General features: G+C 38.8%; 3 protein-coding genes across 5 annotated transcripts; 1 reads left to right on the plus strand and 2 right to left on the minus strand.

Moving 5' to 3' along the window:
* Positions 1-21,194: 21,194 nt before the first annotated feature.
* LOC120714089 (E3 SUMO-protein ligase ZBED1-like) lies at positions 21,195-23,461 on the minus strand. The gene is made up of 3 exons (XM_040000131.1): positions 22,191-23,461; positions 21,747-21,897; positions 21,195-21,641 (listed from the first exon to the last, which is right to left on the minus strand). The coding sequence occupies exons 1-3, from the start codon at positions 23,459-23,461 to the stop codon at positions 21,195-21,197; spliced, it is 1,869 nt and encodes a 622-aa protein (XP_039856065.1).
* Positions 23,462-24,927: 1,466 nt separating this feature from the next.
* Positions 24,928-26,786, plus strand: LOC120714623. 2 transcript variants are annotated; one of them, XM_040000954.1, is made up of 4 exons: positions 24,928-25,110; positions 25,240-25,393; positions 25,596-25,722; positions 26,012-26,786. In XM_040000954.1, the coding sequence occupies exons 2-4, from the start codon at positions 25,277-25,279 to the stop codon at positions 26,371-26,373; spliced, it is 606 nt and encodes a 201-aa protein (XP_039856888.1). In that variant the 5' UTR covers positions 24,928-25,110; positions 25,240-25,276; the 3' UTR covers positions 26,374-26,786. The 2 variants fall into 2 exon arrangements, with proteins under 2 accessions (XP_039856888.1, XP_039856887.1); XM_040000953.1 differs by lacking the exon at positions 24,928-25,110 and having other exon boundaries at positions 25,131-25,393.
* Positions 26,787-26,849: 63 nt separating this feature from the next.
* Positions 26,850-31,044, minus strand: LOC120714622. 2 transcript variants are annotated; one of them, XM_040000951.1, is made up of 7 exons: positions 30,794-31,044; positions 30,461-30,576; positions 28,459-29,135; positions 28,166-28,211; positions 27,838-27,929; positions 27,649-27,759; positions 26,850-27,311 (listed from the first exon to the last, which is right to left on the minus strand). In XM_040000951.1, exons 2-6 carry the CDS (start codon positions 30,482-30,484, stop codon positions 27,744-27,746), a joined length of 855 nt encoding a protein of 284 aa, XP_039856885.1. In that variant the 5' UTR covers positions 30,485-30,576; positions 30,794-31,044; the 3' UTR covers positions 26,850-27,311; positions 27,649-27,743. The 2 variants fall into 2 exon arrangements, with proteins under 2 accessions (XP_039856885.1, XP_039856886.1); XM_040000952.1 differs by having other exon boundaries at positions 28,459-28,806; positions 30,461-31,044.
* Between the last annotated feature and the right edge of the window lie 41,045 nt (positions 31,045-72,089).

Below are 72,089 nucleotides of genomic sequence, written 5' to 3' on the forward strand. Positions count from 1 at the left end.
TGGTGGCAACAGGCCTCAGTAACCGAATGTCGAAAAATGGTAGTGGAGGAGGTGTGTTGACAGGAGGAAACAGCCAGACATGCTAGAGCCATAGCGCTGGCCAAGCAGGGTCGCTGGATGAATTGGGAGAGTGTTGAAAAGAGGAAACTCTCATGGAGTGAAATCTGGGGAATGGAGTCTAATAGACTAAATTTCATCATCTGAGCGACATACAATGTGCTACCTTCCCCAATAAATCTGCAGATGTGGTTTGGAAAGGACCCAGCCTGCCCCCTGTGTAAAGTCCCAGCCACACTCAAGCATATCTTGATTGGTTGTAGGACTAGCCTTACTCAGGGTAGATACACATGGAGACACAACCAGGTCCTCAGGTGTCTGGCTGAGTAAGTTGAGCGCAAAAGGAAATCCATCAACGCTCAACCCTTCACAAAGCAAGAGGACCGTCAGTTTTCATCAGCATTTGTCCGGGAAGGGAGACAAGCCGAGGACGAGACCCTCAACTCCAGACTTGAACCCGCTGAAGGTTGCAGGGATTGCAAACGCAAGCTGACTTGGATCAAAGGCTAATTTTTCCCACAGAGATCGTAACAACTACTCTGCGACCAGACCTTGTCCTTTGGTCTAACTCCCAAAAACTTGCGTATGTCATTGAGCTGACAGTACCATGGGAGGAAGCAATTGAGGAGGCATTTGAGGGTAAGAAGCTGCGGTATGCAGCTGAGGCAGAGGACAGAGGCTGGAAGATCAAGGTGCGCCCAGTGGAAGTGGGGTGTAGGGGCTTTGTTGCCAGTACAACAGCAAAACTGCTTAGAGGCTATAAGAGAATTAGCTAACACTGCTGAGAGGAGTAGTCACTGGCTATGGCTAAAAAGTGCTGGCATAACTTGGGCAGCTAAGGCAGTCAGCTAACCACGATACACATGCCAAGGATTGATCGACTCGTGGTGGGCCTGCCTCAACAGGGGGCGTCGAAAGGGTAAAACATAACATTAGAAGTCTCAGGGCCTCCTGGGGACTGTGCAGTTAACCTCATGGTAGTAAAACTAAAAAGAGTAATGAAAAATGTTCCGCTCTTCTCCCCTGTGCTCTTCTTCCCTTTTCTGGGAGGCAGTGGGGAGGTAGAGCGTACAGCCCGATCCGGCGGGGAGGTGTGGGAAGCCAGATCGGGCGCCCCCCTTCCGGCTCTCCTCTCTGCTCTCTCTTATCTTATCTTACATGTCTTACTCCTCTCTGTCACCTTTTCTGTCCCTTTGAAGAAATGAGGCTCCATAAATGCTAAAGAGGTAAGTATTTCTCAGTTGCAGTGAATAGATAGAACTGTAGAAAATTAAACAAGAGAAAGAAGAAGAGAAAAACAATTTTAACATAAACCATTGACACACTCCGGGGCCTGATCAACCCTGGCAGGGCCTCCTTGGATGAGGTTGTCTAGTGATAATGGCTGAAACACCCAATGAATCCAAGGTCCACTACTGACAATGTTTCCCAAATTTTAACAATTTAGATTGGATCTCTAATCCCTAAACCTAACCAGGGAAAATGGCAGGTTAGCTTGGGTAAAAGAACGAAAGTTGAGGCACACAATGATGTGTGCTGCTGGTAAAGTTTATGGTCTGCTTTCCTCATAACAGCCATCCCTCAAGATTTTCTCCATTAAAAGCAATGCATTGTCCGGGATTGTAACATCTAGTCCTTTACTGAATCTGTTTATTTTTAAGATGATGTATTTCAGATATTTTGCCTCTTGCTCCTTCCTGGTCTTGTTTCTTCATCCCTCTCTTCCACCTCCATTCTTCTATAATCTCAATATTCTACTCTTGTTGAAACTGATCCCTTGCTGAACATTACAAGTATGGATCTCACTCAGTCAGGTTCTCCAGCTAAGTAAGCCGATCTGGTGAGAAGCCATAAAAGCATTGTTTATGAAAAAAGCACTAAGTGCATTGTTGGCAATATAAACCAACCTGATTTATGTTAAGGAGAATGCAGGCAGTAATAAACTGGAGGCGAATAAAATCTCCACTTGTCTATATATGCATGAGTTCATCTCTTTTGTGACTTTCTCACCTCTTTTATAACCATTTATCTTTATATCTTTTTCACTTTCTCCTTTCAACCAGATCACTCTCATTTTCTGTCCACATTTTGTGTAGTAATTTTCACTTAAACCCTCCCCCTCATGCGTTAAAATGTCTTGCCTTTTACTTTTTTAATACCACACTATTTCATGTGAAAGAGGCAGCCTTTTGTTTGAAAATGTGCTTTGTAACAATATTCTGTAAATTGTACTGAATTACTCTAGTCCATCCTAATCTTTCATTTATTTTTTGCTGACATAATATTGTTTTATTTAATGGAACTATCACTGTAGGCTAGCAATTAGCTGACGTAATGGCATCAGCAGTAATAATATTGTACAGAATCTTTGAGGAGAACACATCCAGGTGTCCAGCAAAGAATCTTCAGTGAAATGTGGTTATAATTTACAGGGAGTGCAGAATTATTAGGCAAGTTGTATTTTTGAGGAATAATTTTATTATTGAACAACAACCATGTTCTCAATGAACCCACAAAACTCATTAATATCAAAGCTGAATGTTTTTGGAAGTAGTTTTTAATTTGTTTTTAGTTTTAGCTATTTTAGGGGGATATCTGTGTGTGCAGGTGACTATTACTGTGCATAATTATTAGGCAACTTAACAAAAAACAAATATATACCCATTTCAATTATTTATTTTTACCTATGAAACAAATATAACATCTTCACATTCACAAATATACATTTCTGACATTCAAAAACAAATCAGCGACCAATATAGCCACCTTTCTTTGCAAGGACACTCAAAAGCCTGCCATCCATGGATTCTGTCAGTGTTTTGATCTGTTCACCATCAACATTGCGTGCAGCAGCAACCACAGCCTCCCAGACACTGTTCAGAGAGGTGTACTGTTTTCCCTCCTTGTAAATCTCACATTTGATGATGGACCACAGGTTCTCAATGGGGTTCAGATCAGGTGAACAAGGTGGCCATGTCATTAGTTTTTCTTCTTTTATACCCTTTCTTGCCAGCCACACTGTGGAGTACTTGGACGCGTGTGATGGAGCATTGTCCTGCATGAAAATCATGTTTTTCTCGAAGGATGCAGACTTCTTCCTGTACCACTGCTTGAAGAAGTTGTCTTCCAGAAACTGGCAGTAGGACTGGGAGTTGAGCTTGACTCCATCCTCAACCCGAAAAGGCCCCACAAGCTCATCTTTGATGATACCAGCCCAAACCAGTACTCCACCTCCACCTTGCTGGCGTCTGAGTCGGACTGGAGCTCTCTGCCCTTTACCAATCCAGCCACGGGCCCATCCATCTGGCCCATCAAGACTCACTCTCATTTCATCAGTCCATAAAACCTTAGAAAAAACAGTCTTGAGATATTTCTTGGCCCAGTCTTGACGTTTCAGCTTGTGTGTCTTGTTCAGTGGTGGTCGTCTTTCAGTCTTTCTTACCTTGGCCATGTCTCTGAGTATTGCACACCTTGTGCTTTTGGGCACTCCAATGATGTTGCAGCTCTGAAATATGGCCAAACTGGTGGCAAGTGGCATCTTGGCAGCTGCACGCTTGACTTTTCTCAGTTCATGGGCAGTTATTTTGCGCCTTGGTTTTTCCACATGCTTCTTGCGACCCTGTTGACTATTTTGAATGAAACGCTTGATTGTTCGATGATCACGCTGCAGAAGCTTTGCAATTTTGAGACTCCTGCATCCCTCTGCAAGATATCTCACTATTTTTGACTTTTCTGAGCCTGTCAAGTCCTTCTTTTGACCCATTTTGCCAAAGGAAAGGACGTTGCCTAATAATTATGCACAGCTGATATAGGGTGTTGATGTCATTAGACCACACCCCTTCTCATTACAGAGACGCACATCACCTAATATGCTTAATTGGTAGTAGGCTTTCGTGCCTATACAGCTTGGAGTAAGACAACATGCATGAAGAGGATGATGTGGACAAAATACTCATTTGCCTAATAACTCTGCACTCCCTGTAGTAATGAACTTTATTTCATACACAGAATCACAATCTTGTTTGACAAAACAAGTGGTAAAAGTCAAGCACATTACTCTGCATCCCTAACTAAAATATTAAGCTAGGAACCAGTATGACTAAATAGTGAAATTCACATTGTGTCTACACTATATAGATTCTGAATTGAGTGGAAAATCTCAGCATCTAAGAACTTGTCAATTACATAATCAGAAGTCATAAGTCTTAAAATTTTGCGAACTGCATGAAACTCTGAAAGAAAATAGTGCAAATTCTGAAATAAATCAAACAGAAATTCAAGCATATACATTTATAAAAGAAACAAATTGGACGACAGTGTCCTGTTGGTGGTTGTGACAAGATTGATTTCCCTGCCCTGTGGAAACGACAGAAGAAGAAGGAATTAGGGAAAGAGCTGCATGCCAAGAAGGTAAAATGCATCAAAGTGGCAGACAAGGATACAGTATCAGTGACAGGTATGGAGAGGAAAAGTAGGGAATAAAAGTAATGCAACTCATGGAAGCGGCAGAGAAGGAAAGGGTGACATTTCAGGGGTGAGGAAGAAGGCCAGAGGGAGTGAAGGATAACAAGTGAGAAATAATGATGAGATGAGAAAATGAGGAAGTACACAGGAGCAGAGAAAAATGAGAATGTGTGGAAGTTAATACAATATTGATACAAAATTAGCAGAGGGTAAAAGAGAGATGTAAAAAAAAAAACCATTTAAAAACATCAGCGATAAGAAGAGTTTGGAAGGAACAAATGGGGAGTTGGACTGAGGAGACAAGAGTGACGAAAGTAACAGACCATTAGATGTAGTTAAGAATGGAGTTCAGTGAAGGTAAAAACAAACAAGAATAAATGAGTGACAAGTGATGGAAGGAAAAAATGGGAGAATCAAGTAATATGCAACTGATAATTGCGACACATCTTATTCTTGTCTGTTTTCCATGTTTAGGGCTAAACACTGCTCAAACAATCCCACAGAAGTTGCTCAAGTTAACGTGTGTTGCATTGACTGGAATGTCTTGTAATAATTTTGGGGATTTAGAAACTTTTAGAAAATGTATGAAACATTGTTGGGTCAGAATGGTGGTGTGGTGGTTAGCACCATTGCCTCACAGCAAATAGGTCCTGAGTTTAATTCTACCATTTGGCTGGGGCCTCCCTCTGTGGAATGTGCATGTTCCCCTTGTGTCTGTGTGGGTTCTTTCTGGGTACTCAAACTTCCTGCAGTCTAAAGACATGCAATTAGTGGGGTTAGGTTTTGGTAGCTGAAAGAATAAAAACTAAATCTCACTCAATAATGTGTAATGTATTTCAAAATGTGACAAGGTTTTATCATAAAATCCTGTTAGAACATAGAATTATACAATGCAGTACAGTACAGTACTCAGACCTCTCCTTATTCATTCAGCTGTTCTCGTTATGGGTCACCACAACAAATCTCCTGTCTCTATCTCATTCTTTCCTCTTTGCATCCTCTTCTGTCACACCAACCTTCTGTATGTCCTCTTTCATTACATCCATGAACATTCTCTGTGGTCTTTCCCTTTTCTTCCTGCTTGTCAGCTTTTTCCAATATATCCATTACCCAACCAAAACATCTCAGCCTTACCACTCTTGTCTACAAACCACTCAGCCTGACCTGTTTTTCTAATATGCTCATTATGATACTGTCTCTCCTGGTCACGTCCAATGAAAATCCTGATATTTTAAGGACAAGATACACATTTTGGTGGACTGAGCACACCCTTAACTAAAAAAGTCATAGCTGAATATTAGCAACAGTTCAGTAGTGCAACAAACAGATACATACCAATAGCTCAGTAGGATCTCCATATTGTCACAGTGCAGTGGACTGGACAGATACTTTCTTTGTTATATATTTTGGAAATTCTTTTGTTACAGCAGTTATGATACTACTACAACTAATATTACTACTACTACCACTAATAATAATAATAATAATAATAATAATAATAATAATAAGGGTGCAAGATGAAAGCATATAGGAACATCTGTGCCGGGTATGGCCTGGAAATGGGATATGCCCCCTAGTGTTGTCAAGAATGACCGAGCTAAGATCCTGTGGGACTTCCATCCCTTCCATCTTAAGCAAAAAATAGTAATGTGCTTTACTATGTTTTCCTCCTTTTTCTTTGTAAAATTCACGGATAACAACAATAATTATCATTTTAGGGCCATGCTAGCTTCCCTACCAAAGTTATCAGAATAACTGAATTCACCTATATTGAATTTGGTTTGTGGTCAGTGTTGGGAAGGTTACTTTTAAAAATGTATTCCACTACAGATTACAGAATATATGCCCAAAAATGTATTTTGTAATGTATTCCGTTATGTTACTCAATGAGAGTAACGTATTCTGAATACTTTGGATTACCTATTATATTATCATGCTTTTTACAACTACATGAATGTCCTATTGCTGTGTGAATTATTACTTTTACTGAAGGATACCCGCCATACCAATAGCAAGTAGATTTTTAAATCTTAATATAAAATGAGTAACAGTAGGGTGGACATTAGGTACAGAAAACTGTTTCATGCGTATATAAATTATTATATAATTATTATTATATATACACATGCTTCCATCTCCTGCTTCTGGTCGGTGACAACTTGTACTTTTCGACTCTCTTTTTTCTCCCTCCCTCGCTCACAAACACATAACAGGTATGGCAGTCCATTCTCCCTGCAGCACGGACTACACTGCCCATGAGGCTACATTCTGTAACACTCTGTCTATTGCCTTCATATTAAATAATTTTTGTGAATGATTTTTAAAAATATTTCTTCATGTCATTATGCGGCCCACAAGTAGAGGTGACATGGGCCGCGATATTGAGACACAGGCATTAGAGCTTCTTAATGCGTGTTTTGTTTGGGGCGTGGAAACGAAAAATAGAGAGGGCATAGCCGAACATATGAAACAGGAAAATACCGCCGTGTAATCCCTTTATTTCAGCAAAGTAACTGTATTCTAAATACCACCTTTTTAAATGGTAACTGTAACGGAATACAGTTACTCATATTTTGTATTTTAAATACGTAATGGTGATACATGTATTCCGTTACTCCCCAACACTGCTTGTGGTTTATGGAATTAACCAAAGATGAATCAGACTAACTAGCACAGTACCTGCATAAGTAGTAAAGTATGTTTATGTAATATACAAGTGACAAGGAGGAGGTTAGGTTCACACAGTCAGTTATCATATTAACTGACATGGAGTTTCTTTGATGACAAACCCAGAATTCCCATCATCAAGCTCAGAATTTTTACTACACCCACTTTTTAAAAGCCATTTCAAAAACATGGTTGGAAGCACAGACAGGCCAAAACATGTGCACATTGGGATGCAGAAGCAGCAACATGAACATTTTGTACTCTGTATGCTGCAATAAAACATAAGATCAGAGCAGATGAAATCAGCAGCAACAGACAACACACTACACTAACAAGCGTATAAACAAACAGCGAGAAAAGCAGACATGCATTAAAAAAAAAAAATGCTAACAGCTGAAAACCAGTTGTGTTTCGCTAATTCAGTCCATATTTTACTCTTATAAACTCAAGGATGGATCACATTAAAGACAGATGTGGCCAGTGATCATTAGGAAAAATGGGAATAGATGACTGAAAAGGTGAGTAGATAAATGAAAGAGCTTCAAAGGGATTTTGATGGAAGAAAGATAGAACAGTGGTGGGGTGGATGATTAAAAAGGTGATACATCTAAATGAAAGGGCTTGTGTAGTTTTGTACAAATACATTTTTACACAATAAAAGTCCCAAGTTCTCAATTCATCTCTTCATCATTTTAAGTGCCACATAAGGCTTTCACAATAATAAATTCTCTTGCTTTGAAGAAAGCCTGTAAGCCATCTGTGGGACTTATTTCAAAAGAAAAAAAGAGAAAGCATGCTCATTGTTTTATCATTCTTTGTTTAAACACTTACAAGATATAACAGCAAGAGAGCCTTGAGGTGTCAGGCTGAAACTGGCGGAAATATGAACAACAAACAAAAACAGCAGGGTGGAAAGAATGAAACACTTGGGGTAAAGTGAGAGGGTGAGAAATGGGGAGGACTAGAAAGGACAGTTCCAGAGGAGCTACAAATTAAGAGGAAGCAAGTAGTAAGGGTGCAGTTTCTGTAAAGAAAATTTGTCTGGTTTCTCAGGATTATAAATATCATCCATTATGGTTTTGGGTGGACAAGCGTTGGAAAACTATTAGAAGATGATATGCTATATTCAAGCCAAAAGGGACATTACTTGTACAAAATGTAAAACAATGAACCTTTCTTCTTTTGAGAAGAGAACAAGTACAGTGTGTCATTGTTTAATATTCCCATGCCTATTGTTCATAGTATCACGACACAAATGTTTTACTGCATTTTGTATGTGGAAGTGATTTTGTTTTACAGCATGCACTTCATGCAAATCACAAACATGTTCAAACTGATTTTTAAAAATAAATACTGCCAAACAAGAGCCTCTGTGGCCTGGCCATCTTACGAATTGTAGTACTAAACACATATAGGGTTAGACTGTTGGTTTTGGACATCAACCTGATGCTTGTTGGGCCACCACATGTGAAAAGGAAAGAAGAAAGCCCAACAAGACAAGCGTTTCCAGTTCACTTTCAAGAGCAAATGAACAATGACCTAAAAGTAATACAAGCTGTGTCTGATGCAAATGCAGACCCTAAGGTTGAACATGAATATGCTTGCAGTGCACAGGCACACTGCCAGTTAATCAAAGCCAAAGAGATATTATGCAGACAATGACAAAGGCATATGAAGCTAAACTGGCAATGGGAGCCACATATACACAGTATCAGTTTAGAAAAAGCAGTGTCCACAGAAACTAATTAGGTTATAGGATCCAGCTGCAGAGGCAGGCAGCAGGTCACAAGAGCTGATCAGGAGATGAAATGCAGAAGTGAAGGGCAGACAGATACTTTGGGTCACAAAAACAGGAGCAGGAGACATATGTCCTGTTGTGTATGTTTTACAATGAACTGAATCAAAGCATTTACCAAGGACACTGAGAATGGCAGCAACACTGCAGAGAACTTCAGATAGAATTTGGAGTCAGTGATAGGAAAAGCACCTATAGTAGTCATAAAGAAGTGATGTTTTGTTCAAGAACACATAAACAGGGTGGATCTTGAATGTGATAGATGACCTTTCCCATCTTTATCATCAGGTGATGTAAAATCTTTGTCAGATGCTTGATAATTGGCCTGTTTAAGAGAAGACTTCAGTCAGCTCTTACTTAATTGGTTTATTGCTATGCCTTTTATTTCCCTTCTCTGACTTAAGAAAAACTAAGATTTTTATAAATTTTCCTCAAATATCATTTTATCATAAACATACAGGCTTGTGCATATCTATGATTGACAGAGGCTCTAATTAGAAAGGCTCATTCTGTCACGGCTGCCGAGACGAGCCGTGTGGTGTTGGAGGGAGAAAGGACACAAAAGGCAGGCAGTAGATGATAATGCTAGTGATGTTTGTTTATAAAGTGGCGTAGTGGCAAAACAGGCAATGAGGGATGGCAAAACTAAAGAAACCTAAACTGGGAAAACTAAATAACAAACCTGAAATACCAAACGGGGTGAGCGATGCAGACAATGAACAGGACACCGTGGAACACAGACGAACCGGCAACAGGCAGGAGAACACACAGGGCTTAAATACACACAGCAGTAATCAGGGGATGAGAGACAGGCGGGCAACACACCTGGGAGAAGTCAGAGCCGACGGGACAGGGGAAACGTAAACTGAACACACTCACATGAGATGGGGACCTTCAGAATAAAACAGGAAACTCAGACACCGAGAACCAGACAAGGCACTGAACTAAGCAGACAGGTTCACAAACAGACAGTGTGACACCATAGACAGACAGAACACAGAAGTGGGACCAGGGCAGGCACAGAACAGAAACCTAACAAATGGCAAATCATACATACAGAATACATACTCAGAATAAACAAAAAGCATAAAGAAACAAAAGACTCAGGACCATGACACATTCTCCTTATTACTTTTTCTATAATTGTAATTCAGTGCAGGGAAAAAGAAATGTAAAGTATCTGCAACCACGCTGTAATATAAATAAGGTTTACTAGGGAAACTAGGACTCTTACTATTCATTTTCATAACTCTATCCAGAAGAATTCTATGATTCCCTGCATTTTGTTCTAAGAGTAATCTTTGCGAATATTTTTTCATGATAAAAACAAATAAAACATTCTAAAAGCAGAGGTCCATATTTGCACAAAGTGATTGCAGTATAGTAACTTTAAGGGACAGTCACGTAGCAGCTGACTTGGGCCTGCTATCAGCATGCCTCAGGATTGGCTGTCTTTATGGATCCTGTCTCTGTATTAAAATAATGTCAGCGGTCAGCTTAAGTGCAGAAAAAAACATTTCAAAGTCTAGCTGAAGGATAGAAAATGCAAAATTGCATCTGAAGACACAACTGTTGATTATAACACCCACTGGCAGGCCTGTCTGATAAGGGTCCAAAAGCTTCAGAAGGCTAAGGCAGCCACTGTCACTGAGTATGACACATGAGGAAGACAACCTGAGGCAACGAAATGCACAGTAGAACAGTCTGACTCAATATCCAGGTTAAGTTGCAAGTATCATCACTGCTAATGTGCAACTAACTGACTTTGGTTTGCAACTAAAGTGTGAACAGTTTTAAAATATGTGGGAGACCTGGATTGAATAGTCCCAGACACCATACATACTTTAGATAAGGAATACAGAGACATTTAAAGCACTTAAAGAGTGGTCATTCTAACTGGACTGTCAGAAAATTGCCAAAGATGCACAAGAACCTCAGACACCAACCATGGAAAAAAAATGATGGACAGAGCAACATTGTTGTCCTTTATGTGGCAGGTTTGTTGTAAAAACAACCTGTAGCTGAAAACCCCTCTCCATATGCTGTCCATGGGGAAATATATGCACAAACAGACACAATTACTGTATCATAAAATATGCATTAGAGAAGTTTCACGCTCTGTCCTGGTAATGACCCACATCTATATTTCACACCTTGAATGGTTAAATATCAGAAATCTTTATCAGTTGTTTTTCGAACTGAAGAAGCATGTTGGAAGAAAGGTGTAACATCTTCATAAAACTAAAGAATTCGAGTTGCTATCTTTTCAAATACTCAAGACTACCTTGGCCTTAATGACTGAGAACCTACACAGACATGATCATTACATTTTATTCTGTGCACATACAGTATATCAAGGAGTATGATCAATTTATGCTTCAGTATGGACTTGTATGTCTGAGGGAGGGAGTGTTTTAAGTGTTAGAGAAAAACAAGTAAATTCTGAACTTATTTGCCATATTCCATCACATCTCATATGACTTACTATAGTAGGCTGTCATATTTCACTGTGACATTTGTTATTTTATCAACTCCATTTTAAACGCTACAGTTTAACGGCCCTACTAGTAGGGACTTAATCAAGAAGTTCGTATAGTCCTGCATTCTGGGTATCCATTCTTTCTTCCTACAACAGTCCAATAGGTGAGGAATAATTGGTTGTCTGTCTTAGTTAGGCCTGTGATAAACTGGCAACATGTCCAGGGTGTACCGCACGCCTCTCCCAGTGGGATTGGCTCAAGTGCTCCTGTGACCCTGAATTGGAAAATTTAAAGAAAAAATGGCTGGATATTCCAACCTGCTGAAGTGAAGTGAGGGTTTTCAGAGTTTTCAGGTTAAAATGGCAACAGGAGGCAGAAGTACAGGGAGTGCAGAATTATTAGGCAAATGAGTATTTTGTCCACATCATCCTCTTCATGCATGTTGTCTTACTCCAAGCTGTATAGGCTCGAAAGCCTACTACCAATTAAGCATATTAGGTGATGTGCATCTCTGTAATGAGAAGGGGTGTGGTCTAATGACATCAACACCCTATATCAGGTGTGCATAATTATTAGGCAACGTCCTTTCCTTTGGCAAAATGGGTCAAAAGAAGGACTTGACAGGCTCAGAAAAGTCAAAAATAGTGAGATATCTTGCAGAGGGATGCAGCAGTCTCAAAATTGCAAAGCTTCTGAAGCGTGATCATCGAACAATCAAGCGTTTCATTCAAAATAGTCAACAGGGTCGCAAGAAGCGTGTGGAAAAACCAAGGAGCAAAATAACTGCCCATGAACTGAGAAAAGTCAAGCGTGCAGCTGACAAGATGCCACTTGCCACCAGTTTGGCCATATTTCAGAGCTGCAACATCACTGGAGTGCCCAAAAGCACAAGGTGTGCAATACTCAGAGACATGGCCAAGGTAAGAAAGGCTGAAAGACGACCACCACTGAACAAGACACACAAGCTGAAACGTCAAGACTGGGCCAAGAAATATCTCAAGACTGATTTTTCTAAGGTTTTATGGACTGATGAAATGAGAGTGAGTCTTGATGGGCCAGATGGATGGGCCCGTGGCTGGTTTGGTAAAGGGCAGAGAGCTCCAGTCCGACTCAGACGCCAGCAAGGTGGAGGTGGAGTACTGGTTTGGGCTGGTATCATCAAAGATGAGCTTGTGGGGCCTTTTCGGGTTGAGGATGTAGTCAAGCTCAACTCCCAGTCCTACTGCCAGTTTCTGGAAGACACCTTCTTCAAGCAGTGGTACAGGAAGAAGTCTGCATCCTTCAAGAAAAACATGATTTTCATGCAGGACAATGCTCCATCACACGCGTCCAAGTACTCCACAGCGTGGCTGGCAAGAAAGGGTATAAAAGAAGAAAAACTAATGACATGGCCTCCTTGTTCACCTGATCTGAACCCCATTGAGAACCTGTGGTCCATCATCAAATGTGAGATTTACAAGGAGGGAAAACAGTACACCTCTCTGAACAGTGTCTGGGAGGCTGTGGTTGCTGCTGCACGCAATGTTGATGGTGAACAGATCAAAACACTGACAGAATCCATGGATGGCAGGCTTTTGAGTGTCCTTGCAAAGAAAGGTGGCTATATTGGTCGCTGATTTGTTTTTGTTTTGTTTTTGAATGTCAGAAATGTATATTTGTGAATGTGGAGATGTTATATTGGTTTCACTGGTAAAAATAAATAATTGAAATGGGTATATATTTGTTTTTTGTTAAGTTGCCTAATAATTATGCACAGTAATAGTCACCTGCACATACAGATATCCCCCTAAAATAGCTAAAACTAAAAACAAACTAAAAACTACTTCCAAAAACATTCAGCTTTGATATTAATGAGTTTTTTGGGTTCATTGAGAACATGGTTGTTGTTCAATAATAAAATTATTCCTCAAAAATACAACTTGCCTAATAATTCTGCACTCCCTGTAGTGGTAGAACCATCCATCCAAACATTATGATTCACACCCATTTCAAACAAGCTATTTTAAAGGACTTTTTAAAAAATATTTACTTTCAGTTTTATGTACAATTTTAATTGCAATTCTTCAAATTTCACTAATTACTAAGAATGCCAAAAGCCTACAGAGATGGCTATAAGCAGTGTTGGACTACACTCCCCTGCAGCAGTGTAGTCCATGCTGCAGGGAGAATGGACTGCCATACCCGTTATGTGTCTGTGAGCGCGAGGAGGGAGAAAAGGGGAGTGGTATAGTACGAGATGTCACCGACATGAAATGGGAGATGGAAGCATGTAAATATAATAATAACCACTGCAGCCAAAAAGAGTGCCTGATGAGCCCAGTTGTAAGTAAGCTATTAAGACTCGACTGTACACTCTTTTCGTGTTTTCCTCCAAAACAATAAGTTCTGTTGAAGCAGCCTTTCAACGCCTCTCTCTGTATCTCGCAAACAAACTTGACCCAGACAATCGGCTACGAGCCCGTATTAGCCAGAGGTCCCTTTACTACGGGTCGGAGCCGCGGACCTGTTTTATATAGGTGCGGAATAGTTTTCTATACGAGATGACTGCAAAAAGTGCAGCCTTGCCTAATGTCCATCCCACTGTTACTCATTTTATATTAAGATTTAAACATCTAGTTGCTATTGGTATGGCGAGTAACCTTCAGTAATAGTAATAATTCACACAGCAATAATACATTCATGTAGTTGTATAAAAGCATGATAATATATTAAGTAATCCAAAGTATTCAGAATACGTTACTGTCATTGAGTAACGTAACATGCTACCAAATACATTTTGGGACTTGTATTCTGTAATCTGTAGTGGAATACATTTTAAACGTAACCTTCCCAACACTGGCTATAAGGTATAAGATGTCACTTATATCGATAGATAAAAAATAATTTTGGTTTTTTTTTTTCTCTATACTTTGCCTGACATTTAAAATGCTTTTCAAGGAGAAACTAAGATTTTATTTAACTAGTTTCAAAAGAAAGTTAAAAAAATAAAGACAGAAATCCATTGTATCATTTTCATTTAACGACAGTTAAATGATAGATTTTAACGTCTGATAAAACAATGAACAAATATACTTAACACTAGATACTTTTGCTGTATCTATGTGTAGCGAGTGTAGCATTGGTATGTGCTGGCTTAATTAATGTATTCCAGTTTGCTTTAAGTCACAGTTAAAATTTCTGGTTAGTGCCAAATGAACAAAAAATAAATAAGTGAGTGAATAAAAAATAAATTCATTACTTAAAAAAACTAAGTGGAAAATTTTAAATTAACCTCAAAATTGCAGTGTAACTCCCATCTCCATATTTATCTTCTGTTCTCGCCATCTGCTTTTCCTGGTCAGACTAATGATGCAATAAGACTGCCCTTTTTTAAAGGTTAAAAAAATAATGTTTTTATTTTTGTTATTATCATCTAATTGCTTTGGCAGTGCTACTAGCAGTCCATTTAAAGCACAACTGAAAATTAAATTTGAAATTGAGTTGTTCAGAGAGACCGAGATACAGAGAGCAATAGCAAGAGGCATTCACTATTATTCCTTGGCAATGAAGTATTGTTACTTGTGCCAAATACAGTGCAATGAAATAAAGGAAAAGGGGAAGACAAAGCACTCTCTGGAGTGAGTCTCTCAATGGAGAAATAAAGACATACATACACAAACAGAGAAGCAAGAAGCAAAAGAGAGGACAAAGGAAGAGATGCAGAAACTAGAGGGAAAACAAAATGTGCACAAATTAAGGGTCAATAGAATGAATGAATAAAGCAAAACAAAACAACACAAAAAATACCAGTGAAATACAACCCCCTCCTCACTGCCCTCCAACCAAGGCTATCATCATGCTGGCAGTACTGAGATTACATCAAGGGAAAGGCAGAGTTAAAGAAAAGGGGCTGAATGTTGGATCAATATGTCTGGTGAGAGAAACATAAGATAAAGTCCAGACAGAAGGAGAGAGAACGAGTGTAAAAGAGTATTAAGACAGAAGCAAGAAGGAGAAGGTTAGTTAGTATAAACTCACTATGTTTTTGTTTTATTCAAGGTGTAAAATATGTATCCTTGCAGATGTTCTACATTGCACGTTCATGTGTGTGCCTTGTGGCCTTGTTGTTGCCTTGAGGCTGACATTTAGTTTTGCTTAATTATGAGTGTGAAAGTTTAGACATTTGAGTTTTTTTGTGTGACAAATATTTAGATGCATGAATATTCTTGTGCATCATTTTGCGTTATCAATCTTTAATGTGGTTTGCCAATTCTTTGCACTCCTTACGTTTCTATGTGTTTGCGGAAAAAAACCTGGACGATACCTAATATCTAAGACTAATTTGCTCTGAGTAAATGTTCTAAGTGTCTATGACAGTTAGAGCAACAACATGGATTCATGTACTGTACATTTATTGGATTTGTGTGTGTGTGTGTGTGTGTGTGTGTGTGTGTGTGTGTGTGTGTGTGTTGAGCATGTGAAGCAGATGGGTACAGCAGCTGTGTTGCTAAGGTTATTTCATGACTCGATACCCAACAATAAATCTCCACTAAATGTAAAAATGAGCACCTTCAAAGTGTTCCACAGGGTCTCTGACACACTTCCTGCCATTACTTTACACAGGTAAACAAAGTAGTTATTATTTAGGATAGAATTTACCTCCAGCCACCAAAGTGTTCATATTCTGAATTTATTCATCTAAGAGATGAAGAGGACTTCCTATAAAACAATGAACTTTTGATTATCAATTGGCTAGTTTGAAGACCAGAAATTATAAGAGCATGCTTTCCTTTTCCTTTTTTTCTTCATTCATTCCAGGTTATTCAGTTTGACTTTTCCTCCCACCAAATGGTCTCCTTTCCCTGTCAAGCTGCCAATATCTGGATGAGAGATGAAAGGAGCTGCTCAACATGTGTACACACCTATTAGAGTTGCTTTAAGTTATTACAGTGTGCTCAGAGAAAATAGTCAGTAGAAGGTTGCACAGCAACGTGTTTTGCTGACTCTTGGGTGCAGCCTGGCTTTCAAGCTACAATCTGCCTTAGTTTGCTACTAAGGTTATATTGACTGAAGCCTGGGAGGAAAACTTATAAAACACAGATGAAAACATTTTTGACATATCTCATATTCCTTGGTACTCTTAATGCAACAGTTGATAAATATGGAAGATTCAGGACTCCATAAAATTTGTTTCACTGATAAACTACAGTCTGCAACATATATCCAACTTGCCCTATCTACATAAGTTTACAACCATCGGGCTTTGTGGTGTAAAACAATTTTCTTTAGGTACATTAGTTGACCATAGTACAATAACCTTGTCAAATAATTTAAAAGTTATAAACTCTGGTGATAAAAGCTAACATTTTTAGTTTTTCTTTCTAATTTTGTATACTATCTAATATTTATAAATCATTGTACACAGTCTAATATGGTGTATGGTGTGGTAGTATGGTGATGCTGTTATTAACTGCCATAGTGCCATTAAATTTCTTACTCAAAGCCAACATCCAAAATATCTCAGTTATTAAAAATGCTTGATTGTTACCACCATAACCCTGTCTTTTATCCTAAGAGGTTTCTATACAGCGTCTGAGATATTTAGCATGCTTTTGAAACTTTTTTTTAAAGTAATTTACTGGCTATAATTTCCTCTGTTAATCCTGTCGTAGAAGCTGTGGAAATTCCGTAAGTTGCTTGTGGAGAGTTACACAGAGCAGTTGTTTAATTTCCACGACGATCTGCTGCCTGTGCATTTACATGTAATCCTTGGTGATAAATTAGAATTAAGGAGGAGGAGGATGGAATGACAAAAAGAGAGAAACACCAATTTCAGACTTTCATTCTGTTTTTGTCGAAGCGGGAAATGTATCTCGCGGAGCATTGAGCAGCAGTCTTCATCTTGGGCTGAAACAAACTGTTGTCTTACTTTCACAGTGACCACTGGCTTGAATGCAATCAGGCTACTCCTACTCATCTGCCTGCCAAATATATTAACATCTATTGTTTATCTTTGTTGTCACAGGCGGCCTGATAATTATTAAAATGTTAATCTGATTACAAATTTATGCCAAAATAATTTTCTCTTGTTTTGGATTCTGGAATCTTCTGTCACTGTGATGACCAGTTCACAGCTGTTCACACACAAACACACACACACAATCCACACTGATTTTACGCGTGGCATGATTTCTATGTATTTAGTCTGTTTCTATTCTGAGGCACAAAGTCCCAGTTTTATCATATTTTAGCAGCCACATTCACAAAATTGTTGATATGCATTAAGCCATTTCTTTTAGTAATGATTACAAACATCTACTTTATTATTCATTACTTTGCACACCCATGTATCCACACACAGGGTACAGAATATAAGCACACAAAAGAACAAGGAACAGCAATAGCCTACAGCATTTATTAATATTAAATGTCTCCATTCATTTCCACAGGTGAATATAAGCTATTACATACACACACACACAGTTACATATACAAATATTTGCTGTGAGTGAAACTCTCTCAGTGCATCTGAATAAATAATGTAGTAGTTTACCCCTTAAGCATCAAAGTAAATAATGCGCTAATTTCACATTCTCCGTGCAGAGGGCAGACAGTATGAATGCTGTCCTTTTACATGTTTGCCCTAAATGGTTTCCAGTTCATTAATTACATTTACAGAACATTTATAACCATTAACACAAAAGAGATATGTAAATATTTAAAAATAAAATACTCTCTTTTTTGCATTAGGGATCAGTGGTATAAAGAAGTCTAACTTTGGTATTTAGGAGATTATATCTTTATAATATAGACATAAAATGTAAAAGTAAAATTGAAAATGCATTTTCTAAGAGCACCATGTCTCTGAATAAGCAAAGTTTCACTTTTCTTCCTTAAATAAAAGTCAGTCCAACCTTGAACTGTGCTGAACTTGCACTGCTGGTAAGTCACATAAGCCTGTGGGGACAGACTTGACCCAGTCACAACCTTCCTCACCCTGCCTCTCTTACTTCCTCCATCAGTCCCTCCCTATTTTTCTTTATTTTGTCAACATGTGGTATTAGTCTCAATGTCCTCTTCCCTCCATCGTTTGTGTGGTCTATGGTTATGTCCTCTCTGTTCTTCATAGGATTAGTACTTTATCTTGTACCAGAGTTTGGAGACAGTTGGAGAAAGGACAGTGACTATAGTAGGGTGATGTAATTGTTAACTAAAGCTAAATAGTAGACTAATTATTCCACTAGCTCCTTGTGTTTTGACTTTACCCATTGTTGTTTTTGTCTCTTTTTTTAAATATAAAATTTAGCCACATCACCCTTTCCACTTTTCTCAGACTGTTATTTGCCCTGCCCTCTAGCCCTATAAATGCTTAGGTTGTTGGGCATTAAAAAGCTATGTATAGGGAAGAAATCATTTTAAAATGTGTTTTAAAAGAGTTTATGAGGAGATGAGTATTTAAATAGAGAAAGGTTGGGGAGGGACATACAATACAAGCCAAGTGTGCACACTCACACTTGCAGACTCTTAGGCTATGTTCACACTGCAGGCGAAAATGCATCAAATCAGACTTTTTTGACCCTATGCGACCCATATCACATATATTTTCAAATCCAATCTGGGTCACTTTTGTATGTGGTACTGAATCCGAATGTCGCATTAAATCCATCTTTTACGTCACTGACACAAGACAGACGCCAATTATCAGAGCTGGAGAAGCGCCCAATAAGACATCGCGAACGCTTCCTGGCCATCCCATGTAGATGTTAGTGAAACTGTTGGGAAGACAGCGTTGGAGAAACGTGAACGTTTTATTTGTACTGTATAATCTGCAGATTCTGACAGAAATCTGCAACTATCCTTTGAAGCACCGCTCCTCTCTAAAACAGCAATAAGGATAATTATTAGGCCATATGTAAATAACAAAATAACTTTATAACTTAAAGCAAAATTGGGAAACGTAAAGTCCAAAACAAGTCTTTATATTAAGGGCCATCAGTCAAACAGTACTGTTTGGTCTGGGTCTAAACAGAGCGTGTTGTGTGTGACGTCTTCTTTTGCGCATGCGGGCCGCTTTGAGCGTTCACACTAAAGCGTTTGCTGTCACATTTTATTTGTAGTGGGAACAAGCAGACAAAAAAAAATCAGATTTGATCAAAAAATCAGAATTGAGCATTAAGACCTGCAGTGTAAATGCAGCCTTAGACTTCACGGGCATTTTGCCGCAAAGTCAAGGAAAATGGATTGATTTGAACACAAGCGATACAAACACAAATAAAAAGGAATTTTCACTCACATATCTTGCGATACTATGTGCAGCAGTATGTGCATCAAAACATGATCTGAGGTCAGATCTCTTGAGATATTTCAGACTTTGCTACTCACTATAGATCTTCACTACAAGTTCCTCTGTGTAGGCACTCTGAATTTTTCAAAGACTGGCAATAGCTTCTGCAAATTTTACCACTGGGCTGTTTGTACAGCTCATGTTTAATAAACATAGAAACCCAGAGTAGCAACTGTGCAGACAATAACTGTAGCAAGATTGCAAACATGCATACTGAGTAAGTGTTTGTATATTTGTGTGACAGTGTGCACTTTAGGAATGGCTTTGAAGCTGAAATAAATTCATTGTACACTCAGATATATTTGTCAAATAAAGCTGATTTGGATTTTAGAGAATGTCTGATATCAGAAGTCACTCACTGTTTGTTTTTTGACCACTTTCTCCCCTCAGAAATATCAGCTGCAGCCTTTTGAGAATAGTTTCAATGTATAATGTTTAGCAAAAAAATGGAAAATACTACAAATTGAAGAGATCCATTTGTAGTGGTATTAGTGGGGTAGGAGTATTGTTTATATTTTTATAGCAATAATTATTTGTATGGGTCTGTTTGAGGAAAGAGGGTTGTGGCAGTAGAATCTTACTTACCTTGATGTCTTATAGTGACGTGTCGGTCGCGATCGAAATGGCTCTTAGAGCCGGATCTTTGACATGAACGACGCAAGCCGGCTCCTTATCGCGAGCCGTGGGTTTTTTTTGGGTTTTTATAAACCTTTCTCTTGCACTTTTTTCCGCTTCACTCCGCATGCTATGGAATCAGAACAATGCCACCTTGAAACGAAACCGAAAAAAATATTGAAACCGAAAAAAAACATGACACATGACAGACGTTTATGTCAGTACTGACTCTGAGTGCAGTGTGCCAAGCAACAGAACAGATCCTTTAACTGATTTAGTCAGGTATGATTTATATTATTTGCCCTTTCAGATTATCTGGTTTTGTTTATAATACATTTGCTTTCATTTTAAGAAACAAAAATCATTTTATATATTTTTTTTTCTCAGTGAAGCAGATGTGCTACAGTGGCTTTCAAGTCAGGTGGATACCAGCAAAAACTTTAGGATTTGCATCACTCGCAATGATCTTGTTCAAAGAGGCTTCATTCAGTGGCAACGACAGAAGAAGGCTTCCCCTGTGAACAAACTCCACGTGACTTTTATCGGAGAAGCAGGAATTGATACTGGTGCATTAAGCAAAGAATTTTTGACTGGTATAGCTACAGTGGGGCAAAAAAGTATTTAGTCAGCCACCGATTGTGCAAGTTCCCCCACCTAAAATGATGACAGAGGTCAGTAATTTGCACCAGAGGTACACTTCAACTGTGAGAGACAGAATGTGAAAAAAAAAAATCCATGAATTCACATGGTAGGATTTGTAAAGAATTTATATACCTTATTTATAACTACCCTCTCACCTCTTTGAGACTGTAAGGTTTTTCTGCAAGAAGAGAAGCTGGTCTACATGTTGTGGAGTCAGGCAGCTCCTTTGTGCGGTAACAATGTCACCAGCAGTTGAAAACACTCGTTCAGAAGGAACACTGGTCCCAGGTATGGAAAGATACTGCTTTGCTTGTAGAGCCAAGAGAGGATACTCCCTTTCATGGTCCCTCCACCAGATCAAAGGATCCTCAGAAAGTGCAACAGGCTCAACGTCCCTGTATCGATTCACTTCTTCCTTTGCCTTCTGAGTTGGTGTTTTCTGTGGTGCTGTGGTTTTTGTTGAGTAGGCTGGCCCAAGGAGAAAAATTAATGCAGAGTCCTTTGACCTCTTAATTGGAGGGGCATAATCCACTTCATCAACACCACCAAGAGAGATGTCAGGGACAGTTTCCTCAGATGTGTCACCATCAGACTGTCGCTGTAGAAAAATGAAAACTTAATTAATAAAGAAATTACTATTTATATTCTAACTCGAGTAGTGCAAAAAAACCAATAATTTTTTGTTTTTGTTTCTGTAACTCACAATAGCTGTGTCCACGTTCTCCAAACCTGCTGCTTCCAACACCAACTGAGAGAATGTGTTGTTACAGGTCTCTTTGGACAAGAATGGCAGGGCCTTAAAGCGAGGATCTAATGCTGATGCAATGTACAGCTTGTCCTTTAGGGCCACATATCTTGAAAAGAGATTTTGCACATTTAACTCAGTTTATTATGTTGGATATACATGTGCATGGTTACATACACTCATGCAAGATCAGAAACATTAATATACGACTTTGTTTCCATAATTTATATATAAACATCTATAGATAGATAGATATAAAATCAAAAGGCCTATTACTAGACAAGAGGGCTTACTAATTTTATAATATATATATTTTTTCACTATAATAAGAATTTTCATGTAATACATGCATCCATACAGTTACACTCATTCATGGCATATACACACAATTCATAAACATACCTTGACTTCAAGTTGTCGTATACAGCAGTCTTGAGGTCTTTAATCAGTGAGGAGTCGTGAGAGACACTGATCATCTTCTCCAGCAGCTGTGCATGCAGAGGTGCAATGATGGAAAGGGTCGGGGACTTTTCTTCAGACATAACCAGTGTGGCTGCTTTCAGCGGCTTCAAAGCTTTCACTATATCTTCTCCATCAGTTATGTCAGCCTCTGTAAGACTACAGAGATTACTGTCATTTCTCCTCACTTCAGGTGAGAGTAGAGCTGCAGAGATTGCTGGTTGTTGCTCTAGGAAGCGTTCCAGCATCTCCAATGTGCTGTTCCATCTGGTCACCCCATCATTCACCAGCTTATGGGCAGGTAGATTCAGTATCTTTTGCTTCTCTTTAAGCTTGCGACTTGCAACAGTGCTGCGATGAAAAAAGGATGCTATGCGTCTCACTCGGCCAAGCAGCTGAGCAACAGCTGGAACTTTCAGTCCTGCTTGTGAAGCTAAATTGAGTGTGTGGGCAAAGCAACCAATGTGCAACCAGCCCGTTATTTCCACAGCTTGCACCATATTTGCAGCATTGTCAGTTACGATGACTGGATTTTTGTTTGTAAGCTCCCATTCTTCGATTGCTTTGAACATAATTTCAGATAAATTAGCTGCTGTGTGGCTTGCTTCAGTGGTTCTTGTCTGTAAGACATGAGACACGAGTCTCCACTCCTGGTCGATATGGTGTGAGGTGATAGTCAGGTAGTTATCTGTTGCTCTGGATGTCCAGCTGTCACAGGTTATAGCGACTCTCTCTGCTGACTTGAGAGAGGCTGTAACATCGTGTTTCACTTTTTCATACATGTTTGGGATTACCACTTCACTCAAATGTTTGCGTGTTGGTAAAACATAGCGTGGTTCTAGCGTATTAATGAGGTTTTGGAAGCCATCATTTTCAACAACGCTGTATGGACGTATATCTTTACATATGAAAGTTGCCACAGACTGGGTTATTTTTTGGGCAAGTGGAGAAGTGGATTCAAACTTCACTGCAAATGCCTTTTCGAGTGAGCGTTGCTTGGTGTCGGCCGTTTTTGCTAGCAGGATATCTGGATGATGCCTCGTTAAATGATTTCTGAGATTTGTGGTATTTCCACAGTGCTTTACCTCCATTTTGCACATCTTACATACGGCTTTGCTTTTGTCCGGCTCTTCACTGTCTTCACAGTTCTTAAATCCAAAGTGTTGCCAGACATCTGCCTTTAGGCTCGGTGGCACATTCCCGGGAGTAGCCATGATGGTTCATGCGTCCAGGTCACTTAACTCTCGCGTGACTTCCTCATGTTAACCGCTTGCAAGTTTCATACGCGGCAAACTACATATGTATAAAAAAAAATCGATTTCAGGATTTAATGAATCGATATTGTTTTATTCCAGTTAGAATCGATTTTAATCAATGAATCGATTTTTTAAACCCACCCCTACTATTAACCCTTTAAAGCCGGTCGGAGCGGACACGCTCCATTTTGCGTAACTATTTTAAAATCCCGGTAGCACTGCAACCACGTAAGCTAGCGCAATCATTTTTTTTGCATATGAAACCGGAGGAGTTGTAGTTACATCTTATGCCATCAGCTTGTCCTAGGTCACAGTTTCCTTCCACATATAGCTTTGCAAAAACTGCATAAAAAGCGCTTGCAGCAACAAAAACATAATATTCCAGAAACACGCTTTGTCGATCCGATCAGCTGTTCGTAACACTTCCTATGTCCATCAGCGTGAACTGTGGCATGTCCGCCATGACCTGCCCGGAACCGGAAGTGACGTCATTTTGCGGAAATGTAGTTTTTTACCATCAAGGCCTCATGAGCCTATACTGGTGTTTTTTAAAAGTTATCTTTGACTTTATGACTTTCTGTGTCGTTTCTGGGATGCTTAGGACTCATATTGCACTGCTGGAAATAGTTTATTTTGATGCATATGCTGTTATTTTGCAAATTTGCATTATAATATTTATTTTTGTTTTTCCTGCAGTATATGAAAATTGGTGTATTTCAAAAATAAAACTATGAAGACACTCAAAATAAATTTCCTGTGGTGGGAAACTAGTTTGTGCAACGTTTTTGTATTTACAGTTTTGAGGGATAAGCCTCTTAAATTTCTCTAACTAGAAATATATGTTAAAAAACCAAAAACGATTTTCAATTTCTTTGTAGTTTATTGCACTTTTTTGCAATTTATGTAAGTACTATGCACTTAATGCATACATATTATTAAAATTTGGGCTATAATGGTTGTATTGATGTATAGCAACTTGAAATGCTCCCAAAAATGGCTCCACAGCATGTAAAAATATAATATAAGCTCTGGCGGACTTGGTTCTATGGTAGGTCTTAAAGGGTTAAGACACGACTGTACACTGTGTTCGTGTTTTCCTCCGAAACAATAAGTTCCTTTGCAGCAGCCTTTCAACGCCTCTCTCTGTCTCTCACTAGCAAATTTGACCCAGACAACAAAGTAAAGCTAGTTTTTGGCTACGAACCCGACACGAACCTGACATATTAGCCAGAGGTCCCTTTACTATGGTTCGGAGCCGCGGACCTTCAGTAATAGTAATAGTACATTCATGTAGTTGTAAAAAGCATGATAATATATTAAGTAATCCAAAGTATTCAGAATACGTTACTCTCATTCAGTAACGTAACGGAATACGTTAAAAAATACAGTTTGGGGCATGTAATCTGTAGTGGAATGCATTTTAAAAGTAACCTTCCCAATACTGTGTGTATAGTTACATAATTTCAAAAACTTGAAATTATTTATTGTTTTGTTTTTGTATGTTTTCAGGTGGAAGTGGCAGACAACCTGACAGACCTCACTGAAGACATTGTGAGTTGTGGTTACACAGGACTTGTGAAGTTGGACAAACGGGACAGTATAATAAGGTAGTATATTTTAATAGACAATATACCAACCAGAAACATTTGAAAGTAATATTTTGCAAGTTAAAACCCTGGTTTAGACCACCATACCCCATCAGTTTCACTAATGACTGTGTTTGCTTTTCTAAATAGATCAATTGTTGTGCATGCTACGGTGCGTCTGACTCCAATGCTACAGCAAATCAGAAATGGCATGAAGATCTACAACCTTCTGGAGGTGATTGGAAGGCACGAAAGTCTCTGTTCAAACCTGTTTGTTCCCATAGATGAGAATGATGATACAGCGGTAAATATGTCTTTATTTATTTCAGTTGTTTAGTTTTTACAACAGATTCTAAAAATACATGTGATGTAGTAATAGCCCTGTGAGGACTTTTTTGTTTCAGCCTTTATTTAGGTTGCTCAGATTAATGAGTATTGAAGAATATCTTTGTTATTGTTTATTTGAAATCACAACACGTGACACCCCCCCCCCCAAATCTCTTTAGCCGGATGCTGATTACATAATGAGCATCCTTGAGCCTGAGCTGAGTGAGAGGGGAAGTCCAAGGCATGCCAAAGAAAATGCCATCATCAACTTCTTCCAAGACTTCCTGGAGAACCTTAAAAGCTCAGGTTTGTGCCGTCGGCCAGTTACTGCTATTATTATCAAAACAACATTAACACAACAGCTGTTACAAATACAGTGTTGTAACATTTCTTTCAAATGTACTATACTCTGCAAAATTGTCATCACAAACGATAACAGTCTAAAGGAACTGAAATCTCTGTAAAGATTTGTTTATATGTTTTGATGTTTTATACAATCTACCACATGTTTAAATGACAAAATTGGTTTTGCATATTAATAAATTTTGTGGTATGACAGTTAAAGATTTAAAGTAAGTCGAATCTGCTTCTTCAGATCAGGATAAAGACAAAAAGAGCTGTGAGTATGGGATCCAAGTCCTACAGGACCAGGACCAGGAAGAATACTGGATTTCCAAACACCAACCACCGAGAATGTCTGTCCCAGCGATTATGCAGTGGTTAACTGGACAAAGACACAAGCCATGCCTTCCTTCAGAAAGGGCAAATTTTAAAATACATGTAAGATTTGAGCATCAATGCAAAGATACGATGCCTGGACACTACATATGTTACCCAATTGTAAGTGCCTGCACAAACACAATCATCTTTCCTGTGGCACACATGAACTCATACACCGAGTTCACAGAAGTTATGACAACAGCTGTCACAATGGGGAGAGATTTCAGCCGTGTGTAGTTGACACTCAAATAGCATGCCATCACAAGTTATGCAGTATTGCACTGTATTTCTACTATTTGTCTAACCCTTTAAACCTATTTCAGTTCTTGGAACACAGGGTAAAAAAGGAAAAAATATTTACAGTTAGATTATTTTTCCATGTTGTTTCACTTACTTTTTGTTCCTATAATGTTAAAAACTATGTTCACAAAACGGAGGAACCCATTCAGAAGACTGCATTCATAAAAACTTGAGTCTAAGATTCAACTTGTTCGCAAATTAAATTCTGTAAATCTGAAGAAGTTTAACAGAATTTTGTTTAAATATATTTTCTGTATATAAAGCATGTAGTACTATTTTGTTACTGAAAAGTTTTCCACTGTGAATTGTAAAATTAGTGATATCCCAACTGTTTTGCTGAAAATAAATATTCTTACACTTGATGAATTGGTTTTTTTCAGTCATTAAAATGATATCATTTAATTGTTTAGAGTATTTATTGACATGACATGTTAAACAAATTTAATCAACCCAGTTACAAAAACATCAGACATGAGATGCTTAACTGAATGTGGCTACTTTAAACATTAAGTTATAAAAGGTAAAAACAGTATTTGATGCAATTAAAAAAGATACATTCATCAAATAATCTGAAAATACATCCTAAGATTGATTGATTTGCTATTCTGTCATTACAATACAAATAATGTGGTCAAATCCTATGAGAAAGGCTAACTGAGTGGGTTCTGTTGTGTTACTGAATGAACTATGATGTAGTTCAGCACTCTCTCATAAAGGTCTCTTCCGTTGTCAAAGGAGGGACTAAGAGGATGAATGGCTGCCCTCAGTCCTGCCATCTCCTCAGGCCCCAAAGGACACTGTATTGGTGGAAGAACTACACCACCACTCTCTGGTCTCGAACAGTCAAGGTCCAAAGAGAAATGTTATTGAATGTCCTGAAAATTCACTTGCTTTTGTTATGAACAGTGTAACTATAGTATGCAGCAATTACAAAGGTATGTTAAAGTCTTTAAAAACAAAGACAGGTGCACATGTTAAATATATGCATGTCATGAATTTCAAGGTACAAAAACATAAGCGTTATAAAACATCTGTAATAGCACATTTTATAGTCATACCTCAGTGTTTTCTGGTGCAGCCACAGAATTTTGACCCATTTAAAAATAAATAAATGAAATAAATAAATATTGAATAAGACGCTGATGAATGTGATGATTGATTTGGGTTTACAAGATATATATATATATATGTTAAGTCCTATATATAACTAACCTTTGATTGTGAACACTTTTTCCTGAAATGTAGCTTGCTCTGCCACAACCACAAACAGTAAACATGCAATGAGCAATGCCAACATTTTCCACACCCTAGCCTCCTCTTGCTCTGCATGATGACACAGAACACAAACAAGTTTTCAGAAGGTTGACTAATAATATAACATGTATCAAGGTTGTACATTACCTTAAAGGAAAGCCAAACTGTTCAACAGAGCTCATAAAGAAGCCTGATGCTGTTGATGCCTTGTTATTATTTCCAGCACCGAGGTGCATTATCTGGAACATAATTTATGAATAAATCATTTTGTTTTGAAGAAACAAACACAATATCTAACAAACTAAGAACACCTGACAGTTATATACTTTGTTAAAGTAAAATAAAGACAACTCAACACTAATGAACGTAAATATCTTGTCAAAGGAGTGGAAGAAGAATACGCCACTTTCTCTCTATAGGGTAGTTAATTAATTTTGAGGAAAAAAAATTGCAATTGCAATGGAATATTGTTTACCTTTCGCGAATAGCCATCAATCCCAGCAAATATAACTATGCCATATCTAAAAAAAAAAAGTAAAATATGAAACACACACACGTCCAAGTATAACATTTGTCCACAAGTCAGAATTTATCAACTTGTTTGTTTCTTTGCTTACTAAACGGGAATTTTTTTTTTACTTTGTAGAAATAGAAATTTACCTGGATCCTCTAACTGTTAACGTAAAATGCCTTATGCTCAAATCAGAAATGAAAATAGTTACAGTGTAGCCAGAGTACTGAACATACAAACACGTACTGTACACAAACCTGATGAGTTTGTGGTTTGTATCTACATGGACCAATGAGAGGGGGCCTTTTACAGAGTACACTCTTCTTGCAACACAGCCGACAGATGCCATCCTTTCTAGGATTCCTGCAGCATCTACCCTATGCATCGATGCAGACACTTGCTCCCATTTGACACGGTATCCCATGGCCTGCAGTTCCCCCATCATCATTCGATAGTCGATGTGTGGCAGTCTCATTTTAACTGATCTAACAAGGCTGTCCAGCTCATCATCTGTGACACTGCTATATGATGCATGCACTGGAAGTCCATACTCTTGCATCCGACGAAATAATGTCCTTTTGCTGACACCCAGAAGCCGAGCTATACTGGGAATGGAAAATTTCATGTTGATGAGGATTTGCAAACATTCTTCTGGTATACTAAGTTTACGTTGTCCTCTCGCTGAGTATACAACATCAACAAGAGAAGAATGTGGGTGTCTCTCTCCGTCTTGAAAATTTATCAGTCTCAAAAGATTGGATAAGGCATTAAGAATATCTTGTGGTACTGCTAAAATATTACCAAATGACTGTATAAGTCTCAATTCATGACTGATGACATAATGCAAATAGTCCATATCTACAGGTCTGCGTTGTAGAGCTCCATGAAGCTTTGTTAGCAATCTTTCATAGAACTGCCTCCTTATTAATAGTACCTGGAACAGAAATTGATACATTTGCTAATTGTGCACTCATGACATATTAAGCTATGCATACGTACATGAACACAACAGGAAGATAAACAAATTAAATCATTTACATAAACAAGTACGTCCATTTCATAAGACTTTTAATGAATTTTAGTTTAAAATACATTTGTGATTTAAAAATACTTAAAAATGCAAAATATGTGAAAACTTTTTGTCCAGATTGGAGCAGAATATTCATATTTAAAATTAATTTAGTTACAAATGGCTTGGCACAGCACCCTTTTTACACTGACAGACAGGCAACTATTTTGTTTTAACCCTTTAAAACCGGTCAGAGCGGGCTCGCTCCGTTTTGCGCATCCACTTTTAAATCCCGGTAGCACTGCAACCACGTGAGCTAGCGCAATAATTTTTTTTGCATATGAAACCTGAGGAGTTGTACTTACATCTTATGCCATCAGCTTGTCCTAGGTCACAGTTTCCTTCCACATATAGCTTTGCAAAAACTGAATAAAAAGCACTTGCAGCAACAAAAACATAATATCCCAGAAACACGTTTTGCCGATCCGATCAGCTGTTCATAACACTTCCTACGTTGGATTAGACGTCAGCACGAACTATCGCATGTCCGCCATGACCTGCCCGAAACCGGAAGTGACGTCATTTTCGCGGAAATGTAGTTTTTTACCATCCGGGCCTCATGAGCCTATACTGGTGTTTTTAAAAGTTATGTTTGACTTTATGACTTTCTGTGTCGTTTCTGGGATGCTTAGGACTCATATTGCACTGCTGGAAATAGTTTATTTTGATGCATATGCTGTTATTTTGCAAATTTGCATTATAATATTTATTTTCGTTTTTCCTGCAGTATATGAAAATTGGTGTATTTCAAAAATAAAACTATGAAGACACTCAAAATAAATTTCCTGTGGTGGGAAACTAGTTTGTGCAACGTTTTTGTATTTACAGTTTTGAGGGATAAGCCTCTTAAATTTCTCTAACTAGAAATATATGTTAAAAAACCAAAAACGATTTTCAATTTCTTTGTAGTTTATTGCACTTTTTTGCAAATTATGTAAGTACTATGCACTTAATGCATACATATTATTACAATTTAGGCTGTAATGGTTGTATTGATGTATAGCAACTTGAAATGCTCCCAAAAATGGCTCTACAACATGTAAAAATGTAATATAAGCTCTGGCGGACTTGGTTCTATGGTAGGTCTTAAAGGGTTAAAGAGTACGGCAAGCAAAGATGTATAAAAAAAAAAACAGGTGACCTGCAACACTGCCATAAAGACATTACTTCCAACCCTACACTTGTCTTACCTTTATGTGCCTGGAATCTGCCATTGCTTAATATGTTATCATCACCACTGGCCATCAGGAGTAAGGCTCTGGCATCCTCGTAGATACTTTTGCAGTTTGAACCTCAAATCCCTGTACTGCAGAATCCATTTCAAAGTTAAAGTGTTTGTTGATTCACAAAAGAGACAGGGGCATCACTGAATTTAGCAAATGTTAGCTGCCAGCTAGCTTGCTACAACGAATAGGCTAATGTTGGCATTTTACCACAACTTCACCAGATTTAGCTAATAAAAACTACACCTATGTCCAGTCGAGTGAAATAGCAAAGAAAGATGACGGAAAATGATTACTTACCTGTGGTTTAGAGGGTCCACTTGAACTTGATGCAGCCATTATTGAAAGAGGCAAAAAGAGAAAAATGGCAGCTTGGTCAGCACGAGCAACGGACTCTATAATGTATGCAAATTCATGCGGGTCGGAATCCCCGCCCCCTCAAGCGCGCCTCCGGATGCCAAAACAGTGCCAGCAGATTGAAACTGAAAACTGGATTGAAACCGAAACATGGATTGAAACCGAAAAAAAATGGATTGAAACTGAAAAAACAAAAATTGTAAGCGAAAACAAAATAATTACAGTTTCAATTAATTGTTTTTCACTGTCAATTTTTTTTCGGTTTCAATACAAGAATTTTCAGTACATTTATTTCAGTTACAATATTTTTTTTCGGTTTCAATATTTTTTTCGGTTTCGTTTCAAGGTGGCATCATTCTGATTCCATAGCATGCGGAGTGAAGCGGAAACAAGTGCAAGAGAAAGATTTATAAAAAACAAAAAAACCACGGCTCGCGATAAGGAGCTGGCTCGCGTCGTTCACGTCAAAGATCCGGCTCTAAGAGCCATTTCGTTCGCGACCGACACGTCACTATAAGACATCGAGGTAAGGAAGATTCTACTGCCACAACCCTCTTTCCTCAAACAGATCCATACTAAATAAATTCTGATTCCATACATGCGAGCCTTGTGCTTCACGCTGGGATGCGGGGGGAGGGGCGGTAGTTACACAGCAACAGAGCGGGAGGGAAAGAGAGAGAGTCAGGGACATTAGGGACATTAGGAAAGGTATAGTAATCATCCACAACTATATTCAGTTGCAGATGATAAAGGATTCAGAAAGTTTATTCCTGCAGGCCCATAGGACAGAGAATATGCATCTTTTTTTTTTTAAATTGTGTTTTGTGTTGTTTCACTTTAAATTTGTAAAAGGAAAAAGCTGAAAATTTAAATAGTTAAAAGTTGAAATGTGAATAATTGGTTTTTGTATTAGGCCTATATGATTTATTTATTACATTTTATGTGGACTGAATAAATAAAAGTATATTTACGGTGGCCCCTAGAGACAAAGCACGTACAAACTTCAAAACACGTATGAACTCTGAAGCACGTAAAAACTCCAAAACACGTAAAAACTCAGAAGCACATAAAAACTCCAAAACATATACAAAAGACAACAGAAGTGCTCCAGGATGCTAGGCGCAGTGTTGAGCTTTTGTTACCTAGTGGCTACACAAGCCAGCAAGTACCAACGACCGGATTTGGTGTGTGGTAGTAACAGGTAAATGAACATTTTTTTTTAAATTATTTGAATATATATGAGCGCTTATGTATAAATACACAAACAATACACATATGCTTTCAATTGTGTAATTTAAGTGATCTAGGTAGCTCTGTTTTGGAAGTTCAGTTCATGCTAGAAATGTGTTTTGGAGTTTGTACGTGTTTTGTCTACAGGGGCCACCGCATATATTTATATATAAACATATATAAATAAAACCACTTTTTTTTTTTTACATTAGTAATTCCTTTTGTGCATAATTTTATATTATCGTTAATAATAAATTAATGAAAGCAACAAAACAACCTGAAGAGCTGGTTTGGATACGAAAGAGCCGGCTCTTTTTAGTGAGCCGAACCGCCGGAAATCCCATCACTAATGTCTTAGTATTGATCACATCTGCACAGTGAAAAATGCAGTTGTTTGGCACTGAAAATATCCTTACATCAACTCTGACACATGACAATATACCAACATCAACTGGATGTGTGTGCATGTGAGCTTTCTGCCAAACATCATCTAGAGACTAAAATCTGTTCTTCTATTCACATGGGGCAAACATTTACCATCCTCTAGATTTACTATGTATTTGATAAGTAAAGACATTTATTCATTTAATTCAATCCTAGTTTTGATTTGCGTGTGGACACACAAATCAAAATCCACACACACACATGCACATGAACTTGACATCCAAGTCTTAATAGACAGGGTTTAATATGATACTATAACTTTTTGCCCATTCTTCCAGAAATGCATTTGTGAGGTCAGACATTGTTAGATGAAAAGGCCTGGCTCACAGTCTCCACTCTAACTGACCCCAATAATGTACTTTTGGGTTGAGGTCAGGACTCTATGTAGGCCAGTCAAGTTCTTTCACACCAAACTCACCAATCCATTTTGTTATGGACTTTCTGCACTGGTGAGCCAAACTGTTCCCACAAATTTGGGAGCATGAAATTGTACATAATATCTTGGTATGGTGAAGCATTAAGAGTTCCTTTCACTGAAACTAAGGGCTGAGTCCAGCTCCTCAAAATCAGGCAATACCATAATTCCCCTTCAAACAAACTTTACACATGCTTTACATGCTTTAGAGAAGCATGACTTGTCAATGCAGAGTAGTGATGTGCGATACCACTGATTTCCTTTCCGATCTGATACCAAGTAATATTCAGGGTGGTATCGACGATACTGATCCGATACCGATACTTTATACAAAAACGTATTTTATTTATTGTATCTCAAATTATAGCGTCATAATAATTTACAGGACATCAGATTACTTGTTCTTATCACTTAATAATGCAGAGTTCATCATATAGAAATAAAAAAAACTGAAGTTGTGCGCTATTTGAACACCTTACCTGCCTGCAGCACTAAAGGACTCCATGAGAGACGTCTGTCTCGCCCTAGCAGCACCTGTCCCTCTCATCCTCTTCAGTTCGTCTCAACATACGCGCCTCATATTCTGTGATATGATTTACTCTGAGGTGTTTGACAAGGTTAGTGATGTTGCCACAACCATACATGCCAACCCTCCTGATTTTTCCGGGAGAATCCCGGAGCCACTATTCTCCCGAATTTCCACCTGGACAACAAAATTGAAAAACCATATTGCAGAATTCATAGCGCAGCCCAGCCAATTCCAGTTTCCAACAATGGCGGCAGTGACTTAGTTTTAATATTACTCTTATTTCTCTTTCTGGGTCGCAAAAAAACAAACAACTTTTAACATGTTTTCAGGTGAGAATGTAGCTGTGTAAACTTCAAATATCTGAGCTGATCGACACATCGTCTTCAAACCCCCGCGGTCTTTCACCACTCGGGTTAAACATGATATATAAGTCACTTTGATAACTTAAAAATGTTATTGTTTGGCTTTTTCAGTGTTTTATTTGTTCATGAGTAAATCGGTTTGGCTGAGATTAAAGTTATTAGATTAGATTAAATTAAATTTAACTTTATTAATCCCTCGGGTGGGTTCCTCCGGGGTTTTCACACAGCTGAATAAACATCAAACAGAAAACTAATTAAAGAAAGTGTGAGACGGTCGAGAGTTTACACCAGCGCCCGGTTATATTTTAGATAGCAAGGAGTAGACGGCAGTTTCACTCCACCGAGGGAACTCATGACGTACTACCCGGCTTTCTTTAGACCGCGAAGGGCGGGTCCTCAGGTGGAAGCAGCCTCTGAATTTTGACACCCCCGCTGTTTCCGGGCCGGCCAATAATAACGGTGACATTTAACGTATTTTATCCAATAAATAAACACTGTAAAATGTATTTATCACCCCCCCAACAGCCCTTTTGAATGTCTCCCTAATTCTGAGGTCTCAAGGTTGGGAAAGTATAGCCACAACACCTCACTGTTGGAGCACTTTTTTGCCACATGTATCGCAAACCACGTCTCAGCTGTTTGTGGAGGTAAAATACGTCCGCACAATTACGCTCAACCCTTGTGAGTGCGCGCGCCAAGGGGCTGCGAGACATTTATACAGCCGTATTTCGCACATGACTATGAAAGGCGGAAGAGGAAGTAGTTCCTTTGAATGTAGACAATCCGAATGTTATAGTTTCTTTCCACTGTGTTGCTGTTAATGATAAACTACAAATTTACCCTAAATTACTAAAAAATATCGATATTTTAATGTGAGAATCGATTCTAGAACATAAATGACTGGTATCGGAGGAATTGATATTTCAGGATCGATCCGCACATCACTAATGCAGAGAGCATGTCTGAACTGGTCTAGAGTCCAGTGGTGGTGTGCTTTACACCACTGCTTTGCCTCGCACTTGTAAGGTTGGATACAGGTGTTCAGTCATGGAAACCCATTCCATGAAGCTCTCTATGTACTGTTCTTGAGATAATTTGAAGGTCGCATGAAGTATGTGGGCATGTTTGAGGTATGTAGAGATTGACTCTGCAGAAAGTTGGTGACTCCTATCTACTATCCTTCACTCTGTGATTTTACGTGGCTTACCACTTTGTGGGTGAGTTGCTGTTGTCCCTAATCACTTCCTCTTTGTTATACGATCACTAACAGGTACAATATTTATAGAATGTTTATATTTCATGACTGGACTTGTTTACAGGTGGCATACTATCACATTGAAATTCAATGAACTTCTGAGAGCAATCAATTATTTCACAAATGTTTGTAGAATCAGTCTGCATGCCTAGGTTTTGATTTTATGTGGCCATGAAAATGACTGGAACACCTGAATGCAATGATTTGGATGGGTGAGTCTGTGTGCTGAGAGTTAGTGGAGACAACATGGTTGCATTCTAAAATGTCTGTGTGCGTGTGACAAGCATGTGTTTCCTTATCTGCAGGTGTGTTTATCTGGCCATTAATCATTGTAGCACCAAAGCACAGGAAATATGGATGGCTACCTTCTTTAGCCAGTCCTTGCTCCGATAACATTTTAATGTAGTAATCAGTGCAATCCATTTTTTCCAGTCCATGTGACTTACATGACTGACAACACTCATTGTATTTAGACATTCCAGACAATCCAGTTAGAAAGACCATATACATAAATACTCAGTCTCTGGTAAATTTTACCTAACTTGTTACGAGTAAGTGCTCAAGGTCAAGGAGAGTGCACACACAGCTGAATCCCATTCTCTAGTTTATTTTTTATTTTAATAAAGTGTGAAAGCAACAGTTATCAGTGAAAGTATACTCTCTTTGGCCAAAGTTTAGAACACAGCGAAAACAAGCAACGATTATAAGAGCAGTTACGTATTTGCGCAAAAGTCCACTAAACACACAGAACCGAGCCACAAACCCTCCCAACCCAGACTCTGGATAGTCACATTTTGGGGGATTTGATGAATTTGGACAGATTTCTAGAAATGAGAGCTGCTGATGGATGCCGTCTCTCCTAACAAGACCAAGTTTCCTCCAGAAACTTTCCCAATTATCTATAAAGCCCACATTGTTGTTTGGACACGACTCGGACAGCCAGTAATTTAAAGAGAACATGCGGCTCAAAATGTCACTAATGGTCCAATTGGGAAGGAGACCAGAGAAAACGACAGAGTCCAACTGTCAGGATCTGAAGGCGCTCTGACCGGTCGACCTGCCAGTGTGTATATTTGTGTGCGTGTGTATGTGTGTCTCTCCTATCGCCCTGTCTTCCCTTCCGGCTCCGCTGTCATGTGTTAGGAGGTAACTTAGCAACAGGCTACCTCCGACCCGGAAGTGCTGTCGCCCGGAGCTACCGCACCTGCAATCAATCCACCAGCTGCTGCCAATCAACTACCATCTTCGGCAGGGCTACTTAATGGTGTGGCTGAGCGACAGACAGCGCTGGAGTATTGCACTAAGCCTGATAGTGTTTTCGAGCCGCTAGCGTTATTGAAGTATTGTCTGATCTACGTACTCATCTTGTTGTCGTGTGTGTGTTCACCCAGGGATTGACGGAGGATTCACGGACACAAAGGAAGCACTTGGAGGAGAGACGGGCACTCACTACCACGCACGGGCTTACACGGAAGGAGGGATGCACTATCACCATTGTTGCACATTTAAACTGTTGTCACCTTGCTGCACTGTAAATAAACGCACTGTCTTCATTTCTGAGCTCCGCGCCTGAGTCCACTTTTTAACAACCATGACAGAATACTCCAGCCAGCCATGGACTCAGCGGACTCAAACCCAGTTCAGCGAGAGCTCTCTGTTCAGGGCAAAGTTTTGGACCAGAGCATGATGAAACACATTATGACGGAACAAACGGCGATGCGACAGGTGCTTGCAAGCATTCAAGGTATGTTACTCACTGCTCCTGGCACCTCAGCTAAGAATCCACAACACACTCCATCAGTAAGTGTGGCTGCAGCTTGCCCACTACCTCCTTCACCTCCACCACCTCGGCGAGAACATACATTACCGGTTCCGGAGAAGTTTGATGGAGATATAACAAAGAGTTGAGGCTTTCTGATGCAGTGTTCATTAATTTTCAGACAACAGACACAGGCTTACGGCTCAGATTGTGCAAAGATAACGGTTATGGTGGAATTAATGACTGGCCGAGTGCTGCAATGGGCACAAGCCGTTTTAAATGTTCAACCGAATATCTCCTACCAAGATTTTCTGACCAAGTTCCGATGTGTGTTTGATAAAGGAACAGATGCAGATGGCGCAGCTAATCGTTTGTTTACCCTGAAGCAGGGATGTAAGAGTGTCGCGGATTTCTCCATTGACTTTTGGATCCTGGCTGAGGAGACGGGCTGGGCAGAAAACACACTCCGGGGAGCCTTCCTGAACTGCCTAAACGAAGAAATCAAGCGTAAGTTAGCTACAAAAGAGCTACCTAAGTCTCTTAGCGCTTTAATTAATATGTGCATTCAACTGGATAATCATATGAGAGAGTTTGGGAGACAGGCAGGAGAAGGACGACGACCGGCAGGGGGTGCCAATATGCCTACCGGATTGCTTCCTTCTCAATGGAGAGAGGAAGAAGAAGACCCAGCGGAGGATGAGGAAGCTGGGCCGGGCTCGGTTCGGTGCTTCACATCGGAGGAGAAACTGGACCTCCGCAATGCTTACCACCTGGTGCGTATTCGTGAAGGGGATGTATGGAAGACAGCGTTCAATACTGACCTTGGGCATTTCGAATAACTGGTGATGCCTTTTGGGCTCACCAATGCCCCTGCTGTTTTCCAGGCTATGATTAATGATGTGCTGCGTGATCTCATTAACCACTGTGTCTTTGTCTACCTAGACGACATCCTTGTGTTTTCCCGGAGCCCGGCGGAACATGTGGAGCATGTGAGGCTCGTACTGCAGCGCCTATTGGAGAATCGCCTGTTTGTGAAGGCTGAAAAATGTGAGTTCCATGTTCCGACTGTGTCTTTCCTGGGCTTTATAGTGCAACAAGGGCGGCTGCGTCCACTCTTTAACAACCGTGACACCAACATTGTTTTGGCAACACACTATTACACACCTATTCAATATTGATTTTAGTGACCTCCGGTTGACATGACCTCCGGTTTTTCAAGGGTGCGAAGCTGAGTCTCCAATTCAGTGATCTGGCCTCCAGAGCCGCAAATAGGCTACATTTACTACAGTACAAGTATCATTACTGCTAAAGGAGGCTGAGAGGTAACTAAACATCTGACACAAAGAGAAAAAATGTGCAGCGGGGACAGATAAAGAGGTCATGCTGCTAGCGAGTCGGCTAGCTAATATAAGCTAGCGAAACCAGTGAGTGAGTACTGAGACTATAAATTAGCGGGTGAATACACAGAGATTGTGCTTCGGATGAAGCATGTGAAGATTACCCAGTGAAATTAAAAGTTATCTAAAAGTTTTTAATTAAATTCCTATGCAGATAAGCTACACAAAAACACTGTGTTGTAACAGGAACAGGAAGTGATACTCTACCACAGAGAGAATGAACACCAAGTAACAGCGCTGATGATTTTGTGCAGAGGATCCATGCATCCTCTAATCTAATTAGTGTGATTAACAACTCCACTTCTACTTTTCACAGTTTTTTTTCTTCGCACTGAGTTCATCTTGTACACTATCTGTCCATTGGAAACCACTGCATCTTGATACAAGTGTGCCTTACAACAAAAGAAAGCGTAAACATAGGAGGGCTTCTCTAGTAGCACTGCTAAGAAATTTCCTAATATATCTGCCCCCATGCACTACACATTTTCACATTTTGTTGTGCATGGGTAATCATTTCCTCTTGTTATCTGTGTGCAGGGCACATTATTTGGTATACTCTCAGTCAACCTTATGTGACTACAAATTTATCAGTTTGCAAAGTCTTGATGGAAAAAACAAATCTTTAAACTTAACTTCCCTCGTTGTCTCACCTTCACCCACTCCATTGCACTCTACATCCCTCTTGTATCTCAGCTCCCCCTTCTTTCCATCTGTTTCCATTTCCTCTATCTTTTGTCCTTCTGTGTGATCTGTTGCTCCTCGGGGTGACGTTTTGGGGCAGATTGATGGTGTTCAAGCCTGACTCTGGTCAGTGAGGTCTTGCTTCATCACACATATTTTCTAATTTCTCCCTCTTTTTCTCTCTCCTTACTATAATTCCCACTCTGAACCTATTTTATCAATTTTCTCCACCCCCTTCCCTTCCCCACAGCCCTGCAATCCAGCAGCTTGTCCTACCTTCTCTCTTCTCTATGTGGGGACCATCTCTTTTTCTTTTTGTCCCTACATTCTTTCTGCTCCTTCCATCTTTCCGGGCACTCCCCCACACCCTTCATCTGCCCTGACAGATTAATAGTTTTCCTGTCCTACAGAAAAACCTACAAAGACTTGTCTCTCCCTTGACAACACTAAACTATGACTCTTTCACTTCTTTCTTAGTCTTCTTTTCCATCTTTTTTCCTCTCCCCCTCACACCCAGTGACCTGTGCTTCCTCTGGGCACACTATACTAGACATTAATAACCCTTACTACCATTTTGTTCTGTTAAGATGCTTACTGGCCCTACTTTCTACTTTTCTTTACTTTTTTATTTCCAATAAACACTTTTTAAGTGAAGGTATGTAAAATTATTCAAGTAAGGTAAAATGACTATGTGATTTGATAGAACAGTAGTCTATCTATGCACTATGTCTTTTTTTTTTTTTTCCCTATAGTAACAGTTTTACTTCCACAGATTGCTTTTCTGAGATATTGACTTTCTTCACAGATAAGTACATTTGAGAGTGTCAGTATCTTTCAGTATATACTGGTGGTTTTGGTTTTTCAAAATAATTGTTGCAAAATAATTCACAAATGATTTTGTGCAATTGTAAAATGAGTTAGACATATCTTTGGAACTTCATTTGCTTCAGTAATGTCATGTTAAAGTAGAAACAAACCATTATTTTTTTTTAAGATTTTAACCTTGATTTATGCCCCTTTTCGCATTTCATAGGTATAACTAAACATAGAAAGGAGAATAACAGCAAATCAATACAAACATGTTCTTAGTACATGATGAAACTTTTCTGTCCTGGTGGAAGTGACCACAATGCCCCCAACCACACCGGATCACTGAATGACTTGACCAGTATGAAATTCTGCTAATATTAAGCTACATTTTCCATTAAAATAATTTGTAAAAAAAAACATATAAAAAGCTAAATTCTCGACACCTGAGATAATACATAAAAGCCTACAGCATGACTAGCTTTTGCAAGATGATGATTTCACAGCCAGCATATTTTTACATTAGGTTTCTGTGTAAAATTAAATAACTGCTACAATGCCTCTTATGAGCTGTGAATCATTTAACTGACATAAAACTTCCATAGTACACTGACAATCGTGCAAATCTTTGAGTACATAAAAAAAAAAAAAAAGTTTTACTGATTTTTTTCCACATAGGGCTTTTTTAACAGCTCCCGAGTCTCCTAGAAAAACATACAAACTCGGCCACATTGCACTGGAATGACTAGGGGTTGTAAAAGAAGGAGAACATCGGTTTTACATCTCAATCATGTCTGATTTACGATGGCTTCTCTCTGCAAGGGATTCTGCACCTGTGGGTAATATCCTTTAAGTGTGTCTGTCTGTGTCTGAGTGTGTGTATGTGAACACATATGAAGCCGTGTGATAACTAGTCACAGTAGGGAAAGAGTATGTGTAAAAGGAGACTAAAACAAGACTTTCCTATGTACACAGATGTGCAAAGATGCACATTTACATGCACATTTGAAGAAAAAAAAAAAAAAACAGTCACTGAGCAAGCAACCACAAGACATTTCCTGCCTATGAATCAGGCTGATGATGGAAAGTGTAGCTTTTCGATCGCTGATATACAAGTGGCCCAGATGATGCACTTTGATTGTGCAGCATTCACTCACTGCACAGTCAATCTCAAAGCAGCGGGAAAGAAGAAATCAGCTCTCTTTTTTGAAAATAGCAATGGATCCTGACGGCCTGGAGGGTCCTTAGAGTAGAAGGACATGAATAGATCGGACAAAGAATTGATGAATAGATAGAGAATATGGAGACAAATTCAACAGATTCAAGGTTTGGGGAATGAAAAAAGGGATGAGCAAACATGCAAATGTGGGCTTACATGACTGAGAAGAATTGGTAGAAAAAAAAGTCCTGGTGATTAAAAAAAAAAAGATGTAATGGCTGATAAGTCTGTTGATCGATGGATGAGTGAATGGGTGTAGTGAATGTTGGGGTTAGGGAAGGATGAATGGAGCCAGGGATGGTAGGAGACAAATAATAATGATAAAGGCAGACTGAGAGTTAAATGAATTGCTCTATTTTTCTCTGACAGTAAAAGCCAAATGTTTTTTAATAATAATTTGAAAGTAGAAGCATACCAAGGGAATGTTCTTTTGCTGGATGGTCTTATTGTTAGCTCTGGCCCCAGATGAGCTTTTCATAAAATGGTAGGGACAAATAAGAAGGAAAATAAATTTTTACATCCTGCAAAAATAGTAATTTTTGCCTTGCAGTCTTTTACACATGATCCATTCCAACAGAAGAAGCATGTTTGCTGACCTGGAACTCATTATGTTATATATTATGTATTATATGGTACTGGTGAATCACAGATGTTCATCACTTTGGCTCATCTCAAGATCAGTTAAGTTACTATGCTGTCGTTGTAACCTAAACCAGAAATTGTGAGTATAATGATGAATAAACAGTTAAACAACTGTTTTTCTAGCATCCCCATTCCTTTTTACAACAGTCCATCAATAAGCGGGAACTGAGGAAACCTGTTGTTCAACCTTTGGGAGAGGAATGTTGTCCCATTTTGGCCTGATGTAGGATTCTAGCTGCTCAACAGTCCTGACTCTTCTTCATTGTGTTTTTCATTTGACAATGTACTAAATGCTTTTAATTATTGAAAAGTCTGGACAAAAGGCAGGCCAATTCACTGTTAGGGTGCCTGGGTCGTCAACCCAGTGTTTTGTGTTTTTGGTTCTTTGATTATTTCATTATATTCTAGCTTTGCCTTATGGGTTATAGGTTTATTCTTAGTTTAGGTTTTTGGTGTGGGTTTGGTAGAGTTTTAGTGTTGTGGTTTTCTGTCTGTGATCCATAGTTGCTGTCTCCCCTGTCTGCTGTATCCCCATTCAAGTCTGTGTCTCTGTGTTATGTTTCCTGTTTTACTTTGAAAGTCCGTGTCTCATGTTAATGTGTCTGGTTTTGCTTCCTTTGTCTCGTTAGGCCTGAGTTGCCCCAGCTGTGTTTCCCTCCTGTTTCCCATTCCCTGATTGCTCCCTCTGTGTATTTAAGCCCTGTGTTTCTCTGTGTCTGTGTTGTGGTCTACCCTCGTCTGTCTGTCTGTCTGTGCGTGCGTGCGTGCGTGCGTGCGTGCGTGCGTGCGTGCGTGCGTGCGTGCGTGCGTGCGTGCGTGCGTGCGTGCGTGCGTGCGTGCGTGCGTGCGTGCGTGCGTGCGTGCGTTTATTTTGGATTCACACTTTTGTAACTTTTTTGAGTTCAGCATTAAAGCTGTATTTAAGTTCACCTTTTGTCTCCGAGTGTCTGCACTTTGGGTCCTCCATACCACCACTCCTGCCTGCACACAGCCTGCACATGACATTCAGCACATGGAGTCTTCAACTGATAGGGATGTGCAGATCAATATTGAAATATCGATTCTTCCGATACCAGTCATTTATGTTCTAGAATCGACTCTCATATTAAAATATCGATATTTTAGTACTTTGGGGTAAATTTGTAGTTTTTCATTAACAGGAACACAGTGGAAAGAAACTACGTCATTCGGATTGTCTAAATTGGAAGGAACTACTTCCTCTTACGCCTTTCATAGTCATATGCGAAATACGGCTGTATAAATGTGTCGCAGCCCCTGGCGTGCGCACTCACAACAATGGCTGAGCGTAAACGGAGTCATGTGTGGACGTATTTTACCTTCACAAACAGCCAAGACATGGTTTGTGATACATGTGGCAAGACAGTAAGGTGTTGTGGCAACACCACTAGCCTCGTCAAACACCTCAGAGTAAATCATATCACAGAATATGACGAGCTTATGTTGAGGCGAACTGAAGAGGAGGAGAGGGACTGGTGCTGCTAGGGCGAGACAGACGTTTGTCAGAGTCCTTTAGTGCTGCAGGCAGCAACATGCTCAAATAGCGCACAACTTCAGGTTTTTTATTTCTATATGATAATTCTGCATCGTTAAGCAGTAAGAACAAGTAGTCTGATGTCCTGTAATCATTATGAAGCTATATTATTATATTATTATTACAATTACATAATGCAATTATATATTGTATTATGAAATACAATGAAACATTAAGTTTTTGTACAGAGTATCGGATCAGTATCGTTGATACCACCCTGAATTTTACTTGGTATCAGATCAGAAAGGAAATCAGTGGTATTGCACATCACTATCAACTAAAGCTAATCTGTTTTAGTAGATGTAGTATGAAGTTTTAGCTTTGTTTTGCTGAAATATGCAGGAACTTCCCTGACAACCTGTTTGCCTTTCAGCATTGATAGTGCCTTTACAGATTTCTAGTTGCCTCCAAAGGTAGTGATGCATCCTCATTTTATCAGCAGGGATGGGAAATGAAAAGAATTCAGTGATTCTGACTGCATTATCAATACAATTTATCGATTTGATTTCTTATCATTTCTCTTATCAGTTCTCATTGGCTCTGCTTTGAGAGTCACCACCATGGCTAAGCTGCATATTATAGATATTTGTGCAAATTAATTGCATGCTGTGTGCACATGCTTTCTTTGTTCCATTGTGAATAAAATATGAGTTTGACATTTGCCAATCATTATATTCTGGTTCTATTTATTTTTTTACGAAGCAACCAAACTATTGCGCAGTTGTTTTTTAAATATTTTTCTTTGAATTGAATTTAAAGGATTTTTTTTTTATTTAATAAACATTTACTAAACTATCATACAAATGTTGCTACTGTGGCTAAATTCTATGACTGACAAACTGAAATTTGGTTGCAAGATGATGAGCTGGCAGATTAGTCGCTGTGCCACTTGATGCAAATGAGAGCACAGTTGGTTTGCTACAAATCTTTAATAAATCTCCATAGTTATCTTCTGTTTCTTACATCTCTGGCTATGTCAAAAAAAAGAATGTGAACATTTGTCTGTTTGGCAACCACAATTTTGATTTTAGACAGCCGTAGCTTTCTCACAGTATGTAATTATTCGTTGTTCAGTTAACAACAAATCATTGAGAGGAAATAGGGAGTTTCTATCAACCTAGTTTGGAGCCACTTGGCTGTATGCAGAAACTCAGCCTGTCACATTACATTATTTTCCACATGAAAGAATTTATCGCCCTCCAGAACGTAAAAATCAGATAACTTTGGTTTATATACTGAATCACAGAAACAACCTAAAACGAAGGTGATTTATTTTGTCTATAAAAATCATGAAACGTGAACGCTCTTGGTGAAACTGAAATCTGCATGTGGGCTGTGAGAGGAGAAAATGACAGAAGGTTGATGATCTGGTGCCACTTAATGGAAATGAAGACTGAACTGGTTTGTTTGTAAGAGGTTGTCTACATCAGAGTGTGCCCATAACAATTCTTGCTGTCACTGTGTGCTAAACATTTGTCAGTTTGGCAGACTTTCTCTTGGGATGCTTCTTCCAACATGACATTGCTTTGGAGAATTATTTTTGACAGTTTTTTTCTTTATTGTGCATCTGGGAGTTTATGAGAGATGAGATATGGCAAAAGCACTTTAGGAGAAGAGTGCAAAAGTAATTAGAGATGCCATTGGTAAAATGTAATGCCTTGATGCAAGCCCAAGTGTCTTGGGGGAAATTCAGTGAATTTCCTCCAGTTTCTGCTGCTCAACAACTCAGTAAATAAGTTGACTGTTGAACATTGCATGATATATATCTTGTTTATTCATTAATTAATTTTTCTCTCGCAGCGATCAAACATGGTTATGCAACATAAATCTGACAATGAATTTTTGACAGTTTATGATGTAAAAGAACCAAAAAGCTTCACTACTGAGACTGAAAAACTGATACTAAAAATTAAAATAAAAAAACAGATGTCACACAGTTTTGTGAATAGATTGGTCACTTTATTACATTTACCTGTTCAAGTGTTCATTATCCATTGACAGTTAAACAGAGGATCAGAATGGGGAGGAAATGTGATTTAAATGACTGAATGTGGCATGGTTGGTGGTCCCAGATGGGCCTGTATTTCAGAAACTCCTCAGATTTTCCCAGACAGTCACCTCTAGTGTTTATAGACAATGGTCCAAAAAACAGAAAATATCCAGTGAGCAGAAGATCTGTGGGTGAAAATGCCTTTTTGATGCTAGAGGTCAGAGGAGAATGGCCAGATTTCTTGGTTGGAAGAGAGTAACTCAACCATTCCTTATAACCAGAAAGTTGCAAGACGGTATGCAGAAGAGCATCTATGGAAGCACAACATATTGAACTTCAAAGCATATGGGCTGCAGCAGCAGAAGAGCAAACCAACAGCAAAAGACTGGAAAAATGTTGTTTGGTTTGGTGACTTTCACTTTATGCTGTGACATTTGAATGATAGCTTCACAAACAAACATGATAGAAGCACTGATCCATCCTTCCGTGTATCAACGATTCAGTCTGCTGGTGGTGTAATGGTGTTGGGGCTATTTCATTGGTACACTTTATGCTACAATATCAACTGTCATTTAAATGCAGCAACCTAGAGTATTGTTGCTGACCACGTGAATCCCTTTATGACTACAGTGTTCCCATCTTCTAATGGCTGCTTTCAGCACAATTATGGTGCAAAACTGAAATTGCCTGAAAACAGTTTCAAGAAACATGACAATGAGCTTTCAGTACTCAAATGACCTCAACAGTTATCAGATCTAAATTCAAATATTTAAAGTCTAAAAACATGTGGCACACTGGACTATTACAAAATTTAAAATCTATGTCCTACATATCTCTGTTTGATTGGATAATCTAACCTGGACAGTACTGATGTTTTATGGCACTTGCTGAACTACCTTTGGGAATTATTATGAATTGTTTTCATTTTCTTTAATCTTGTATACATTTAACAAGTATTTACTATGCAACTAATTAAGCTCTCAGTAGTATGTGCACTGGGCTGTGGTGTGGTTGCTTGAAAAGGAAATAGTTGTTTGCAAATGGTATCTAGTGTCCCACCTGCTTACCACACAGATGGTAGGTAATGGTCACAGAAGAACTGTGTCATGAATTAAATTGTCTGTGTTACAATTTGAAAATCTGTGCATCTTAATCAACTTCACATTGCCTCGTTGCCTAATGCTGTCTTGACTGTGGTCATTCTTTTCTGTCTTGTTTATTCAAAAATGTTACAAATGAACTACAACCAATTCCAAAGTATAAATCCCAATACTATGCACAATTTACACCAGTTTTCAAGCCCCCAAAATCATTTTCTCTCAGGTTATGCTATATATTAATTTTAAAATCACTTTAGATAGGCCATGGTTTTGCTCTAATATGCCTTACTTGCTTGCAGTGTATGGACTATTTCAGCCTCTCAGGTCCTCCAGCACCAGTCTGCTTATACAGACAAGTACAAAGTACAGGACAAAAGCCTTGGAAGCAGCCTTTGGCTATCATGCCACAAGACACTGGGAGCATATGCCATATGTTAAAGATACTTTTAGAAGCACATTTTTGTGTTATTTTATTTTGTTTTAGTTGATTTTAGCTATTTGCTATTACTATTGCTGTTGCTGTTGCCACAAGCCTGAATGTTAAGAGAGTTACACATCAGAAATATTTGGACAGAGACAACCTTTTTCCAATACCACAATGAATTTTAAATGAAACAATTCAGATGCAGTTGAAATGCAGACTTTCAACTTTCATGACAGTCTGAAGTCTTAAACTCATAGACTTCACCAGATGCTTTCTGTCTAAAGTTTAGTCTTCAACAAGTGAAATGCATGCTCAATTGGATTAAGATCAGGGGACTGATTTGGCCATTCAAGAATATTCCACTTCTTTGCTTTAATAAACTCCTTGATGGCTTTGAGTCATTGTCCATTTGCATTATGAAACACCTCCCAATCAATTTGATTGCATTTAGCTGGACTTTAGCAGACAGTATTTCTCTGAACTCCTCAGAATTCATTCGACTGCTTCTGTCCTGTGTCACATTATCAATAAACACTAGTGTCCCAGTGCCACTGGCAGCCATGCACGTCCAAGCCATGACACTGCTTCCACTGTGTTTGACTTATGATATGGTAAGCTTTGGATCATGAGCTATTACGTGCCTTCTCTTTTTCGTGCAAACATTCTGGTAGAGGTTGATCTTGGTTTGGTTTTTGTTTTTTTAGAAAAGTTGTATTCTTGAGAGTTATGAATGGCATACACCTTGCAGTGAACCCTCTTTATTAATTTTCATGAAGTCTTCTCTTTATGGCAGACTTGCATATCAATATGCCTACCTCCTGCAGAGTGTTGTTCACTCCTTTGGCTGTTGTGAAGGGGTTTCTCTTCACCATGGGAATGATTCTGAAATCATCCACCACTGTTGTCTTCCGTAGACTTTCAAGGTCTTTTGTGTTGCTGAGTTAAACAGTGCTTTCTTTTTTTCTCAGGATGTACCAAACTGTAGATTTTGCCACTCTTACTATTGTAGCAATTTCTTGGATTCATTTTTTCTGTGTTCACAGCTTATGGATGCTTGTTTCACCTGCATGGAGAGCTTGCTTGACAGCTATATCGGCTGTTCACAGCAAAACCTTCCAAATGCAATCATCTGAGGACCTATACATTGTGTCCATATACATTATACAATTATAATTGGGAATATGTTTCAGTAAACAGAAGAAGAAGAAGAAGAAGAAGAAGAAGAAGAAGAAGGAAAAAAAACAAAAAAAAAACTTGTGTCTGTGTCTAAATATATATGGACCTAATTGTATTTCTCCTAAGTATAAGTTTGAGGCTTTGCATTTGTCATTGAACCTATTATATCTGAAATTACATTAAGATTACTATTATTAATTTAATATTCCCAAATATAATTAAAAGCTAGGCAGATTTATGATTCACACAAAGTGCAAGAACAGACTTATGGTAGATGTGCTTAAAATATAGTATTAAGTACACTGAGTTCTTGCAGTTCAGTTAATCAAGATTTCACCTGTTAATATTGACAATACATCACAAGTCAGAAGTCTTATATTTTATACTATGGTGCATGAACTCCTTTAATTACACTTCATCCAGACACACTACATGCATGTAAGTTCTATTTTTACTAATAAGGGACTTCTTCCCTGTGACTATACTGTTTATGCTGTTATTCAGCAATTGTGTAGCTTAAGGAGCTTCTGCATGTGATCACTCTGCATCCAGAGAGCCCCTTAACTACCCATAAATCAAACATACCTGGACTAAATAATTAAACATTAATTCTATTGGGAAACTATGGTTTTATACTCAAACTTCTGTTATTTCTTGATTTGAAATCAAATTGCGTCCCTGAATGTAAATGCAAACTAACATTGACTGAAGGAGTCAGTGGCAAGGCTGTAACAAGACATGGGTCTGTTGAAATCCTGAGCGAAGAAGTAGACTGAAACTAAAACGTGCTTTAAAAAGGCTTCTAGTATTTCTCATGCTTTGACTCCCACGCTTTTACACAAAAGCAATAATTCAGTGGTCCAGAAAATATATTAAGAACCAAAATAAAATAAACTCTTATAAATTCCTTAAGCCTTTTTTGGTACCCAGAGAGGATGTGGGAGGCCACATGAGAGGAGTAAAGAGAGACAGGAGGAAACAGAAAGAGTAAGGGAGTGACAGAGGTAGTGTGAGTGAGTGTGCGTGTGAGTGTGTGTGTGTGTGAGTGAGTGTGTGTGTGTGAAGGTGAGAGGAGGAGGAAAAACATTTCCTGTTCTTTACTGTCCAATGACGGGAGGTAATAAACACACTTACAGGCTCAGTCTGTAGACTGCATGTGTGCGGGAAGTTGGCATCTGGCATCCAGCACAGGACATAAAAAATCCAAAAAAGGGAGGCATAGTCTCTCTTTTGAGAACATGCACACAAACAGTCATGAGCATGTGCACTCACCCACACAGTGCTTGAGATCAGATTTGGGACATAGAGAACAAGTGTTTTGGTACAGTATTGCTTTCTGAACTTTTGCACCAGACTCCAAAAGGAAATTACTATGTTTTGCATGTTTTATCCCATTTACTATACTTTATACTATAACTGCATATGATTTATCAAAGTGTCTTGTACTTTTAGGGCTTGATAAAAGGGGTTAGCTCCTCATAATGTCTTTGTCAGAAATTGGTTGTATAATGTCTGTAACACTCTCCAAATGCTGTTCTTTAACATACGCTTTCTGGTTAGTAGTTCTATGGAGCCTGAGTCCAATTTGGTCAGTGGACCTGATCTGATATGTCAAAATGATTTCCTGATCTTTCTGGGGTTTTGTTTTGTTTTGTTTTGTTTTGTTTTTGTTGTTGTTGTTTTTGTTTTCCCAAAATCTGAGGCTGTTTTGCATTGAACCATTCTGAAGTCCATAATTATGACTTATTTACCATTTTTTTCTTCTTTTCTAGATAGTGCTATATTTCAAAGTCTCTTCTATATGCATACAACATACAGTGCTTCTCCCAGTGCTCTCAATAAAAATAACTGAAAAAAGTAGAAAATACTAATTATAAAGGAACACATCATACATTCTAAATATACTTAATTTTTGTTGTTAACTTATCTAGAATTTCATTGTATTTGAACACAAAAGTACATCTCATTAAAGCTGAAATCGTCCTGTTAAATGTTATATGTCGTCCCGTTATATATATATCTCTTCCTTCTTTCTTTTTTTTTTTAATCATCATATTGGGTTGTATCAAAATGAATGAAATGCTGTTTTGGAGTCTGCTGACATTTCACAGTCCATTTTCTATGTCAAGTAAATTGCTAAAAAGATCGCCTAGGGTGTCATTGGTCCGTCTGTCTTTGGCTCTGTTCTACCACGGGCACTGTTCTCTGTTGCTGCTTTCTCTTTCAGTCGTGTCATTTTCACTCTGCTTGTTTCTCTCACTCTTGTCTCTCCTCTGGGATGTTTGTGAAGACATGTCAGTTTCTTTTTTAATCAATTTGACGTCCGTCCTTTGACTTAGGCAACAAACTGTCTTTATCTCCTTGGCACAATGAAATATGTTTCCATTTCATTTTTTCTATTTTAACTTTTGTCTTTCCCTATAAGTTTATTTCCCATGTTTTTGTTTTAACCCCCTAAGACCCAAACTCTTCCACAGCATGTATTTTTAATTTTTCTTTGATATTTGGACATATTGGGGCCCAGTGAATGTAAAAACAAAGAATTACCAGATTTTTTTTTAACCCAATTTTTGTTTCTAAGAAAAATAAGAGCCACAAATGAGGATATTCGTTTAAAATTTCAATAGAACAGTAGCAGTATAATGTCCTTCTAAGTGGATATCAGGCCCTTGTAGAGCAAAATTGAGTATTTGGGTCTAAATAACCAAAAATGTGATGTCCACATATGTGGACGCCAGGTCCTAAAGGTGTTTTTCTCCTATTATGTTTTTCACCATAAATTACAAACTTTACCATAATTCTCAGTTCTCACTCAGTTCTCGTGCAAATCACATATTATAATCCTGTATTTGCTGCTAACAATATGTGTCCAAAAAAGTTTGGACAAGGTGAAGTTTAAAGCTTTTTAAGCAATTAATAACCAAAAATGTCAATTGATTTATTTTAGAGAGCTAAATGTTTCCCATACTTACTATATCAAGAATGTTTAACAGTTGGGGGTCTAGTTTGTTATATTTTTAATTTCATATCCCATAAAAGGCTTGGATGACAATTGATTGTGCGAAATGTGACCTTACTAAAATAATTTTTCCTTTTTAAAAAATATTAAAGGATGAAAAAATAGCACACCTGATGAGAGAGTAAAAACATGGTAAGTGCAGGTTTCATCCATTTGTTTCTCTTTTCAAAAACAACAGTCCTCAGGACACAAACACAGGGGGAACACATTGTTTAGCCAGAGGAGAGCTGCATTATTACAGATTATTCTACCATATAAACCTGAATTTTTATTTTAAGATGGCTCATTTCCACCACTTGCACTGTGCCCAGTTAGATGTGAAGTATATTTGCTGTTGATGAGAGTTTTGTTTCTGGCCACCACCAAGCAGTTTGAAGAGTTTATAGTTTTCAAACCTGTATTTAGTGTGTCAGTTAGACCAGGAGCATTGTTTACTTATTTATCACATTTTTGCACTGTCAAAATGAGGCTTTCAGTGTGGATATTTTTGGTTGTCCAAACAAACTCTTTGCTTAGTACTTGGACCACTTGTTAGATGACAATTGTTTTTTGGTTTTTCTGGGGTGTTTTGGGGGTTTTTTTGTTTGTTGTTTTTTATGAATTAAGTTGTAAAATTAAGTATCACTGTTTTGACACATTTCTTATATCTTGACCCATTTTACATGTTAAGAGATAAGAGATATACTAACTCAAAGAAAAACTTAGCCTGTTACTGCATTTATGGATGTAGCTTAAATAAAATGGCACATTCTCGGAAAAGTTTCTGCTGTTTCATACAGACATTTTCTAGATTCTCAGACTTTTTAATGTGTAGTTTTAATTGTCTGAAAAGCCTAGAAATGCCTGTTTTAATTTGCTTGTTTGCTTGCTTGTTTTTGTAAAGAGTGCCTTATACAAAATAGCAATGACATTTTTGTCTTACCAACAGAGTGAATTCATTGTAATTTTAATCTTTTTAGTAAGTTTGCATTGCCTATTACAACACCCTCTGCCTTTCTACTTCTGAAACAAAACTGGAAAAGTTAAAACAATCTGGCAGGATGCTGAGAGCTTCATATAAGCGCCTTGAGGCAACTGTTGTTGTGATTCAGTGCTTTATAAATAAAATTGAATTGAAATGAAATGAATATGAAGCTTCAAGTACAGGGTGAAGACTATCTCTTCATGTCTCTTGTTTTAATATTCAGCGTACCATCATTCTGACATCTTTATAATAAAGATTCAAATTGGAATGAAAATATGTGATGTATGAAAATAATGAAAATAATGAGCTTCAACTTGGGATTGGATTTTCTTTTCCTTGTTTTTGCTGTTTTTCACTGCATTCAATGCACTTCTACCTAACATGTCTACATACCGACATACAAACACAACGTGTGTGTGTGTGTGTGTGTGTGTGTGTGTGTGTATTACTCAAATGGATTGATCCTGACAGGCATATCTATGTCCTCTCAACTCTCCAGAAAGCTGCTAATCTTTTCAAACTATCAGCTTGCAGTGACTATTAATTAGCTGCCTTTTCAGTGTTCACTGATTATCTTGGCATTCTGCCAGTGCGGTTGGTCCACAATTGTCATTTATACTGGAATAGATGTGTGTGTGTGTGTGTGTGTGAGAGAGAGAGAGAGAGACAAAGCAAGCTTTTTACAGATTGTACATTTAATCACAAATTATCCCATGTCCCAAGCCGTTGTTCCTTAATACTTGTAGGTCGTTCACAATCTAGTTAACTTGTCTCTGTTCATCTGAGCTTCTGTCGCAAGATAAATCAGTCAGTGTCCAGTCTGGGTTCATTCTGTGCCTTTTTGCATCACCTGTTTGTCAGTTTTGCCTTAATGTTTTTAATCATATCTCATATTTCCTCTCTCTTTCATTTTTTTTTCATTTTTCAAGACAGGACTATCTAAAATGCACTTTTGAAGGTAACCCATTTTTTGTCAAAATGCCACAATGAAAACCTTTTCTAACTAGCAGTGTGTGCATTGCACATGTGATAGAAAAACACACTGTATATACATGATTTATGCTGCTGAATTAAAGATGAATCTGCTTTTAAATCACATTCATGTTCATTGCATGATTTAAAATCCACTATAGTGACAAATAAAGACAAATATACAAAAACGGTGCTGTAGTCCAAATATTTACTGGACATAACTATATTTTCACTGGTTTATATTTCCACAGCTTGTTGGCTCAACTCACAGAACTTGTGGTGACACGGCCTGGAAACAGATGAGATTCTCTACGCATGAAGAAATGCATCTATGGTATTTTTGTGATTCTGGAGCAAGATCCAGATAGTTCCATGTAAATCTGTGCATTTCTGCATCTAGTCTCAGTTTCTGGATGACAACTTTTATCGTCCAATGTTGGTTGTCTACAAACAAAGTCGTTTACTGATTTTGCTTGCTAGCATTGATCTAAACTTTCCAGCCTGATACATCCCATTTCTGTCACTTTACAATCTGGCATGACTGTTTTAAGCTCATCTAAATGTAAGAAAAGCTAAATCTATGAACACCTTGAGTTGGTATCTCAGATACAGGAGTGAGGTGCTTGTGTATGATAAACCACTGATGTACATGTCCTCGAAATCTTATAGCATATCATCTCTGCACAGAGCATACTAATGTTTGCCACTCTGATTGCTTTTTTGAAGGATAGAGACAAGATGCTAAATATGACATGTATTATACACTCCCTGCACCTGGATGCTTCACAAGGAATGATGGAGGACTTCATTTCGAGTTTTAAGAAAGTAAGAATGATGAAAAGTTTTGCCTTTTGTATTTTTTTCTCTCAGGTGTTCATTAAAAGTTAAATGTTTAGCTGTGTTGGAGGAGGTGGTCTGTTCATTACCTAGGATATACACACTAGACTGGCACATACCCAGTCTGACAACCATATGGTGATAAATGAGACATGTGGACATGTTATTAAAAGATGTCTGGGTGGCTACAGTGGGTAAACCCAAGAGTGATGGCATATTTTCCTTTTTTTTTCTAGCACTGTTTGATATCACCAGAAACTAAAATTCTAATTGTTTAAATAATAACCCTGTGTGGGTGTATATGTATGTACTTCATTTTTAATTGTGTGTGTATATATAAAAAAAACACCCAGCACGCCCCTGCGGGCGGTTTATCCTTCAAGCTCGGGTCCTCTACCAGAGGCCTGGGAGCTTGAGGGTCCTGCGCAGTATCTTAGCTGTTCCCAGGACTGCGCTCTTCTGGACAGAGATCTCCGATGTTATTCCCGGGATCTGCTGGAGCCACTCGCCTAGCTTGGGAGTCACCGCACCTAGTGCTCCGATTACCACGGGGACCACCATTACCTTCACCCTCCACATCCTCTCGAGCTCTTCTCTGAGCCCTTGGTATTTCTCCAGCTTCTCGTGTTCCTTCTTCCTGATATTGCTGTCATTCGGAACCGCTACATCGATCACTACGGCCATCTTCTTCTGTTTGTCTACCACCACTATATCCGGTTGGTTAGCCACCACCATTTTGTCCGTCTGTATCTGGAAGTCCCACAGGATCTTAGCTCGGTCATTCTCCACCACCCTTGGGGGCATCTCCCATTTTGACCTCGGGACTTCCAGGTTATACTCGGCACAGATGTTCCTGTACACTATGCCGGCCACTTGGTTATGGCGTTCCATGTATGCCTTGCCTGCTAGCATCTTGCACCCTGCTGTTATGTGCTGGATTGTCTCTGGGGCATCTTTACACAGCCTGCACCTGGGGTCTTGCCTGGTGTGATAGACCCCAGCCTCTATGGATCTTGTACTCAGAGCTTGTTCTTGTGCTGCCATGATTAGTGCCTCTGTGCTGTCTTTCAGTCCAGCTTTGTCCAGCCACTGGTAGGATTTCTGGATATCAGCCACCTCCTCTATCTGCCGGTGGTACATACCGTGAAGGGGCCTGTCCTTCCATGATGGTTCCTCGTCTCCCTCCTCTTTCTTGGGTTTCTGCTGCCTGAGGTATTCACTGAGCACTCGGTCAGTTGGGGCCATCTTCCCAATGTATTCTTGGATGTTCGTTGTCTCATCCTGGACTGTGGTGCTGACACTCACCAGTCCCCGGCCCCCTTCCTTCCGCTTAGCGTACAGCCTCAGAGTGCTGGACTTGGGGTGAAACCCTCCATGCATGGTAAGGAGCTTTCTTGTCTTTATGTCAGTGGCTTCTATCTCCTCCTTTGGCCAGCCTATTACCCCAGCAGGGTACCTGATCACGGGCAGGGTGTACGTGTTGATGGCCCGGATCTTGTTCTTACCATTCAGCTGACTCCTCAGGACTTGCCTGACCCTCTGCAGGTACTTGGTGGTTGCAGCCTTTCTAGCGGCCTCTTCATGGTTCCCATTTGCCTGCGGGATCCCCAGGTACTTGTAACTGTCCTCTATGTCTGCAATGTTGCCTTCTGGTAGTTCAATCCCCTCAGTTCTGACTACCTTCCCTCTCTTTGTTACCATCCGACTACACTTCTCCAGTCCGAACGACATTCCAATGTCATTGCTGTATAGCCTGGTAGTGTGGATCAGTGAATCGATGTCTCGTTCACTCTTGGCATACAGCTTGATGTCATCCATGTACAGGAGGTGGCTGACAACTGCTCCATTCCATAGTCGGTATCCGTAGCCAGTCTTGTTAATGATCTCACTGAGGGGGTTCAGGCCTATGCAGAACAGCAGTGGGGACAGAGCATCTCCTTGGTAGATCCCGCACTTGATGGTGACTTGTGCTATGGGCTTGGAGTTGGCCTCTAGTGTTGTACGCCACATCCCCATTGAGTTCCTGATGAAGGCTCTTAGGGTCCCATTGATCTTGTACAATTCTAGGCATTCCAGTATCCAGCTGTGGGGCATTGAGTCATAGGCCTTCTTGTAATCAATCCAGGCAGTGCACAGGTTGGTCAGTCTGGACTTGCGATCCTGGGTTCCAAAGGCGTGTAGTCTAACCACTACGCTATCCAGCTGCTTATATATATATATATATATATATATATATATATATATATATATATATATTAGGGGTGCAACGATATTCGTATCGATATTGAACCGTTCGATACAGTGCTTTCGGTTCGGTACGCATATGTATCGAACAATACAACATTTGTAATTTATTTTATCAATTTTCCTTCTGACGATGCTGTCTGTGTTGAGCGCTCAGTGAATCTGTGTTCGACTACTCGCCTAGGCTGCACTGTCGAGCGCAGATCCACTGAGCGCTCAACACAGACAGCATCGTCAGAAGGAAGAGCGCAGGGCAAGCTAGCGAGACAGAAGTTAAGCTCTACTTGCAACATTCAGATCTGGCGTTTGGAATTATTTTGGTTTTCATGTGACGTATGACCCTGAAGGTAAGCGAGTCATGGACTAAAGTAAAACAGTATGTTGGATGTGCCATGCAATGCTCAATTACATTGGTGTGAACTAGTGTGTTAGCGCAGTTAGCTCGTTAACGTGTTTGCCGTCTAGCCCCATGCACGGAGCGATCGGCGGTAGCTCGTTAACAGAGATTTGCCGTGTTGTGGCGTTAAGGTCATTTCAATGAGATTAACCTGAAAGCACTAGTGGGAACACAACGAATATGACTGCACATTTACGCCGACATCATCCTACTGCAAAGACAAGTGGAAGCAGACAAAAACAACAAGCATGCTACTAACTTTAGCCGAGTCATTTAGACAGCTGTTAGCACATGATTCTCCTTATGCTGCTGAGAATATAGCCCAGAAGAAGCGGATAGTATAGCTTTTATTTTGGAAAGAGCCATTTCTCTGTAATAAACTCTCTTTTCCAAAGATGAGTGATTCCTCAATCAGATACAGGGCTTGCAATATCGCTAGCCCGACGTCCTGGAGCTAGCGATTTTTTCAGTCGGGCTACCAAAATCTATCTCTTCCCTGCCCGTCGGGCTATTGTAGGAAAAATATATGTCAATGCTTTTGCATTCTTTCAGAAATGTAGCTGGGTAATTATGTCATTGGCATCGGTGAGCCGCTGTCAATATGTGACATATTGAAGTCGCGTTTGAATTTGCGCTTGTTTTTTTTGCTTTCACTTTGCAATCGTGCGAACTGTGTATAGAGAGCGACAGCACTGATCTGTGAGTGATGATAATTTGTGCACCAATTCCTCTGACATCGTCTTATTAATCGTTAGCTTACTATGCAAACATGACAAGTGAAATCTCCCGCAGCTTAAACATGTGAGAGGTTGATCGTGCAGAGAATCGCTGAGCTTATGTGAGTGAGCGTGTAAAAGCATTTCAGTTCTGCTGAGCCAAATAAGACAGGTCAGGGTGAAGAAGTGACAGCCAAAGAAAAGCTTACCACAAAACGGAGAAGTTATGACAAATCAGACTATAAGGCAAAAAGAAAGTGCAGCTTTATGGTTTCATGGACAAAAGAATTTCTGTGGCTGCAATATGACGAGCTAAATAACCAGGGCTGCACATAAGTGGTCCGCAGGTGCGCATTCGCTGTCAAAATAAAAAACACGCACAAGGGTTAGGGTTAAATTTAAAAACTGTACTTTTGAGTTAAAATATATATTTATAATTTTAATAAATGACAAATTAAAAAGGCATGAACATTTTTTTTGTATCGAAAAAATATCGAACCGTGACACCAAAGTATCGAACCGAACCGAACCGTGAATTTTGTGTATCGTTGCACCCCTAATATATATGTGTGTGTGTATATATATATATATATATATATATATATATATATATATATATATGTATATATATATATATATATATATGGTAAAGGCAATATTTCTATCAGTGAAATGTATGTATAACTTTGAAAGTAAGTCTATAGCTATAACTAAATGGAAGTCTACAGAATCATTGTTAATGCAAATATATTATTTTTAATACACACTTAGCGTGTAGAATATGGAGTATGAATTTATTTTATAGGACATTTTTAAGCATAAAATATCACTCAGCTGAATGTAATGCAGAACGTGAGCATGTGTTCACCAATCATATAAAGCATAAAGACATAAATAATTGTCTTTGATCATTCCTGTGCAGTAAATTACTTTGCACAATACTGACAGCATTTCATTAAATATGGCAAGAAAGCTAAGCAGCAGTCTTTTCTGCAATTGTCTGACATATTCATTATTGCAATTCAGTTGTGTCCAAGTCAGTTCCACTAAATGTTTTATTGCTTTTATGTAGAATGTATATCACTGTTATGGCTCTCTATGGGTCAGCCTGGTGAGCTCAAGAGAGCCCTGAAGCTTTGATGGTGTTTAGTATTAATACCTGCCTCACTCTGAGAGCAAGAAAAACAGAGTGTGAAAAACAACAGATACACAGTAAGAAACAATGTGTATGGAGGATGAAATAATTGAAATATGAAACAAGAAAATGATTGTGGAGGCACAAACTTTGAATGACAGTGAAATATTCTATCCTTCACAATTGTGGAGAAGTTAATATGATCCACAATTGGGTTGGGACTTTTAGGAGTTACATTCTCACATGCTGTGTCTAACAGGTCACAATGGGATCTTGAAAGCCCCCACTCTTATTCTATTCTAAGTGTAAATAAGTGTACTGGTAAAAGAAAAATGTACTTAACTCAGAGAGGTCATACTTGGTGTTGCAAAGATAACAAAGATGAAGTCAAAATGACTGAATAGCTTGTAGAACAACAGAAAGTCAAAGTATTTTTTTAATATGATTTTATCAGTGTTTTACATAATGTGCAGGGTTTTTGGCCATTTTTTTTCTTAACAGTGTTCAATTTAGAGAGGTTCGTGGGAACTTTCTTAAAGTACCTCCACTTCATTTTTAATTGGTTGAGGTCTGGACATTAACCGGGCCATTACAACACCTTGATTCTTTCTTTGTTTTAGCCATTCTTTTGTATAATTCTTGGTGTACTTTGGATTATTGACCCAGTTTCAGCCATGTTTTAGCTGTCAGTTAAATGTCCTCACATTTCACTTTTCAATCAATCTTCAATCAACTCATTAACGCCAAGGTGCCCAGGTCCTCTGGCAGCGAAACAAGCCCAATCATTCCTCCTCCACCATTGTGCCTAACAGTTGGTTTGAGGTTTCTGTGCTGGCATGCTCTGTTTGGTTTTCTGTGCTTTATGGCCAAACATTTTCACTTTGGTCCTCATCTGTCCAAAGGACATTGTTCCAGAAGTCTCAGTGGTTTGTTCGGATGCAATTTTGCAAACTTAAGCTATGCTGCTGTGTTTTGTTTTATTTTTGCTGTACGGAGAAGATGCGTTTCCTGGCAACTTTTACAAAAAAACCCATACTTGTTCTGCTTTTTCCCAGTTTCTATTCTTATGAACTTTAACATGTAACACGTTAAAGATCATAAGTTCATAAGGCCTGTTGAGCCTGAGATGCAGCTCTTCAATTTTTTCAGAATCAGAATCAGAATGGGTTTTATTGCCAAATGTTGAGCAGGTTTACAACATTAGGAAATTGCTGCGGTGCTTCAGTGCAAACATGCTGTCATAAATTGCGCTTAAATAGACATGAAAAAATAAAAGTAAGAATAAGAATTAAAAGTGCTACGTAGAAAGATATATACATGAGTGCAGGTGGTGATCAGTGCCAAAACATGGAATGATGCAGTGAACACAGCGTAGGGTCATGTGTTAGTGGTGGGAACAGTCGTACGTTTATTGTTCATGTGTCCAACAGCAGAGGGGAAGAAACTGTTCTTATGGCGAGAGGTTCTGGTGCGAATGGACCGGAGCCTCCTGCCTGAGGGGAGCAGGTCAAACAGACTGTATCCAGGGTGAGAAGGGTCAGCTGAGATCCGAGCTGCACACCGCAGTGTCCTGGAGGTGTGCAGGTCCTGCAGAGATGCAAGTCTACAGCCAATCACCTTCTCAGCAGAGCGCACAACACGCTGCAGTCTCTGTTTGTCCCTGATAGTGGCTCCAGCGTACCACACGGTGATGGAGGAGGTGAGGATGGACTCGATGATTGCGGTGTAGAATTGCATCATCGTCCGTGTTGGCAGGTTGAATTTCTTCAGCTGCCTCAGGAAGTACATCCTCTGCTGGGCTTTCTTGATGACGGAGGTGATGGTGGGCTCCCACTTCAGGTCCTGAGTGATGGTGGTACCCAGGAAGCGGAATGAGTCCACAGAGGTGATGGGGGTGTCAGTCAGGATGATGGGGGGGAGTGGGGCTGTGTGCTTCCTGAAGTCCACAATAATCTCCACTGTCTTCTGGGCATTCAGCACCAGGTTGTTGTGGCTGCACCAAGACACCAGACGTTCAACCTCCATCCTGTAGGCAGACTCATCCCCGTCCAAGATGAGCCCAATAACGGTGGTGTCATGTAGTTCCTCTGAGCATAGCATAATCTAACCTTGGGTTGAGTTTTCTTGGACTTACTATAAACCACTTGGAATACTGATAACTATCTTGAATGTTCCCCACTTGAATAATGGACTTTAAAGTGTTTGGAATGGCATAACCCTTTCCAGTCTGATAGGCAGCAACAATTGTTTCTAAGATCACTGCAGATGTCTTTTCTCCTTGTCAATTTGCTAAAAGATCTGAATGCTCCAGTCAAGCAAACTGACAAAATGTCAGCTTTTAGAGAGATGGGAACATTTGCTGATGATCTAATTATCAAGTATATTTGATTATCAGCACCTGACTGCTACTCACCCTTTCATTTCCTATGGACGCAGTAATGGTGTACTTAATTTGTCACAGACTACTTCAGCATTTTTGCTTAGTTTTAATACCTGCTGATTTTTATTATGTCCTGATATGTAAAATCTAAGAACTGAAAGACATTTACTTTCTTCCTACTATATATGTTGTAGGAAGAAAGTACATGCTTGATGTGTATATGCTTGATATTTATAAGAAATAGCCAAACACTTCTGAATTGTCAGTTCTGAAGCTGGTCCCTTCAAGGCTGTTTCTTTTTCTATTTTCTAATCTAGTCTTCTTCTATAATAGCTTAATTTACAACAGGCCATAGCTCAAAGTGACTCAAGTTAGATGACTTTCTTATGCAGTTTTCATTGAGCATGAAGTGTCATCTTCTATGCATATGACAGGAAACCTGAGCGTACTAGCAAGTCATTCACACCAAGAATGGAGATGAAATAGCTGGAAATTCATGTCCAATAACACAACTGTGGGAACTCACAGTCTATTGCTTCAGTGTAATGTGTACAAAAACTCTTTAACAGCCTTAGCAAACTCAATAATCTGCAGAGTATGGGTTACTTAGTAGGGCAGCTAGAAAAACTCTTCCAAATACTGGTTAGGTGACAGATTACCCTTCAACACTAAATATAACATATAACCTGTTTTTATGCCGTTCACCTACCTTAAACTTTGATTACCCTGAACCACTGTGGCACATCCAATATATCTACAGTAAATATATCAACACCAGAAAGACTACATTGGCCTTTTGTCAAAAAGTATGAGGAGAGTATGGGAACTTACTAAGAAACTGCACACAGTCTCACACATAGACTATTTTCTGTTCTGTTATAAATCCACTGAACATATTTACATTTAATAATTTGGACTAAAACATACAAAACACTTGACATTTTATGCTTTTATTAGAAACATAGCTTGCAATCTTGCAGCACACACTGTGTCATAGAAATTTTGTAATAGAGACACATCTGGATGTCAGCTAGCATATTACTTTGGAAACCAAGCAAGTGGTGGCAATGCATTTACATATTTATCATTTCATTTCTGCTTTGAATATTTCCTCTCCCCACAAACTTTCTCTCTTACTGTCTCTTTTTTTTTCTCCTCACACAAACAAGTACACACAACACACACACACACCTACACACACAGAGCTTTAATTATGAAAAATACACACCAAATCATCATGTGTAGTCCTAAAGAAGGGGAGAAAAGACCTTTGTTGAGTTTTAGAGACAGGATTTGATGTAAAAAAAAAAAAAGAAAAAAAGAAATTAAATGACAAGCAGTAAGTAGGCCAAATATTGGCTCACTTTAAACCACAGCATAAAGCATTTTCTTGGTGACCAGAAAGGGGATATGCTTAAAGGCTGCAGTAATGGAACTGCTGGCTTTAGCTGGTACCTCTTTCAGAGTCTCATATACTCATGTACTGTACATTCTGCAGTACATAGACCTTTTACTTTTAAATAATTTAAACCTTTTAAAAAATGAAACAATGTAAGCAGAAATGTCAGGAGAAAAAAACCCTCACAAATCTTCAGATAATTCAGAAGAAAGAATTACTGGTTGGCAAAAAAAAAAGCATGTACAAATCATTTATTATTCATTAATTATTCATTACTGGACATTTATGTTACAAAATGAAGGTGGATTTGTAGCATCTTGCTTAATTTGAAGGATTTGAAGCATTTTGTGATCTAATGTAGAGTTTACCTTCTAAGTTTAATATGTCACCTATAATAAGCTACAATTCTATAAAAGTAATTTAGCTTCAGTGATTTCCTGTTGTGATGGAGCAACAGTTCAGTGCCCATAATGCAAATTAAAAAATGAGCTTCAGTTAGAGCTGGGACTGTAAACAGTTGTGCATAATCAGATACTTCCTCTTGGGCTTTTAGCTGATTAGGCATTGTAAAACACTGTCTGTTTTCAGCTTTTAGAGCCTCCATCTGTTATAATAGTAAACTGACACTCTCTTAGTTTTGACAGAAGATCTATCACAGTTTTCTACCTGGGAAGAGCTGCAGGTGTGGGTACGTGTTTCCCTCTCTTATTCCCTATCTCTCTTGCTCATCTCGCTCTCTCCTGAACTTGGCAGGAGATCGATTTCCTTCCTGAGGCGAAGTGTTCAGATGACTGATGCTCAGAACAGCGGAGAGCACGGCACACCCATCAGTTCTAGCACCAAAGCACTGTTGACAGGATCCTAAGATCTGCAGCCTCAGAACTGATGAGGCAGCAGAAAGCAGAACAGGCAAGTACTACACTATCAAGAGCAGACAGGTAGAGCAGAAAAGGAAAAAAAAACCCAAACACATTTAAAACAGGCAGCACCATTCTGCACCAAAGTTTTGGGACTATATTAACATTGTGTGGTAGTGTACATCCTAATTTATTAAATTTAAGTACATAAACAAGGAATCACTGAAATCCAAAAAGTCTCTAAGGGGCCTCTTTCCTAGTTTCTCTTGTTTTTAATAATTACCAAGCAACGTAATGGTCTCATTTATTCCTGGTATTAACAACCCCTAAGTACAATGCTCTATCAAAAAGTTGTGGAAATGGGTGGAAAAAAATCTAAATCCTCACCTCAGTGAAATTTTGCCAATCTTCCATTCAAGATAATCTTCTTGCGCACCTCACTTGGAGTCTCAGTGTTCTATCCTTTTGAACTCAAGGTTCCAGTGTGCTTTTCATTTTTAAGAAGTGGTGAAGTTAGAAGAATGCATCTGCAAAGTAGGGCTGGTAGAGTGCAAAGATTTTGATAGTGTGGCCAAACAAAATCTTGCATTTCTTTCTTTTTTTTATGCACTGGTATGGTGGAAGTTACTACACTGACAAAACTCCTATCTTGAGGAGAAATTCACAGTGCAGAACCTGGTGACAACCAACACCGTGGTCTGGCTGCTCACCTGGACAGTGTTTTTAGGCTTGAAAACTGTGGGTTCCTCACCTGAAACCTTTTGATAAAGCCCTGGTCATAGATGGAGCCCCAGGTCTCATTACTCCCATTACATTACTCATTATATAATTCTTCATAGGTAACGCTGAATTTATTTGACAAAAGCTCTCTCAAGTTAATAGTCTGCATATGAGCCTTTTACCAGAGCTTTTTGACATTTTCAACACCTAATGTTGTATTTATTATATAATTTATGGGACCTTTGTGCACACCCATTGTTAACATATGCTCTGATTTTCTTGTGCTGTTTCCTCTGAGTTATACATTTGTTTTAAAACAGAATTCTTCCTCAAGCAAAAAAGAAAAGTTGTCAAAGATTATGGATTCTGCTAGATAAAGAATATCACATTAATAAATGGATAGATACACATAATATCTTGATATAAAATCTGAAAAACAAAAACAGTGTTTTACTGAGTATGTTACACTAAGTACAAACAATAGAAACTGCATGCATATGGAAGCAAAAGTATAATACAGCAAGGAATCAAAATGCATTCCTGATTTTGCAAAAGCCCTGTTATCAGCAGACAGGCAACACTGGAGATATAAAGCCACAACAGTGGAAACCTCAGTTACACCCAGCCTGGTGGTTCATTATGGGAAATGTGTTCCAACCAGAATGTGCTACATAAGCAAAACATATCTAATCTGACTGTAAAACTTCAACTCTAAAACTTTGGTCATAACAGCATCAGTTAGGGTTAAAGTAATTAATGATTAAATAAATGATGACACTTGTGATCCCAGAACTATGAAAAAAACAAAACAAGGTTTTAGGGCATCTCTATACCAGATTTTATTTAACTGTGAATACTATGTTCATTTTAATATAGTATCATATGACTTATAAGATATATTATTGACAGATATACAAGCTGATGGATGGATGGATGGATGGATGGATGGATGGATAGATACTTACTACTGGTAAAAAAAAAAAAGAAGTTTTAGGCCTTTTTCAGGGAACACAAAATGGGTTGACAATTTAAAGTTTGCAAAAATGGAGGTTGATCAAGCCTTGAAAGCTGGTGCTACTAATTCCTACAGGTGTTCCAACTTTTCTGGATTACTTACAAGCCCCTCTGTCTGCATAAAAGCAGTGTTGGAACACGCTGTGGTACCATACCCTCGTGAGCATCAGTTAAACAGTACTGTACTGCAGAAAGAAGTGTGTTACTACAAAAATGGTGAGAAAAAGGAAATTAACAATGGAAGAGACACATCATAACACTTAAAATGTTGGTCTTTCATACAGAGAAATTGCAAAGAAAGTCAAGGTGTCAGTGAGTACAGTTTCCTTCACTATCAAAAGGCACTCAGAAATTGGGACAAACTCTGACAGGAAGAGGTCTGGCAGACCCTAAGTCACAACTGAATTAGAGGGCAAGTTTCTGAGAGTTAACAGCTTGCGTGCACAGTAGGCAAGTGTCAGTTTCAACTGTGAGGAGAAGACTTTGAGCTGCAGGTTCGACAGGGCGAGTTGCAGCAAGAAAGCCATTGCTAAGACGTCAGAACAAGACAAAGAGGCTTGCCTGGGCCATAAAACACTGCTGTTGGATTACTGAAGACTAGGCGAAGGTATTATGGACTGATGAATCAAAATTTTACATCTTTGGTTAATCAAGCAGAATCTTAGTACTCCATCGAGTGGGTGAAAGGATGGTTCCACAGTGTGTGGCATCAACTGTCAAACATGGGGGAGGAAGTGTGATGGCTGTTTTGATGGATCCAGGGTCGGTGACTTGTACAGAGTGAGAGGTGCCCTGAACCAAAACGTCTACCACAGCATTCTGCAGCACCATGCAATACCCTCTGGTATGTGACTAGTTCATCAGGGGTTCATCCTACAGCAAGATAATGACCCAAAACATAAGTACAAGCTTTGCCAGAACTACCTCAGGAAAAAAGAACAAGATAGTAAGCTTGAACACATGGAGTGGCCAGCACAGACCCCATTAAGTTGGTTTGTGATGAACTGAACAGAAGAGTCAAAGCAAAGCAACCGACAAGTGCCACACATTTATAGCCTGTTTCAGATTAAGCATTTCTTTTCGATAAATTGCATGCTCAAAAAAATGTTTTGTCTCACTCCCATTTCTCTTTGTTGCATGTTAAAGGTGTACTTGGAACCTTCTTAAGATCCAACCATGCAAAATATGTTTTGCCTTTTTTCAAGTGGTCTACTTTTGATCGGGACTGTATTTAGTTTTTATATTTAATTTGAGATAGAATAAAATATTAGCAACCTCCAAATCTAATAAGTGGCTAGTAAGTCCATTTTAATATACCTGTTCAGCTTCAGTCTGAGCATTGGATCCTTCAGTGTTGGTTATGTAAAAAGGATCATTACCCATGAGAGTGGGAGACTAAATTGTCCAATATTTATGCAATAGTCGTGCAGGTGCAAACTAAATGATTAACAGTTGCAAAAATTCTTTACTTGCACCCTCTTCCATAAACATCATTTTTGCCATTTATACTTGACACTAGTTACACATTTGGCTTCAGACATGTTATTTGATGAAATCGATGTAGTGTCTTTCAGACAATATACACAGTACTGTTTGATACTTGGAGAACAATTTACAATAAGCAGGAATTGTAATTATTTCAACATATGCGATGCTACTAAACCATGTGTAGACTGGAACCAACTACACACAGTTGCCAAGTTTGTGATCTAAGCATGTAAACATCTAGTGGAGCATCAAGCAATTTTAAAGTGTAAATCTTATTTAAATAAAATTAAATAATGCACTCTCCATTGATGGCATTGCTGACCTCTTTATGGCAGAGATTTTTTTTCTGTGGTGACATGCATATAAAAACTCTAACAAAACATATTTAAGAGCAGGGATGTATAGAAATTTCTTCTGCATGCAAACATATATGCCAAACCTCATTGTGTAAATTCTCTGTATGTGTGTCGTGAAGGTGCAAATGTGACTTTGTGTGCATGGTGTTCATTGAAGAGTGTGACTGAAGAGAGTCTTTAGTGAGTGTGCCCACCTCTCACCAGCCATCCTTCACTCACACAGCTAGACTATTTATGCCTTCCATTCATGAGTCATGAGAAAATACAATCAAGTATGTTTTTTTTTTTCTATTTTTAAGTATCTTAAAAAGCTGGGGAGGGTTTATAATGTGAATCAGTGTAAGTTTAATGCAGCACCTGCTTATTAAACATAATGTCTTTAAATGTTAAAATCTTTTATGTTAAAAAACATTGCGAACCAGAAGTGTCAGTCGTCTAATATGCTGTCAATGGCGGATTTATGTATAGAGTGTCAGTCTGTATAGTTGAAATGTGTTTAGTGTGTTTAGAATTTCCAATAAGCACTCAGTACTAGTATGGGCTCAGAATCATCAGAATTGCATTTACATCCAGTCATTTTATCTTGTCAAATGTTGAGCTACTGTGCACATACTTGTAATGTAGAATGCTCAAAAATAAAAGTCTAGATTTTAGATAGTGAACTATAACATTCTGAACTTCATATCATACCTGGGTCATACAACATACTCTCACTCTCCACTTCCCATTATGTAACACTTGATCCATGAAGGTGCCCCTTGGGTGATATTGGTATTTGGTGTGTTGCAGCATTCAACCTATGTCAATTAATTTTTATAAATGAAATGTGAACACAGTGACTACAATGCTATAACTATGGTATGTTTGTGTTTCATTTACTCAGCATTCCTGTTTTTTGTCATCACAGGTCAAAATTGACATTGTTTTGTGAAATATTTGCAAGTAATATATTCTACACAGCATTAATAATTTCTTTACTTCCACATTTTCTTAGTCCTTCCAATCTAAAGACGCTCTCCTTCCTAGTTTTAACAGATGAAACTTTGAACACCATCATTTTATTCATCTCTGAATGCAGTTCATTTTTCCTTCTAGAATGGATTTCACATCATTATGTCTTTCTTCCAGTAGGCAGTACCATGAACCAAAACAAAACTCAGTTTCACAGCCTCATTTTGTCTTGCTCTTGATTTGCTCTTTCCATGCTGAAAACTTTAACTTTCAACTAACTCTTCTCTTCATTTCTCCCCAACGCCCTCTTGCTATTAAAGTATTGCTGACTATTTTATACCCACTGCATACTATTTATATAGCTTTTCTTTTCTTCAGACATGCTGAATAATGAGTCTTTCTGTGTTCACATAGTCAATGGTATTTTAGCGTACCTTTCTCTTTCTCTCGTTTGGTGTAGTCTGGCAGGGTTTTGATCAAGAAGTATTTTTTTTCTTCCCTAACATCACTGTAAACTTAAGTGTGGATAATGGAAAATGCCAATAGAGGGTTTACACGGCCGTGCTCTGGTTAGTCCCATTGCCTAACAGTAAGAAAATCTGGAGTTCAAATCCACAAGCCTGAGGGTTTTTTCTTCTCTCCATGTCTGCAAGGGCTGCTCTCACACTCCAAAGACATGCATGTTAGGTTGTAAGTTTGAATGTGAGTGTGAATTTATTCCGTTCTCTCTGTGTTATCCCGGAAACAGATTGGTGACATGTCCAAGTTTCCCAAAGAGAGCTAGGGTTGGCTTCAGCCCGAGCATGATAATGATCTGCAAATGCAAAAGAATATGGATTGATAGACGTATGGATGGATGAAAACTGCCAAAAGCCCCCCAAAAACGAAGTACTTATCTAGAGCTGTAAATATATTTTATATTGTTCATATCTAAAATAATATTAGTCTATTGGACACTGTGTTTAGACTTCAGACTGTAAGCTCTTTACCCTACCCCACAAGTTTTCCCAGCGAACAAGATTTTTCCTTAAATTGTCTAATTTCACCTTGAAATATATACGTGTGTCCTTAGTTTTAGTGTTGGATTTAGTTTAGCTTTGTTACTATACACACACACACACACACACACACACACACACACACACACACACACACACACACACACACACACATATATATATATACATATATATGTGTGTGTGTGTGTGTGTGTGTGTGTGTGTGTGTGTGTGTGTGTGTGTGTGTGTGTTTCTATGACTGTTTGTCATAGAAATGGAATATATTAAAAAATAAATAAAATATTCAGTGGTGTTAAAATGCCAGAAAAATACTGAAATAGAGCACTTTGATTTTGCCAAAATGGGAGAGAAAGAGAATCACTTTTGTTTGATAAGGCTTTCTTTTGATGTAGAGGATCCATTTAGCAATGGATTTTCTCCTCTTTTGTCCGGGAAGGCAAACATGTTCTGTCACTTTTCATTCTGTCCTATTTTATTTCTGTGAAGGAGGCTTTTCCAGTGTGGCTGTTTTGCACATCGTCGAGGTTACTTTTTTTTTTCCTTTCCTGAAAGAAAATGAGTGAATATTGCTCAGTATAACAGTCTTTAAGGATGAGCAGGCATGCTTTTAGTAGTGGCAAGATCACAATTCCCATTGTGCCTGATTGTAATAATATGGAACCCTTTTAATATTTTTCCAGATACGAATTGAAAATACAGTAAACTGGTTTGGAAAGTAGATTTTGAACATTACTTGAATTATCTATTTTTTGTGTGCTCCATCCGTACTTTATTGTTTCTCTGAGTGTGGATTACTGAAATGGTAAAATAAGCAGCGCTCTCCACATCCATCCTCTCACCTGAGGCATCTAAGAGCAGTGTTGGGGAGTAACGCAATACATGTACCGCCGTTACGTATTTAAAATACAAAATATAAGTACTGTATTCCGTTACAGTTACCTTTTAAAGAGGTGGTATTCAGAATACAGTTACTTTGTTGAAATAAAGGGATTACACGGCGGCCATTTCCTGTTTCATATGTTAGGCTATGCCCTCTATATTTTTGGTAATTCCACGCTGGTGGAAACCCAAACAGCACACGCATTAAGAGGCTCAAATGCCTGTGTCTTAATCTCGCGTCTCATAATGACGTGAAGAAATATTTTTTTAAATGATTTAATATGAAGGCAAAGAATGTAGCCTCATGGGCAGTGTAGTCCGTGCCGCCGGGAGAATGGACTGCCATACACGTTATGGGTCTGTGAGCACCAGGGAGGGAGAAAAAGGAGAGTGGAAAAGTAAGAGATGTCACCGAGCAGAAACGGGAGCTGGAAGCATGTAAATATAATAATAACCACTGCAGCCAAGAAGAGTGCCTGACGAGCCCAGTTGTAAGTAAGCTATGAAGACTCGACTGTACACCGTGTTCGTGTTTTCCTCCGAAACAATAAGTTCCGTTGCAGCAGCCTTTCAACGCCTCTCTCTGTCTCTCACTAGTAAAGTTGACCCAGACAACAAAGTAAAGCTAGTTTTCAGCTACGACATATTAGCCAGAGGTCCCTTTACGGTTTTATGCCTTTACGGTTCGGAGCTGCGGACCTGTTTTTTATTCGGGCAGAATAGTTTTCTATACGAGATCGCTGCAAAAAGTGCAGCCTTGCCTAATGTCCACCCTACTGTTACTCATTTTATATTAAGATTTAAACATCTAGTTGGTATTGGTATGGCGAGTAACCTTCAGTATTAGTAATAAATCACACAGCAATAGTACATTCATGTAGTTGTAAAAAAGCATGATAATATATTGTAGCTTGTTGGGGGAGTAATCCAATATCCAATATTAAGTAATCCAAAGTACTCAGAATACATTACTCTCATTGAATAACGCAACACGTTGCAAAATACATTTTGGGGCATGTATTCTGTAATCTGCAGTGGAATACATTTTAAAAGTAACCTTCCCAACAGTCCCAAGATATATTCTGAGCATGTTTAAAGGAGCTTCATCTCTTATCTCTAAGGTTGACCCCAAAATTTACCCGGACAAAGTTCATTCCTGATGCTGGTATCCACTATTTTATTATTTTGGTCACTAACCACAGCTTTTGGTCATAGGTTGGGAAAGGTGAAATATAATACCAAAAGCTTTTCCTTTATGACCTCTCTCTTGACCGTGTCAAACTGATAAAGCATTGGCAATAAAGGGAAATACTCAGTCTCATGCTCCAATATCCAATGCCTCAAAAATAATTCTCATCTTAGTAAACACAGTATTTCTCATCTTAGCCACTTTGTGCTAAGCTGTAAATGGTCCCATGTGAGTTGGAGTTTCATTTCTTGATGTAGCCAACATGACCACATTCTCCCCTAAAAAACAGAGAAAAAAAGTCCACCCTACACCTATGTGGTTCCAAAAATGTATTACCAGTTGGACAATGCCGAGAGGGAGTAGGTCTGGTCTTGCTGCTGGCCATGTAAACCAACCTTTTACTGTACAGACAGTGCATAGCCAATGGGCACAAAACTACATACTCTCTAACAACCATCCACAAGGCAGCCCAAAGAATGTGTATACCATCTCTAGGTTCATAAATGGCATATAAGCTTCCTGGGAAAACTTTTATATACAGGGAGTGCAGAATTATTAGGCAAGTTGTATTTTTGAGGAATAATTTTATTATTGAACAACAACCATGTTCTCAATGAACCCAAAAAACTCATTAATATCAAAGCTGAATGTTTTTGGAAGTAGTTTTTAGTTTGTTTTTAGTTTTAGCTATTTTAGGGGGATATCTGTGTGTGCAGGTGACTATTACTGTGCATAATTATTAGGCAACTTAACAAAAAACAAATATATATCCATTTCAATTATTTATTTTTACCAGTGAAACCAATATAACATCTCCACATTCACAAATATACATTTCTGACATTCAAAAACAAATCAGCGACCAATATAGCCACCTTTCTTTGCAAGGACACTCAAAAGCCTGCCATCCATGGATTCTGTCAGTGTTTTGATCTGTTCACCATCAACATTGCGTGCAGCAGCAACCACAGCCTCCCAGACACTGTTCAGGGAGGTGTACTGTTTTCCCTCCTTGTAAATCTCACATTTGATGATGGACCACAGGTTCTCAATGGGGTTCAGATCAGGTGAACAAGGTGGCCATGACATTAGTTTTTCTTCTTTTATACCCTTTCTTGCCAGCCACGCTGTGGAGTACTTGGACGCGTGTGATGGAGCATTGTCCTGCATGAAAATCAAAATCAAATTCAAATTCAAATTTTATTTGTCACATACACAGTCATACACAGTACGATATGTAGTGAAATGCTTGGACAACTGCTCGTGACCTAAAGAAAACAAAAAGGAATCATGTTTTTCTTGAAGGATGCAGACTTCTTCCTGTACCACTGCTTGAAGAAGGTGTCTTCCAGAAACTGGCAGTAGGACTGGGAGTTGAGCTTGACTCCATCCTCAACCCGAAAAGGCCCCACAAGCTCATCTTTGATGATACCAGCCCAAACCAGTACTCCACCTCCACCTTGCTGGCGTCTGAGTCGGACTGGAGCTCTCTGCCCTTTACCAATCCAGCCACGGGCCCATCCATCTGGCCCATCAAGACTCACTCTCATTTCATCAGTCCATAAAACCTTAGAAAAATCAGTCTTGAGATATTTCTTGGCCCAGTCTTGACGTTTCAGCTTGTGTGTCTTGTTCAGTGGTGGTCGTCTTTCAGCCTTTCTTACCTTGGCCATGTCTCTGAGTATTGCACACCTTGTGCTTTTGGGCACTCCAGTGATGTT

Source organism: Simochromis diagramma, unplaced genomic scaffold (genome assembly GCF_900408965.1).
Source record: "Simochromis diagramma unplaced genomic scaffold, fSimDia1.1 OVJJ01000596.1, whole genome shotgun sequence".
Classification (NCBI taxonomy): Eukaryota; Metazoa; Chordata; class Actinopteri; order Cichliformes; family Cichlidae; genus Simochromis; species Simochromis diagramma.

Excerpts from the sequence above, each read along its gene's own strand:
- LOC120714089 (XM_040000131.1), bottom strand. The coding sequence starts at position 23,461 with ATGGCTACTCCCGGGAATGTGCCACCGAGCCTAAAGGCAGATGTCTGG. Across the intron at positions 21,898-22,190 it reads TACGACAACTTGAAGTCAAG|ATATGTGGCCCTAAAGGACA; the intron begins GTATGTTTATGA and ends TCTCTTTTCAAG. Across the intron at positions 21,642-21,746 it reads AGAACGTGGACACAGCTATT|CGACAGTCTGATGGTGACAC; the intron begins GTGAGTTACAGA and ends ATTTTTCTACAG.
- LOC120714623 (XM_040000953.1), top strand. The coding sequence starts at position 25,214 with ATGACTGTGTTTGCTTTTCTAAATAGATCAATTGTTGTGCATGCTACG. Across the intron at positions 25,394-25,595 it reads ATGAGAATGATGATACAGCG|CCGGATGCTGATTACATAAT; the intron begins GTAAATATGTCT and ends AAATCTCTTTAG. Across the intron at positions 25,723-26,011 it reads GGAGAACCTTAAAAGCTCAG|ATCAGGATAAAGACAAAAAG; the intron begins GTTTGTGCCGTC and ends CTGCTTCTTCAG.
- LOC120714622 (XM_040000951.1), bottom strand. The coding sequence starts at position 30,484 with ATGGCAGATTCCAGGCACATAAAG. Across the intron at positions 29,136-30,460 it reads CAGATTCCAGGCACATAAAG|GTACTATTAATAAGGAGGCA; the intron begins GTAAGACAAGTG and ends TTTCTGTTCCAG. Across the intron at positions 27,930-28,165 it reads TTGATGGCTATTCGCGAAAG|ATAATGCACCTCGGTGCTGG; the intron begins GTAAACAATATT and ends ATTATGTTCCAG.